At 40.2% G+C, this 52149-nt stretch overlaps 1 protein-coding gene across 1 annotated transcript; it reads left to right on the top strand.

The window, feature by feature from the left end:
* Nucleotides 1–22716: 22716 nt before the first annotated feature.
* On the top strand, nt 22717–50647 carry SASH3 (SAM and SH3 domain containing 3). Its single transcript, XM_063433337.1, has 8 exons — nt 22717–22910; nt 36927–37022; nt 38525–38677; nt 39682–39805; nt 43563–43720; nt 46924–47130; nt 47673–47823; nt 49313–50647. The coding sequence occupies exons 1-8, from the start codon at nt 22854–22856 to the stop codon at nt 49549–49551; spliced, it is 1185 nt and encodes a 394-aa protein (XP_063289407.1). The 5' UTR covers nt 22717–22853; the 3' UTR covers nt 49552–50647.
* The last annotated feature ends 1502 nt before the right edge of the window (nt 50648–52149 follow it).

The raw sequence follows: 52149 nt of genomic DNA, 5'->3' as shown, positions 1-52149 counted from the left end.
TTGCACAAGGAAAGGTTAACCTTTCAAATAATTGACTCCCCTACTGCTTCAATCGTTCTGGGTTTTCCCTGGTTAGTTAAGCACAACCCGGTACTTGACTGGGGTTGTTTAGATATACATACAAAAAGAGAAGTCCTGCGCTTAAGCAGCTAGGACTGCAACACACATCAGCCCCAATATATAGTAAAAACCAAAGAAAAGAAAATGTTACTTGCGCTTTCTCCTTTAATCCCTATGTATATTTAGACAAATGGAGGTCATTTAGTTGCTCCAATGGCCATTGGAGGGATGCCCGCCTGCCAACGTCAAGGCAGACCCCCCTAAGCGGGTCCTAACACTGACCCTTCAGCCTGCTTCCTTGAGCTTCTGGCAAAGATATCTCTAATGAGACAGAAAGGGGTATTTTTTATATACACCCCTTTACTTATTAACCCTTAATAGGGAACACATGGGATGGGTAGCAGCATTGTAACCAGGCTGTGTGATACAAAGTAAATACAAATACAAAAAGAGAAGTCCTGCGCTTAAGCAGCTAGGACTGCAACACACATCAGCCCCAATATATAGTAAAAACCAAAGAAAAGAAAATGTTACTTGCGCTTTCTCCTTTAATCCCTATGTATATTTAGACAAATGGAGGTCATTTAGTTGCTCCAATGGCCATTGGAGGGATGCCCGCCTGCCAACGTCAAGGCAGACCCCCCTAAGCGGGTCCTAACACTGACCCTTCAGCCTGCTTCCTTGAGCTTCTGGCAAAGATATCTCTAATGAGACAGAAAGGGGTATTTTTTATATACACCCCTTTACTTATTAACCCTTAATAGGGAACACATGGGATGGGTAGCAGCATTGTAACCAGGCTGTGTGATACAAAGTAAATACAAATACAAAAAGAGAAGTCCTGCGCTTAAGCAGCTAGGACTGCAACACACATCAGCCCCAATATATAGTAAAAACCAAAGAAAAGAAAATGTTACTTGCGCTTTCTCCTTTAATCCCTATGTATATTTAGACAAATGGAGGTCATTTAGTTGCTCCAATGGCCATTGGAGGGATGCCCGCCTGCCAACGTCAAGGCAGACCCCCCTAAGCGGGTCCTAACACTGACCCTTCAGCCTGCTTCCTTGAGCTTCTGGCAAAGATATCTCTAATGAGACAGAAAGGGGTATTTTTTATATACACCCCTTTACTTATTAACCCTTAATAGGGAACACATGGGATGGGTAGCAGCATTGTAACCAGGCTGTGTGATACAAAGTAAATACAAATACAAAAAGAGAAGTCCTGCGCTTAAGCAGCTAGGACTGCAACACACATCAGCCCCAATATATATATATTGTATATATCTTTTTGTATTTGTATTTACTTTGTATCACACAGCCTGGTTACAATGCTGCTACCCATCCCATGTGTTCCCTATTAAGGGTTAATAAGTAAAGGGGTGTATATAAAAAATACCCCTTTCTGTCTCATTAGAGATATCTTTGCCAGAAGCTCAAGGAAGCAGGCTGAAGGGTCAGTGTTAGGACCCGCTTAGGGGGGTCTGCCTTGACGTTGGCAGGCGGGCATCCCTCCAATGGCCATTGGAGCAACTAAATGACCTCCATTTGTCTAAATATACATAGGGATTAAAGGAGAAAGCGCAAGTAACATTTTCTTTTCTTTGTTTAGATATACTCTCCTGGGGGGAATCTTGTCAACAAGACTGTATGGCTCATGTACGTCCTGTTTGTTCACTCAATGTGCCCACGACTAAACCACTTTCTGTTTCTGTCCCTTCTGTGTATGCAGACCTTGCATTGGTTTTTGAAAAAAGGGAAGCAGATAAACTACCCCCACATCGGGAATATGACTGTGCCATAAACCTGTTACCGGGTACTATGCCTCCTAGGGGTAAGGTCTACCCTCTTTCTGAGAAAGAAAACCAGATCATGGAGGAGTACATACGGGAATCCTTAAGTAAAGGTTTTATTAGAAGGTCCTCTTCTCCTGCTGGTGCTGGTTTCTTTTTTGTGGCAAAGAAGGAGGGCGACTTGAGGCCATGTATAGACTACAGGGGTCTGAACAACATAACGATTAAAAACGCCTACCATATCCCCTCATCACTGAGTTGTTTGATCGTGTGAAAGGTTCTAAGTACTTCACCAAATTAGACCTCAGGGGGGCTTATAACCTCGTCCGTATAAAGGAGAATGACGAGTGGAAAACAGCGTTTAATACGCGCAGCGGGCATTACGAATATCTGGTCATGCCTTTTGGACTGTGTAATGCCCCTGCTGTGTTTCAGGACCTCATAAACGATGTCCTTAGGGATCTTTTGCATGTCTGTGCCGTGGTGTACCGTGACGACATACTTGTGTATTCCCCTGATTTGAAGTCACACCATAATCATGTTAGGATGGTGCTCAAGAAATTATTACAGAACGGACTCTACTGTAAGTTAGAAAAATGTTTGTTCGATCAAACCTCGGTGCAATTCCTTGGTTATATAATTACTGAACAGGGTTTCAGTATGGATCCTGCTAAATTGGAAGCCATACTGTCCTGGCCACTTCCCCAAGGACTTAAGGCTATCCAGCGTTTTATAGGATTTGCCAACTATTATAGGAAATTTATAAATAACTTTTCACCCCTTATCTCTCCTATAACGAAGCTGACTAAAAAAGGTCTACACCCTAGGGTTTGGACTCCCGAAGCCCTTAAGGCCTTCGAAACTCTCAAGAAGGCATTTGCCTCTGCTCCAGTACTGCACCACCCTAATCCTTCTCTTCCCTTTGTTATGGAAGTAGACGCTTCTGAATCAGGTGTGGGAGCAGTACTGTCACAGAGGTTATCGCATGACGAACCCCTCCATCCCTGTTGTTTCTTTTCAAAAAGGTTGTCCGATTCAGAAAAGAATTACGATGTTGGGAACAGGGAACTATTAGCTATTGTGTTAGCTTTTAAGGAATGGAGGTACTTATTAGAGGGTTCTAGACACAAAATCATGGTTATTACTGATCATAAAAACCTCTCCTATATAGCTGACGCTAGAAGGTTATCTGCCCGGCAGGCTAGATGGTCTCTATTTCTTTCACGTTTTCAATACGTTATTACCTATAGACCTGGTTGCCGTAATGCCAAAGCTGACGCTATCTCCCGACAGCATGAACCTTTAGAATTTGTTAACCTGACTCCTGTACCTATTGTTCCTGTGTCTCAGATAATAGCTGCTACCCGTTTGGTTGTTTCATCTCCTTTTCTTGATAGTATTAAGACATACCAAACCCAAGCACCCCCTGAGACGCCGGCTGGTAAACTATATGTTAAAACAAAGGACAGAAAAAAGCTGTTAACTTTATTTCACACCGTCAAAACTGCTGGTCATCCGGGGGTAGCCAAAACCTATAAGGGCCTCCTTCAACAGTTCTGGTGGCCTTCGCTTAAGCAGGACGTAGTAGATTTTGTACAGGCTTGTCGGGTCTGTACTCAGTGTAAGTCCCCTAATGTGAGACCCCAGGGTCTACTCTTGCCTCTGTCTATACCAAAGAAACCATGGACCCACTTATCCATGGATTTCATTGTAGACCTTCCTCTTTCTGATGGTCAGACGGTGATTTTGACTGTGACGGATAGGTTCTCTAAAATGGCGCACTTCATTCCGCTTAGAAAGCTTCCTTCTGCGAGTCAGTTGGCTCAGGTGTTTGCCAAAGAAGTGTTCCGCTTGCATGGGGTTCCTCAGGATATCGTGTCTGACAGGGGTCCTCAATTTGTCTCTCGGTTTTGGAGGGGCTTTTGTGCTGAGATGGGGGTCTCCTTGTCGTTCACTTCCTCCTATCACCCGCAATCTAATGGTGCAGCCGAACGTACTAACCAGTCTGTGGAATTGTATTTGCGCTGCTTCACTAATGCGCACCAGGACGACTGGTCTCACCTCCTTCCGTGGGCTGAGTTTGCCAGGAATACGGTGTCTCACTCGTCTATTGGCTTAAGTCCTTTTGAGGTTGCTTATGGGTTTCGGCCTTCTGTCCTTCCCGGTGCGTTCTCCGACAAGGGAATGCCCGCCTTGTACCAGCACCTCGCCTCTTTGCGGAAGATGTGGGATCAGGTCGATGTTGCGCTATCTCGTTTAGCTACTGCTCAGAAGAGGTTTGCTGATCGCCGTAGGGTTGCGGCCCCTTCTTATATTCCGGGTGATAGGGTATGGTTGTCCTCCAGGAACCTCCGTCTCAAGGTTCCCTCGATGAAATTTGCTCCCAGATTTCTGGGTCCCTACAAGGTGTTGCGTAGGGTTAACCCCGTTTCCTACTCCCTTGACCTGCCTCCTTCCATGCGTATTCCGAACACGTTTCACGTCTCGCTTTTGAAGCCCTTGCTGTGTAACCGGTTCTCTCGTCCCCTCGGGCGGCCCGTTTCCCCTTGCGCGGTCTCCAGTGGCGTGTACGAGGTGGCTGCCCTTCTCGACTCTCGTGTTTCTAGGGGTCGGTTGCAGTATCTGGTGGATTGGAAGGGGTACGGCCCTGAGGAGCGGTCTTGGGTTTTGAGCTCTGATTTGCACGCTCCCTCTTTGGTCCGCTCCTTTCATGCCCGGTTTCCTTTGAAGCCTTCTGCTTCCCGCCCTCCGGGCGGTCTTCGAGGGGGGGGTAATGTCAGGATCCCGCGGGCGGCTGCGAGGGGAGGCTGCAATCCGCTCGCAGCACTCACCCTCCAGCCGTCCACGGTCCCCTTCCTGCCATGTGTTCGGCGGGCGGCATCCTCCCAGCCACGGGTGCCGCCCGCGTCTTCTTCCGGGTCCCCCGGCGGCAGCATGCATGACGCTGCACGCTGGGAGACCGGCCAATTTGTTACACGCCGGGGTCAGTCACCTGACCCGGCGTTAAAGGCACAGTGCCTCAATCACAGTGGGAGGTTTAGATATCTCCCACGTGTGATTGTTAATTCTGATTGGAAATTAGCCAATCAGAATTAACCTTCTGGTTTATATTCTTACCTTTCCTGTTCCTCCCTGCCCTGTTGTGGTCTTTGCTTTATAGTATTGATACTGAACGTGTGCTTTCTGGTTACGTACTCTCTGGCTTGTTATACTGACTTTGTGACTTTCTCCTACCCTTTGACCTCGGCTTGTTTCTCGTTATTCTGTTTTCTGGTTCCCCTTACTCGGCTTGTCTCCTGACTATTCTGTGTGTGCTTAGCCCGGCCACTCTAAGGACCGGTACGGCACACTTTCTGTGTGTGTGTCTGTATGTGTGTTAGCGTGTTGGGTTCCCCGAATCGTGACAGGGTCTACCAATAAATATATTTTACATTATGAATCTAGAGACAAGACCACATAGATTTTTTTTTTAATTATTATTTTAGGGATCTTTTATAGTGCTTTTGTTTAGAGTGTTTTACAAATTAAGTCAAAAAGACATAGTTGGTTTTCAAGGCCAGTGGTAGACCCCCGAAACAAAAATGTCCAACTTTGTGTGTCTATTTCTCCACCTAGCCATTTTGTGTGACTAATCTCCCCAATTATTTTGTGTGTCTTGTTTCCCCTTCCTCAACCTCTATGTGTGTGTCTTCCTCCACCCAAGCACATTTGTAGATCTCTTTCTCACCCTGCTCCTCTGTGTGTCTCTCCCCCAGACCCTTTGTGTGTATCTTTCTCCCCGGCCCATTTTTTTGTATGTGTGCTCAGTGTCAGTTTCAATCTAAATGAGCAGAGTTGTGTTTAGAGATGGGCCAATGGGATTTAAGATGAAGATGTCTCTAATCGGAAGCATGGAATAGAGGGGAATATTGTCAGATACCTTGAATTAAATATTTATTCATCCCAAGAGTGTTGGGTTGGATAAGGAATGTTTAATTAGATTAGTGAGGGTAGTTTGATAAGAGCAAATGTTGGCCAACATTGAGTAGAGGGAAGAATGAACAGCAATGTTCAAAAGCATTGGATGGATCAAGAAGGGGACAATGGACATAAAAAGTCTGAACACAGATGAACATGCATTAGTTTGTACAGATCATCTGGCATGGCAAAGCAATTGCCACACATACACCCCACATACACCCTATTTTTCTGTAACCCTTTGTCCCCAATGCTTCTCTATGAGAAGCATTGGATTTGATAAAAGCCTTCTTAATGGATGACTTCATCAGAGGTGGAATGGCTTCAGAGATGAGACTGCCCAGGTATTGCATTACAGGTACGCTTTATAGAGTTTTATACTTTTTTAAATGGAAGTTTGGATCCTGTAATATAGAACATTCTAACCTATATTTATTTTTAAATTTAGAATATGCATATATTGTCTTATCTCATCCCCTTACCACAGACACTAACAATTAAAAATAAACATACTAAAATGAAATAAATGATGGGAGCATTTTTATTATACTGAAAGTTCAGCTCCTAAAACCTTACCAGATCTTTGCAGTGGTTATAAAACCACATGCATTCTTTCTTTTGTTTTATATTTGGTAAGCTACATAAGATAGTAGTATCTCAATGAGTCATATTGTATCTGCATTGTCTTCTCTGAACATCTATTTCATTTTTTGGAAATTCTAACTAGAAACAAATTTGAATAATCGTCATAGCCGAAGTTCACTGAAAATAATAATTTTCATGCCAAAGATGTGATCGATATATTCACTCGAAGGGTTACCATCATACATACAGAACATCAAGCTATGGAAATAGTATCACTTTCCTTTCAAAGACACACTTTGATCCCAACCCCCACTCTCTCAAAAATAAAAATAAAAATTCCCTTGCTTTGAAACTGTATACATGTATGTGGATAACTTTACCACAATCTGCATGATTGCCCTGTGGTCACATGACACTGGAGGACGTGCATCTGATAACAAAATCCCCAATCATGAGGTGTGAAATCTGATTATAACGAAATTTAGATGAAACCATATTACAAAGAAGATGCTCCCCCTCCCCCCCAACCCCCATACATTCTGTTATTTCACTACATTATGTGCAATATAAACCACATAATTGTAGATTACATAGCGAAAGAAAAACTGTATCAGGGGGAAAAAATGCAGCTGCAGCTGGTTTCAGGAACATTTTTCTTTATTACAATATATCATACTTCATGATCCTGAAGGTTTCTGATGAAGTGACACTTTCCTTAAAAAAAGAAAAAAAAAAAGAAAACTTAAGAAACAGGAATGAACAAGAAGACAATTCTGTTGAAAGCGTCAGCAAATGTCTGAATGTTTTTTGCACACCCTCTTACCAATATCTAAGCTGCACTAAATATTAATACAGATAAACATTTTTAGTCCTAGGCTACTGGACAGTCATTAAAACTTACGTGTCACTGGCATCTTAGAGGATCCATAGCACGTTTACCAAGAGTGAATTTCTTTATATATAGTATAGTAATAATGCAGTGTAATAGATAGATAGATAGATAGACTGACAGAATGATAGATAGACAGACAGACAGAATGATATATATAGATAGATAGATAGATAGATAGACAGACAGACAGAAATATAGATAGATAGATAGATAGATATATAGATAAATAGATAGATAGATAAATAGACAGACAGACAGACAGAAATATAGATAGATAGATAGATAGATAGATAGATAAATAGATAAATAGACAGACAGACAGAAATATAGATAGATAGATAGATGGATGGATGTATAGATAGATAGATAGATAGATAGATAGATAGATAGATAGAAATATAGATAGACAGACAGACAGACAGACAGAAAGATAGATAGATAGATAGGTAGAAATATAGATAGATAGACAGACAGACAGACAGACAGAAAGATAGATAGATAGATAGATAGATAGGTAGATAGATAGGTAGATAGATAGATAGATAGATAGATAGATAGACAGATAGATAGACAGACAGAAAGATAGATAGATAGATAGATAGATAGATAGATAGACATAGATAGACATAGATAGATAGAAATATTGAATAGATAGAAGAAGCACATAGAAGCCCACTGAATTGGTATTTTGTATATCATACCTTATATCTACATCAACGGTTTTCTGATCTTATAGCAACCAAGACCATATAGTAACATAAATGGCCAATCAGGCCTTCATTTAATAGACTTTTCAAATAATTAAATATTGTTAGAAAAGTTTCCAAATTATTTGCTTACAAAAATGCCAATAGACGTTAAGTGTGACTTCAGTACATAAATCATTTGGACAGTTTTCTAACAATATTGAATAATTCAGGAAGTTTATTAAATCTAGGCCTTAACCACTAAAACAATAAAAATGTTCATCAGGGGATAATCAATACCACCTTTATTTCTGATGACATATTTTTTTGTGTCCTACTCAAGTTATTTGTATTTGAATATTGGTATCACTTTAGGTTGTCACTCTTTTTCATATTTTCGATATCAGAATGTTACTTTACTCCCTTTAATGTGTTTCTGGATTAATGGCAAACTGTGGTCAGTCCGCACTCAAGCAAGGACAAAAAGAGCAAAGGAGGTTAAAGGACCACTATAGTCACCCAGACCCCTTCAGCTCAATGAAGTGGTCTGCATGCCAGGTCCCCCAGGTTTTAACCCTGCAGCTGTACACATACATTGCAGGGTTAATCCAGTCTCTAGTGGCTGTCTTCCTGACAGCCGCTAAAGGCGCGTCCGCAACGCTCAATGTAAAAATCGCATTCAGCGTGCAGTACGTCCATAGGAAAGCATTGAGTAACGCTTTCCTATGGGCGGTTTGAATGCGAGCGCGGCTCTGGGCGTGCATGCACATTCTGCTCCACTCGGGAGCTGACATCGGAGGGGGAGGAGAGGTCACCAGCACTGGATTAAGGTAAGTGGCAGAAGGGGTTTTAACCCCTTCAGCCCAGCGGGAGGGGGACCCTGAGGGTGGGGGGACCCTAAGGACTATATAGTGCCAGGAAAACGAGTTTGTTCTCCTGGCACTTTAGTGGTTCTTTAAGGCAATGGAAGCTAACTAGCATTCTGATATTGGTATTATCTGCTGTCAGGACCAAGGAAAGAAGCCTGACAGATAAAGTAACCCAACATTTACATGTAATTAGTTTGAATACATGACATATTTGAAGAAGAACTAAAGGCTATAAAAAGAATGAGGGTGTTAGTTCTTAAACTACAGGTCAGGACCCAAAAACTAAAACATATATTTTAATATAATATATAATACTACAGCTGAAGAAAGTTTTTTTTAATGGAAAATGACATTTATAATTCAAAGATTCACAGTATTAGGAAAATAATTATATTATTAAACAATTTGGATATGCTTATAGTCCAAACAGGATAATCAAAAAGCAGATAGATATTGTAACAAAGAACAACATTTTGTTTTAATAAAGAATTTCTTAATAAGTTGATTGTGCAAAATAGTTTTTTTTGTTTTTTGTTCTTTTGCTGGCAATAACTTTAAAAAGCAGAAGACAAAAAAATATGGAACTAAAAGATTATCTTTAGCGCTGTATGTAGGTTATAATACATCTGGCCAGGAAGCTGGTATTCACACCCCTGCACAAAATTTAAAAAAAAAATGTTTTCCTGTTCATGGTAAAGAAATGAAACTTTCCGATGTATCAGTGTTTTTAATAATCTGTTTCAACCTATAGGATACATTTTCTATAAATTATATTTAATCAACACCTTGCAACTTTTATTGGCTGGTATAAAACTTGCATATTCTCATATACTTCCATTAGAGAAAAAACTATTTAATTTATTGTGTTAACCTTCCTTTCTTCTGACTATAACTTTCTGAATTTACTTGAGTAAATATTTAAAATTTGATGATAAAGCTGGCCTTTAATAGGTGTCAGTAATAGGTAACACATGAGAACTGAATATATGACTTGCCTAGTTTAAGCTTATCAGTTCCCAAGATGTACCACCAAAGGCATTTAGAGAGATCATCAGTGAGTCTGGGGTCAAGCCAGGAGCTATATCTCCCCCAGCTGGACTGACCTTAGTGTGCAGGTCCTTCTGCCAGCATCTTCTGCTTCCAAGCAGGTATTGACCCCTCAACCTACCCTCTTCCTTCCAGGCAGGTATTGACCCCTTGACCTGCCCTCCTCCTTCCTTCCAGGCAAGTATTGACCCCTCTGCCTCCCATTCTCCTTCCAAGCAGGTATTGACCCCTCAACCTACCCTCTTCCTTCCAGGCAGGTATTGACCCCTTGACTTGCCCTCCTCCTTCCTTCCAGGCAAGTATTGACCCCTCTGCCTCCCATTCTCCTTCCAGGCAGGTATTGACCCCTCTACATGTGCAGCCTCCACCTACTGCCTTTGCAGAGCACTTGCAGCTCACAGACCTAATTTTAACCACCATCTTTTAAACAACATTTTTGGCTCTTATGCCACCTCTTGTCTTAGAAGCCTCCAATACCAAAGAACAGTGCAGTCAGAAAGTAGGTCCTAAAACTCAGTTTTCTGGAAAGACCCACACAATAGTTCATTTTGAGCAAGGACTAGACTGCATAACACTAGAGGATAGGCAATCATAAGTAACACATCAAATATATAATGCAAGAACCACTTTCTAATATAGGAAAAAGCTAAAAACAAACAAACAAAAAAAAAAAACACATGTAACTCCTTACTTGGTTTTACTGATTTAAATACCAAATTTTATATAAAGTGCCACATTTACTGTCTGTTGACTTGATGATAAGGAATTTACACTTGCATTTTATCAATACCAACTCTGTCAATCCTAAATGGTTGTGATAGTGTAAAAGGCCTGGGCTAACCCTGCTTCAGTAGCCACAACATCCCAATGTCACCCAGGTTGAACAGAATTAATACTGATAATGTGAAAGCACAATTTATACATTAACTGTAGAGGGCATGGTCTCTAGATGTTAGCGAGAGCCCAATTTTTGTCAAATCGTTTCCAAGAAGCTTGACATAAAATGGGCAATGGAGATGCTAGATGTTTACCAGCATAATCACTTCACTAAGCTGTAGTAGTTATGTTTGTTAGACTGCCCTTTTAAATGTCCCTAATTGTCATTGTTAGATAACCTTGAATAGTAATATATATGCTGTTATGCAAATTATGTTTAAAGGAACACTATAGTGTTGGTTATACATAGCTGGAGGTCTCTCTGTGCTGGCTTCGTCGTGGTCTCCTCTAACGTAATCATGAGAGGGAAACTAATCCACATGCATGCTTTTCAATAGGGATTTAGAAAGCACTGGACTTTAACTTCATGAAATAGCAGGAAGAGCCTCTAGTGGCTGTCTTGCGGTACTGGTAAGTACCGCGACATACACATAATACTGTGAAGACTTTTTTTTCTTTTCTGTGGAACTCAGCAATAAGAGTTTTTAGACCAGGAAGGTCAAGGTAAATAAGGAAAAAGCAGAGCTTCTAAGCAAAATGACTCACAGTGTTATGTGACAGCAAAACATAATACTTAGTCTGCTCCATACTATATATTGCCAGGGAGAAAGTCTGGCCTCTGTCGGCTTTAGACTATAAGTAGCTGTCTCTTGAGCTTCAGGCACCTAGATTGTTGCCATGGATTACTACAACAAAGCTCTGACACTGTGAGTACCTAAGCTCACAAGACAGTTCTCATGGCCTGCACCCAGAAGAGGCGCAGACCAGAACCACAGCACACTGGACCACCGGAGATCAAAATGACCCCGTGCCTGCAAGGTAACAACAGAGAAGGGTGTTGTGAAGATTTTTCGCACATGGCGCCTGGCCTTGTCCACATCTCACTAAGCCACCTTCTCTTCTACAGCTGTGTCATCTAAAAAACTAAGCCTTCATTGTAAACTCTTCTGGCAATCTACTTTTCCATTACATGAAACATCTTAGCTGCACCTCATTTTAGATTGTAAGTTCATTTCAGCAGTGCCCTCCACGTCATCTGTTCCTATCTGTCCAACTCGACTTGTTGCAACTACTTGTTTGTTTGTCCACCTATTGTACACTGCTGCAGAATTTGTTTGCTATTTATGAATAATAATAATAATAATAATAATAATAATAATAACCTGGTTATATGTGATCATTGAGTCTCCTGTTGTGCATAGCTAAACATTAACCTCTCCATCAGATCTTCCTTCATTTCCCTGAAAACCATGTTGGATATGGCAATTCATAGGAAAGAAATGGCTGATTACGGGGAAAATGACCAAGAGAAGGGAGAGAACAGTCTCTTTAGAAATATTTAAATACTTAAAGGGATTAAAGTTGAAGAAGGAAGGATTTTCAAGAAAATGTGAAGTACTAGAACATAATGCAACACCAGGAGGTTTGTAGATCAATAGATAATGTGAAGTAACAGTAAAGAATTTAAATGCAATTATGAAATTCAAAAAAGCTTGAGAAACATGCAAGACTATCTTGAAGAACACAAGGTTGACCAAAATGTTTTTTAGTCTGCCATGAAAATCGATGCTTTCACACATTTTTATATGATTCACTTACTGGAAGAAGTGCGTGGGAAATGTAAACTTCACCAAGTACCATGTAAACCCATGATGCTTTGTTGGAAATGTCCCAAATAAAGTGATGGTGTTTATTTGTTTATTTTCAAATATCAACATATCGGCTGATGTCTATCTAATACGGAGAAAACATGCATTGGAGCTATAAGGGCTACGTTCAAACAAATTTCTCTAAAGTACAATTTAGATAGCAATCCTAAAATATATATTTGGAATAATCCTTATGTAGCATTCTAAAAGCTGTGTAAGATATACATATTTTCACTTCTGAGCTTTACAAGAAGCTTAATGTTGGTATTCTTACATGTTCTGTTAAGAAAACGGTCAATATTTTCTAAATCATTTTTGAAAGTAAAAAAAAAACCCATGTATTATCACACTTCATGTGTTCTAGACTCCTTGTTTATTATTTTGTAACACATGCATTTTACAGGGCGTCAATGACTCAGTTTGAGCTGTCATGTTGTGTTGTATAAGTTATTTTTGTTGGGAAGCTCCACTTACCCAATGCAAGATCATGCTGGTAACTGAGAGCGACTGCAAATTTATGCATTTTATGTTAAGTGCAAGTATTGAGCATAAAAAAAATTACACACTTTAAAAGTTTTTCAGAAACTCAAATTACACATGGCGTTGGGACATTTGACAATGCTTCCACTAATGAGAAAGATGGTAGACTGACAGTTACCACTTAACAAGTATAAGCCTGGAGATATACTGAAAAGAGATATTTATATAACACTATAACACTCACGTTCACCTTACTAAATGTATTATTTATTTTTTAACAGTAATTACAAATGTTGACAGTTTTCCTCTAAATGCAACGTCATGCTCATATGTGGTTGTTTTCAGTAGAATCTGGAGTTTTTTTAAATAAAATTTGTTTGTGGCTACTATGTCTCATTTCGGGTTTCTATTGATAGACAACCACTATGAACTAGTAACAGAAGTTTATAAGGAATGGTTCACCAAGTTCATTGCTTTGATATTTGATGCCCCCTCAGAGCACCCTTTGACCTGACGCAAGCTTTAGCTACCAGCTTGTTAGAGAAATTGGTTTGTTATGAAGACGTCAAGTTGCAGGCAGACTTCTGTAGACTGTAAAAAAAACGAAAAAAAAAAACAACTGCTACAAAATAAGCCCTGTGCCAACTTTTTTTTTTTTTAATTCTTTATTTATAAAAGACAAGACACCACATGTAATTAGAAAGCAACCGTAGTTAACAGTAAATTATGGCTTAGAACATCGCAGGTAAGGACGTCAAAAACAGTAACTTGTTTATAGAGAATGCAGTTAAATCACTGAGTTGTCCATCTTGACGGTATCTCCATGAATGGCAGTCTTTAAGCCATAGTCCAGCAGGCAGTAGATAATCATGGTGTCACGCCTTGGATTTTAAGTTTTTTTAATAATATAAAAACAATCATTTCCCATATAGCTTTCGAACTAACATAGCACACGAACTCTTTGAGACGTAGGGTGTATGTACATATTAATTAGCCCGCCTGTCCACAGCCCAACGTACTCAACTCCCTGCGAGGGTGGACAAGCCGACCCTGCAACATCAGAATGGTGTAACAAACCGATCTCATTGAAAGTGCTATGCTGGTTCCCAATGCGGAAGTCGTGCATGTATGACTATAGAAGAAGCTCAGTAAAAGACACGTGACATGAATGGAGATGATCGTAGAAAGGGAAAAAAGGGATAGATTAAGGAAGAAAGAAAGAAGAACGACCATAGAGAGGGGGAGTAAAGGGGAGGGTAAGGTAGAGGTAAAGGGAGGGGAGGGGAGTGTGCAACATACTGCTGGCCAACAATAACTATGGATCTTCTCTGTGGGCTAGGCACTATACAGCAATGGGAGACAACAAAGGCTTGGGAGCTCAAAGCATAAGTCGGAGGCCGGGATCACTCCAGGTGGCTTGAGGCCAGTGACATTAAACGTCCTTCGCAGGACATCATCTCGAGGCGAGAGATTGGGCTAATGGTTCTGGGTCCAAGGCGGGAGCTCAGGAAAGATTTCCGGGCCATCCGGTCGTTTAATCGCCTATCCCGCTACCTACCCACGGGGCCCAAACCCTGTCGAACTTTTTGAGGGTGCCTTTTACCCGCGCCGTTAGCTTGTCCATGAGGAAAGCATCTTTGATCTTCTGTATTACAGCGTCAAGTGAGGGAGCCTCACTATGTAGCCACACTTGGGCGAGTGCTCTCCTGGCTGCCAGGTTCACCTTATGTAATAACGATTGTTCCGTCCTGGGCCAGATTTATGCATCTTGTAAAGCTTCACCGGAGTGGTGTACCACCGGAAGATAGTTTTGTATGCCTGTTCCTGCATGGAGACACATATAGATGAGGTGGCCGCAGCTTCCCAAATCTCCTGCCAATCTATACCTTCCAGTTCTTCTCCCAAATCTGCTTCCCACTGAGATATATAAGTGAGGTCCCCCCATTCCTTCGTACTCGTACTTAAGTGAGTGTATAGCAAGGAGATAAGACCCTTAGGGAACCGTTCCTTGAGGCAAATTTTTTCAAAGAAGGTGAGCGGTGTCAGGGCACACATCTTAATCGAAGGGGTCTGGGCAAAATCCCGAACCCGGAGATAGCGAAAAAAGTCTGCAGGGCGCAGCGCAGCCCTGCTTTTCAATTCCTCAAACGATACAAGGGAGCCATCTTCATACAGCTGGCAAATACGCTGTAGCCCTGTACATTTAATGCCCCCAAAATCCTTAGCCTCTAGACCCAGAGTGAAGGCCGTGTTTCTCAAAAAAGGGGCTAAGGGTGAAAGCTTAGGTGACAAACCGTATTTAGTCGAGGTAGTATCCCAAATTCTCAGGGAATTTGCAATAGCGGGACATTCGATGTGGGTTAAGGGCCGGTGTTCCCTAGGGACCCACATCAAAAATTGAGGTAAGTCGGGTCCCATGAGAGACGACTCCAAGTCTACCCACCGCCTTTCCTCGGGAGGGGAATGCCACATAGCCACTTGTGACAGCTGTGCAGCCAGATAATAAAAATGTAGATTCGGGAGCCCCAGGCCCCCCTTCGTCTTAGCCCTATAAAGAATGTTTCGGGAGACTCTTGGCCTCTTATTTTGCCAGATAAATTTTCCTATTGCCTGCTGAAGCCCGCCTAGGTCTGATTTAGTCAGCTTGACCAGGAGGGCCTGGAACAAAAACAAAATTCTGGGTAGCACGTTCATTTTCACCGAATGGATTCTACCAATCCAAGAAATTGGCTTGTCTATCCATTTCTCCATATCGGCGATCAAGGCACGCATCAAAGGCGCAAAATTTTGCGCGCATAGACGTGCCGGGTCCGCCGTTAACCTTACCCCCAGGTACTTGATCTGGTCCCTCGCTATACTAATCCGGTAGGTATCACCGATAGAGATGACATCCACCTCGGTCATACAGAGAGGGAGTGCGCTCGACTTAGGCAAGTTCATCTTGTATCCGGCTATCCCGCCGTAAGTATCCAAGATTCCCGCCAGCGCCCCCATAGAGCCAATCGGATCAGTCAGGGTCAGCAATATGTCATTGGCAAAACCCGATACTACGTAACGCTGGCCCCTGATCGAAACCCTGTGAACCTCTGGGTTGCTACGTATCTCCTGCATAAGGGGCTCCAAGGAGAGGATAAACAGCAAGGGGGACAAAGGGCATCCCTGCCTAGTGCCGTTCCCCAGGTTCAAGGGTGTCAGCGTCGTCCCCGATATCCGAACCCGTGCCTTAACATCCGTATATATTGCTCTAATCATGGTGACGAAAGTGTCCGGCAAGCCGAAATGTCGAAGGACCTCGAAGAGATAGGGCCACTTAACCCTATCGAAGGCCTTCTCTGCGTCGAGGGACAATAACAGCGTCGGGATTTTCCTAGTCGTTTGCCTCCAGATGAGGTTGATGTTCCGCCTAGTATTCTCGAAGAGTTGCCGTCCGGGGACGAAACCCACTTGGTCCGGATGTATTAATCGAGAAAGTAGGGGGTTCAGCCTAGTAGCTAAAATTTTCGCCAAGATCTTTGAATCGTGGTTGATCAACGAGATCGGACGGAAGTTACCCGGGATAAGATCATCTTTCCCCGGTTTTGGCAGGAGTACTATATCCGCAATGCCTCCTTCCATTAGATCATTAAACCACGACTCCATGTGGGGAATAAGTTCCTCACGGAAAGTCTTGTAGTAACCACCCTCAAATCCATCCGGACCTGGAGCTTTATTGCCTTTTAACATGGAGATAGCATCCGCTATCTCCTCAGCAGAGATGCGTGTTCCAAGGGCGGCTGACTCAGCACCCTGCAGCACCGGGAGGGATAGGCGTGCCAGAAAGGCATGGATATCTTCCACTTCATGTTGTAGGTCAGAGGCGGTCCCATTAGAGTGGTTTTAGAGATTAGTAAAGTACTCCGTAAAAACCCGAGCGATCTCATTAGGGTCCGTGCAAACCTTGCCCGAAGCATCTTTAATCCTAGTGATATGCGAATGTCCCTGTCTAGGGCGGAGAGATCTGGCCAATAACGTGTCCATTTTATTGGACTTCTCGTAAAAGGTCCTCTTGGACCATGTCATGGCCCTAGCGGTATCGTCTATAAGTGCGTCGCGAATCGAGGATCGAAGGTTACGTACGCCCGACAGGTTGTCAGCAGATGGCGCCGTTTTATGTTTTTCTTCTGCCTTCCCCAAAGCCTCTAGTAAGGATGATAAAAGTTGTGTTTTACGCTTTTTCTTCAGGGAGGCTTCGCGAATCAATACGCCCCTGATCACTGCTTTATGTGCGGCCCACACTGTGGCTGGTCGAACTCCAGCCTCCGTGTTACGTGCAAAATATTCTAGCAATTCTCGACGAACCGTCTCGACTACGGCCGGATCATGCAGTAGGGAAGTGTTTAATTTCCAGGACCACGGAGAGGCCACACACAACCTATCCAGAGTCAGCGTGACCTCTGCGTGGTCCGACCATGTGATGGAGCCGATCGCATTGCCCGAGACTCTAGGTACGGAGCAAGAGTTAACTAAGAACAAGTCTATTCTAGAGCAGGTATCGTGGGGCGCGGAATAGAAAGTGTAATCCCGTCTATCAGGGTGGTGTGCTCTCCAGATATCTATGAGACCAGTACGGTGTAGAAAGGAACGAAGCAACTTATCTTGTCTGCCCCTCCCGTGTGACCGCGGGAGTCCTCTACAATGTCCTCTGTCCACTGCCGGGCACGGCGTGGCGTTAAGGTCTCCCCCCACCACCACCATGCCGGGAGGTAGGCCGTTCACCATCTGGGTCATACTGTCCCAGAAATCTACAGAGGGGTCGTTGGGGGCATAAATATTTAAGAGGTGATTTGTATGAGAGTATAGACAGCCTGAAACTAATATAAAGCGCCCACCCGGGTCGGCCGTAACAGTACCCACCCGTAACGGGCACCTGTGGTGTATCAGCACCGCTACCCCATTCCGCTTATTTAGAGCCCTTGCTTCGTGTACGGACCGAAAAGTATGATCCCTAAGCGCAAATTTTGCTGCGGCCGGTATATGTGTCTCCTGCAGGAATGCTATATCCGGGTTCTTACGTTTGAGATCCCTAAACATAAGGTGGCGTTTGCTCGGAGCGTTAAGGCCCTTAACATTTAAGGTCAATAAGTTCAAAGACATTGTAGTTTATTAAGGGGGTGGCCCAACCTCCCGACCGCAGTTGTCCGAGTCCGAAACTTAAGGGGTAATAAATAATATATCATTGACAAAAATCCACCCGGGTCCCACTGGCCGAAGCCGCGCATCGAGGTACCATAATGTATATCTGCATCCCCTCCCACGGGGAGTCTCAGGAAGGTAGAGGGGAGGGGGATAGGAGAGGAGGGGGAGGGAGAAAGAGAAAGAGAGGTAGAAAAAATAAGAAGAATAAAGAGTAAAATAAATAACAATGAGAACAAACTCCTGGTCTTACCTATAGCCAGGGATATTAGGGGAATATGTTGAAGCTCCACCAGAGCCCACAGAAGGCTCCAGAGTAGCCAAAACATAGACCAACAAAAATAGAGCACCCCTAGGGTGCCATTCTAAAATTCTACTAGAAAGACGACGTGCATTACTACGCCATCAAGAACAGTCCGGACCTTAAGGTCGGGTGAGGGGGAGATAGCCTTCCCACCCCGTCGGCCACGGCTGACAGAATCCCGAAGCCCCCCCCTGCCCCCCCCCCCCCCGCAAGGGCCCACCCCCCCAAGACCGGCAAGCGGGTGTAGGGGGGAAAACATATACCAGGGAGATATCCAAATTAGCCAAAGGCCCCCAAGGGCCGGGGGAAACCCCTCGGGAAAAGGGTACCTCTCCCCCCCAGACGGGACCACCCAGCCCAAGGCCACACATCCTACACATTCTACACGCCCCGAGAAGCGGCCACGAGGATAGTAACACCCGCCCGCCCCTCGGAGCGCGAGATAACAGAGATCGACATAAGCATATAGATAACGTAATTTCTAGGAGTTAAACTAAGAAGGAAGGGGTCCAGCAGGTAAATTCCGTCGTATAGGGAATAGGGGGGGAAGGGGGACCATCGTAACCTCCCACCGTCCCAGAGGGGGAAACAACCCCCCATGATTGAGCCAAAAGCAGTACGTGATCGAAATGATCCAGGCCTAGGTCAAGGGACAGTTCAGGGCATGCCCAGAGAAGACGATGCAACCGTGTATCAACATATCATATTACACGTCAAACGCCCCTACCACACCCAAAAACCCCTAACCCACCCCCCAGATCTGTTCCAAGGCCCCCAGGCCCGGACAGCAAAAGACATGTGCATTAACATTCCAACTCGGGTACATGTGAAAAACGAATGAAAAACATAGTGAAAAAACACAAAGTTCATTATCGCTTGCTGTCATAAGAGTCCCGCAAAGTTGGTGAGGCACAACCCCCCAACGACATGCCACAGGCCTCTCCCATCCCCGGGGCGCAGGAGCAGACAGGTTCTAGGCTAAAAACAGTGGGCCCATAGGGAGAGACTGGCGTGAACTAGCAGCCCAAACTTAGGGATAATGACAACAATAATAAAAATAGCAATAATAGCAAAAACCCTAGCCCGCCCCAAGGGTAGATTGCCCTCCCGAGGCCGTGAAAAAGGCCAATTCCGCCAATCTCGGGGGGCCCCATTTCAAATATAATAGACCCGGGCCAGACCCAAAAGCAAAAATGAAAAAATGAAGGGAGCGATAAATGACCCCCGCAGCCCGCCGACCCAAACAACAGGGACCCACCCAGAAAATCTCACCACCTGGAGCCTCCGGTAGCCGACCAACAACCGCGCAGAGAAGGCCGTCCTCACTCGCCAGCCGTATACCATTCTCTAGGGAGGGCCTGAAGGACCTCCGCCGCCGCTCCCGGTACCGCGAAGCCCTCCGGAGGTCGGATCCCCAGCTCTTTCAGGAAGCCCGCCGGGTCGCCATCTGCAAATAAAATTTTGGTGCGGCCATCTTTGAAGGCCAGCAACCGAAAAGGGTGACCCCAGGCGTACTTAACTGATGCCTGTTGGAGGAGTTCGGTAATAGGGCGCCAATCCCGTCTCTTCCGCAGGGTAGTCGGGGTTAAATCTTGGTACAGGGACAGGTCAGATCCCCTATACACAATGGGGCCTTCCCTGACCCGTTTCATCAGGGCCTCCTTTGTCTGGAAAGACAGGAACTTTATTATGACGTCCCTCGGCCTTCTATCAGCTGCCCTTCTGGCCCGCAGCGCCCGGTGTGCCAGTTCAATGTGCCACAGATGGTCTGGCACCCCAGGAAGAAGTGGCTTAAAAATTTCCAGAACAACTTCTATGAGGGATCCTTCTCCCTCCTGTTCCGGGAGGCCACGCAGGCGAATATTGTTCCGCCGAGACCTGTTACCGAGGTCTTCGATCGCTGCCTCAGCCGTTAGCAATTGGGTTGTCATCGCGTTAATCCGGGCAGCAGAGTCGTTCTGAGCCAAGACAGTGGTCTCCATCCGGCTTTCAGGGCCAGGGCCTGGATCTCGGCCTTCACCTCAGCAGAGTTCCGAGCGATTTCAGTGGCCAGGTAAGTGCGCACCTCTGACAATTTGGCTAGTACCTGACTTATGTCTGCGACGGAAGCCCCAGCGGTGGCACTGCTTCCCGGGCTCGAGGGAGTGCGCGGCGTCCCCAGGCCCTCCCGTCCGCCATCTTGGGTGCTCATTCGTGCTGCACGGGTGGCCGCGAACATTTCAGGGACCGATGTGACCGCCTCCGACGGTTTTTTCGTTTGCTTCCTCGGGGCCTTTTTATCCATCTCGGTTCCCCCACTCAAGCACTTCAAGTTTTCAGCAAGTTTCGTCGAATTTCGGCTTTTGTAAGCTGTTGGCACCGTGGCTGCAGCGGAGCTCTATCCGGACACGTCCAGCTCGCTCGGCTGCTAGCCACGTCCAGCTCGCTCGGCTGTGCCAACTTTTAAAACACATTGGTTATATTAAAATATACAATATACTGCAATGAAATATACACACTTGGTAGTATTTAAAGCTCCATGGATTGGAGGAAATTCAGCTAATTTGTGGCAATTTAGAGGCAAAGATTTTAAGGAGATGCATTATTGGAGTTAAGTTGGATGATCCTGGTAGACTGAACCAAGTACATGTATAGAATGGAGTCCCCAGTGCTTCCTACTAACCTGATGTATAGAACGAGATACTAGCCATTAGACATGTGCAATTCGTTTCGTTCCGAATGTAAATTCTAACAAATTTTGTGCAATTCAGACATTCGGATACTTACAAATGTCCGAAGTTCAAATTGCTGAATTTCTGAATTGCCTAATTTCTGAAGTGCTGAACCGAACCGAATTGCCGAAGTTCCGAATTGCCGAAGTTCCGAATTTCCAACGTTCCGAATTGCAGAAGTTCAGAAGTGGGTTAGGGTTAGAGGTAGGGTTAGGGTAAAGGGTTAGTCTTATGGGTTAGGATTTAGGGGTTAGCGGGTAGGGTTAGGGTCCGAATTACCGAAGTTCCGAATTTCCGAAGTTCTGAATTGCCGAATTGCCAAAATGCTAAACTGAACTGAATGCCATTGGTCCGAATTGCAGAAGTAGAAACATTTTTTCATTTTTTTACTTACCCGAACCAAATTTTTTGCCCATGCACATCCCTTCTAGCCATTTTATATTCTCAAACAGTAGGTGTCTGTTATCTGCCACATGGTTTCTTACACTTAATTAACCCTGACACTGTAAAAATCAAGTAAACAGAAGCTTCCTACCAATATTGAAACATTGCTGGCAATTTTAGGCAGTGCATCAGATCTTTAGTGCCTTACTTATATAGTTAATTTAAGGCTTATATGTTTAATTACAATGTTTCAGTTTTTGCTTGCATGAGATTTCTAAAATACATATGTGCTGGGTAATTTTTGTAAAAAGGACACTATAGGCACCAAAACAACTTTAGCTTAATGAAGCAGTTTTTGCGTATATGATCCTGCACTCTCATTGTACAATTTTGCTATTTTGGACTTAAATCACTTTGTTTATGCAGCCCTAGTCACACCTCCCTGTATGTGATTTGCACAGTCTTCCTAAACACTTCATGTAAAGTCATCTAATGTTTATACTTACTTTACATCCTATATTCTGTTTAAATTTGATATTTTTTTTTTATCTTCTGCTCTATTGCCTCCTGTGTGTGATTCCTCCTGTGTGTGATTATGAACAGGATTTAAAACTTCTGATGTAAGTTAGCAATGGTTAAAATGATTATATTTTTAAATGTTGGCTGTGTGACAGCACGGAGAGGTGTTGCTAGGGCTGCATAAACAGAACTAAAAGTGATTTTATTAATAAATGGAAGAGAATTGAGTGGTGAGACTGCAGGGTCCTCTAGTGTTTTTTTAAGATACTTGGACAGCTAGGGGATGTAGGTTCCAGAAAAACATTAGGCTTGAGCCTAAATCAAATTCTAAACAAAATGAAACTCTAACAGAAAGGTGTGCATATGTCAAAATACAGCTCAATATTATAACAATATCAAAAATTCTAAACTATATGCTCTAAACATGTATTGTGGACTGCTGCTTTCTCGGGGTGGAGAGAGGGACTAACATATGGCCCATATTAAGTTGGCACCTTGGGTTCCACACTAAACCCCAAATGCCACCCATGTCTGCAGCAAGTCTCGGGTCTGCTCAGCAATTGCAACAAGTTCTCTGGGGAGTCGAGTTTTGTCATTGGTGCTGTGGTTTCCTTCCTCATTCACAGGTCTCAGCTCATTGCGAACAGCTACATGCAATGCTCTGAGCAAGTATTGCACTTATGGGTGGTCACATGACTTGACTTCCTGTAAGATTTCAGATGTTTCTTTGAACATTAAGCAGAAACTTCATTCCAGTTAACGGCTTCTACATGTATCCTTTGTATTAAACATTTAAGAATATTTTACAAAATGTTGCGTCGGAAGCCCTCCAATGCATCAGACAAAGACCCTACACAGAAAAAGAAGGTAAGTCAGATGGTTTTATATTTAAGGGGACAATATTGTATCTTTATAATGGATAGCATTAATGCTATGAAAAAAATATATATTTGTATATGTGTTTATGTATACACATGTATGTCTGTGTGTTTTTGTGTTTATGGTTCCCAGCATGATGTATATATATTAGGATGAGTGCTACCCCCTCTGACTCCTGTGTCTGCACAAGGATTTTGCCCCGGAAGTGCCATGATAATGAAAAGAACCCCTGGTAATGCCATTTATTGCTGATTCGATAATCTCATCAGAAGCCAGACACTGTTGTGTTGTATCACATGGCATTGCAGTTTGGGGGATAATTCACGAAACAGTGAATTGTGATGATATAACAATCAAATTACAACATTTTAGCTACATGGGATGAAGGATAAAATGTCTCCATTTTTCTGTATTTTGTTTTTCATTTGCTTGCCAGATCATTATAATTCCTTTTTACCATTTGTAAAAGTGGATGTAGAATTAATATTAGAATACCTTTTTTCTATTTGAACTAATAAATAATTTTTTTTAATATATTGAGTGTTTTACATAGAATTCTTCTCTCACACTAGTGAACATTTCTTTAATTTTCTTTTTAACCCTTAAAGGAACATTCCTGGAATAAAAATAAAAGCCACTTCACGTGGTGCCCAGGATTCCACAGTGCCACACTCTAAGCCTGTCACCGCTGCTCAAGTGTTTCCGCATTTCGCTGGTCACTAGTGACCCATAGCAAGTAATTCTTTAGAAACGTATGTACATGTCACCCGTATTACTCGCTCTGGACGGCCAATGTTAGCTGACACTCTCAGCCTATCCCTGCTACTCGAGCAAATGCTTACGCACTTACGAGCAGTAGAGGTGAGGAGCGTGGACCCACATCTGGGGGAAATTGAATCCACTTAAATCCTAAACCATTTGAAAATGGGTTAACGCTTGAAAATGGGTTACCCTTCTTAAATAAGTTAAAAACGCATCTTACGTCCAGTACTGCATGGGTCTGCCGGCGCAGTAGTTGTCCTGGTGACTATTGTGTCAATTTAAACATTTGGTTTATTTCCAGCTTACTATCTTTCTTTAATCTTATTTATCAGGCATTGGATTGAAACATTGGGAGAGATTTGTAACACATTTTTGAGCTCTGAAAACGTATCCCAAAGCTGTAAAAGGGGGGGAGTCGCCAATAGAATTTTCCTGTTGGTTTGCAAAGGTTTCTATGGCAATTGCCTTCCATTTAGTGCTTTGCACCCTTTTTCAATAGCTACGTTTTTATAAATCTTTTGCGATGTTTCAGTACACTGAGCTAGCTTTTTGTACCCAATGTTATTTCCTGTCTCTATACAAAACCAGAGACAGTGTGGTATTTTAATGAACATTTACTGTAATGAGGCTGGTCCTTTACCTTGACTGTGGTCCCATCATAATCATTGGCATTCAACAGGATATAGTAATGTATCTAAACTGAAAGTCGGCCATTGTTTTCCTTTAGCATTATCTATTATCTATGATCTATCTTGAATATTTTTTATTTTTTTATGTAACAGTTGCCAATTTCACAGAGAAGCATTGGATTCAATGATTTTCTTTTTTTTTTTTTTTTTTTTTTTTTTTTAGATCCCAAATTTTAATTCTTTATTTTATTTGTGCACAAAGTTAACAAGTAGCCTTGGTGCGCCACAACAGCGACATCAGGGACAGTTAGTAAACATTGATAATACAAGTCATGGCATTTGCTAGTCAGGCACTTTTTTTTTTTATATAGCAATATTTCAGTAGCGTAGGTTCTCGATTGGGTTAAGTGAATTAAATATACAAGCAAAGCTATACACTTAAGCATAACCTAAGTTTGTCAGCGAGATGGTCATACAGAGCACTAGTCTAAGTTTGGACTAAATGGTTGTCATGCTAACCTTAGCGTATACGTCCAATATATGCATAGTATGAGTAATATGTTTGCATCGCTTAATAAAAATAGTTTTGTTCAGTGGAGTTAAATAACAGGCTTATAGCGTTAAAATTAGAGGGTTATAACATTATAGGAGGGGGACAACAATATAAACGCTAAAAATACATCGCTGGTTGCCACAGTGAGACAATTGCTTCAAGAGGTATGCCTTAAGCAGGGACTGGCTCACTATCTACGTGATAGGTAAAGTAACTGGTACAGGCTAGGCTAAACAACAGAGACTTATTCAGAGTTGTGGTATTTTCACTGTGGTTTGGGATCTTGGGTGGTATGTCGCCCTTCAAACTGAGTAGTCTCAGTTGCGTGTCTCGGTCGGTGCAAAGTCCCTTCATCCTATGCCTTCCTTCAGGCTGCGGCGGTCTCCCTGCTGTGGGTCTTGCAGAATTTTCACCGCAGTAGGCTGCGGAGGGGCTTTCCACCCGCATCGCACATTGGTAGCCCGTCTCTCCGTCTCCCGATCAGCGACTCTGCTGGTATTGTGGGCTGGCAAGGGTGAAGTAGCGCCTTGTTTGAGGGGGGTGGTTGGGGTTGCTGAGGTGCGGGCAGGTGGGGCATGTTGATGTGACCTCCCTTGTGGCAAAGGGGCGTAAGTGCTGGTGCCCAGGGTACCTGTTGTTGTTTCTCGCCGCGCCGGTCCCCGGCGGGGAGGCTCCTTGGAGGTACGGGAGGGACATCTGCCCAGACGGCGCCTGAGTGCCGGGCGAATCCAGGCCACCACCGCTTTAATTGCCACCTGGAAGAGTCTCCTCTGGGCATGAAGCCGAGTCCAGAGTGTAGAGCAAATACGCTCATAAAACTCCTGTGTTCGCCTAGGAGGTTTGATTGGTGCGTGGCTTGTGGCTTGCCGCGACCGTGTCGCCATTTTGTTTGGGCCCGAGCAGTTCCATGTTGCCTTGGGTGTTGGCGTTGCAGGCTTGCTGTGCGGGTTCGTCGCTTGTTTCCTGGGCGACCAGGCATGGATCGGGATAACCCCCACCGATCCAGGGGGGGGGGGAGCATCATTCCACCGGTGTTGTCGACGAGAGGACGGGGAGATCGGCCGCCTCTCCCCTGTTCCCACGCCTGTAGGCCTCGTTTCTGCATCCGTGGATTTTGTGCACCGATTTTCACAAGACGGGTATCCTTGTGTTCAGTGGGGCACACCGAGCTCAGGCAGGGTATTCTTATGATGGTGTGTGTAGTTTTTGCCTAGTTTTAGGGCAGTTTTCAGGATTTAGCTGCAGGAGCTCTGCAGCCATGCGTGTGATCAGGATGCTGGTCAGACTCCGCCCCCCGGATTCAATGATTTTCTATTGGTCATGCATGACAATTGCTACGCACACATCATAGATTCCCAATGCTTCTCTTTGAGAAGTATCGGATTGGATCAAGATCATCTGCCAGGATTGTCTTGGAAGACTCGGAGCAGCTACAAACTGAGTCCCTGCACTAGAGTACAGTGAATTTAAAGGCTTTTTTTTTTTTGCCTTTTTTTGTTTACAAAAGTAAACAAATAAATGCACAAAGATATAATAAACAATAAATGTATTTATAACAAATAAAATTAATAGCACTAAATACAACTAAATGAAATCTGTATTTGTATAAGTGTATAGTACATTGTAGAGCAAGCATGTCAAACTCAAAAGTTAACACGGGTCAAATAAACAAGGTTTAATTGTATGTGGACTGCAAAAAAACAAAAACTTAAATTTTCATAGAAACATAGGTGTATTTTGCAAAGTACAATATTAAAATCCCCCAGTACCCCCATCTACTAAACATCAACACCGCCTAGACCAGGGATAGGCAACCTTCGGCACTCCAGATGTTGAGGACTACATCCCCCATAATGCTTTTGTACCCATATTTCTGGCAAAGCATCATGGGAGGTGTAGTCCAAAATATCTGGAGTGCCAAAGGTTGCCTATGCCTGGCCTAGACTACAGCGCCAGCCCCACCCTCTACAAAACCCCAGCCCCGCTTCTACTAAACCCCAGTACCCCCAGCTACTAAAGCCAAGCCCCCTTCTACTAAACCCTAACCCTCCTTCTACTAAACCCTAGCCCCCCTTCTACTAAACCCTTGACCCTTCACACAAAACCCCAGCAGCCCCTCCACTAAACCCTTGCCCCATTTAAATATATATATATATTAGCCAACAAGCAGGCTCCACTCACATCGCAGCAGCCAGTATCCACATTGCGGCAGCCAGAGTCCGGCCTCTGGCATACCACCAATGCCGTCCGCACCCTGTGTAATGTGTTGTGTGCATCTATGTGCCTCCAGGTCCTCTACTGCCCAGTCATGACCATCACAACACTGAGTACCCCCCTAGTGCATGGAACCCAGGGTGGACTGCCCCTACACTGCCCTATTAGTAATAAATATCTTTGCAGGGCCACAAATATATTCAGTTGACATGCTTATTATAGAGTAAATAGTACAGTAATACTGTATCAAATGTGCTTTTTATGTTGCTGAGCAGATTGTTACTTTTTACACTTTCTGTGTATGTTTTGTTGTCATCTAGTATTGTGCTTTTGTTACTGTTTAAGCATCACTACCTTTATATACTTATATACATACAGATTTGATTTCCTTTTATTTAGTGCTGTTAATTTCATTTGTTATAAATAGATGTATTGTTTCTTTTATCTTTCTGTGCAGCCTCTTATCTGTATACTTCTTGTTGATCGTTATACCAGTCGCTAAGTGTGGATTGCTGCCTATTGTTTAAATTTTGTATTTCGTTATTTATTTCACATATAAACAGTTGTTTTGCTTACTTTTTTTTTTTTTTTTTAAACAAAGGAGGATGCCTGTTTAAGGGGAATCTATTCTGAAAAGGGCATTTTATTAGGTAATTAAATATGGTGTATAATAGAGTAGTTGTAAAATGTTGCATAATATATATATTATTTATACTGTCTGTTCATATGTAAAACTTTTATGTTTATGGTCTTTGTTTGCACATTTCTATATACAATATATCGCTCCTGAGTTTATTATTTTTACTAGCCCCAGGTTTTATAGGATTAAAGTGAGGCAGCATGGTATGATGAAACATTGTTCTAGCGTATGGTCAAAAAGAGCCAGAACTCTAACCACACTGAATCTGTGATAAGCACAGCTAAACTGAATAACATCATAGTTTTTTTTGTATACAAAATGTGTTTATAAGTCTTAAAGGAAATATTACAGAAGTTGGAAAACAACAATATTTCATTGATATGATAGTATTGCTTTAATAGTTTATAAAACTTGATATAAATTATCTGTCTATAATTACCACCCTTTGTTACAGATAAATTTACGATGGTAAAATCATTACACAACTTTTTGGATTCTCGGGAGATCCATTTGTATGTGTTTATGTTCATGTTTATATTTACGTTGCACTACAAAATGGCAATTACAAAACAGAAAAGACAAACTTCCCTCTAGTAGATGTACATAGTAATGGAGAAGTAATGCAGCTCTTCCCAGCAGCAAGACATGTTCACAGCAGTTTATCTGTCATCCCCTCTCATGTCCCTACAAAATGCTAACTGTCATTTACACCAAGAAGGTGGTGGTGGTGAAGGGGTCCTTTGATTAAGATAATGTGGTACTTACATGCACTATACAGATTCCACCAGATGTTCCAGGGACACCAGTAGAACATACTGAAATACAGGTGCCACCTGAACCATTTTAATTTCTTGTTTTTATCAATTGATATTTTAATCAAATAGCCCTAAAATGCCCAGTGTTCTAGAAAAAAAAATAATATATATATATATATATATATATATATATATATATATATATATATAACCTGTGCATTTTGTAGTACAATTATTTGACCATTCCCGTGCCTTTTTGGTTCATCCAAATTGTTTTCCTGCATATTTATACTCTGACAATGTTCAGATGAGCTGACCGCCACATAGATTACTTTCAGACTTGCCAAACTAAGTTTTCTTTTTTTGCACAAAGCAATTCAGTCAAACTGAAGTTCGGAAGACTTCTTGTAACTACAGCAGAACACAAGGTCAAGGAGTTCCCCAAAGATTCTTTATACAGAACAGAGAAGGTGAATATCACTAAAAGCATATCTTCACACTAAAAGTGAACTAAGAATTGGAAGTGAAAACAATATTTTGACATACTGAATAATATCATGAACGTTATAGAAAAAAAAATACAATTCTTTGGCCAATCTTTCAAGACATTTAGAACCAAATTCGTAATTCCAATCCCTATAAGCATATGACAGCATATGATATATCAATGGAATGTCATCATGAAGAATGAGCAGACCTACAGAGATACAATGTTCCATAAACTTTTGCCTCTTTGAAGAAAATAGATACAATCGATTAAACAAGTTCACATGTGCTGATAATTGATCCAAATTCCACTTCAAATCACCAGTTAGCCCATAATTTCCAGGTATTCCTTTTAGATTGTCTGGTCCTAGATGCTACAGCTCTTGCAAGTAAACTCTTGTCAGGATATAAATTTAGAAACTCCTTCAATAGACCAAAGTTCCTTGAAATCAGTCCCTCTGGTTGAAAAGCCCACCCTGTAGTATTTACCAAATTTCTGTAGACTCAATGAGCTCCACAACTGTGTCTGCTAGCAGTAGATGTGGGCAATATGTTTTGGTCTGAATTTAAATTCAGACAAATTTCGGCAATTTGGGCATTCGGATGCTAGATGGATTAGGGGTAGGGATAGGGTTAGGGGTAGGATTAGAGGTAGGGTTGGGGTTAGGAGTTAGGTTAGGGGTAGGGTTAGGATAAGAGGTAGGGTTAGCATTAGGGGTAGGGTTAGGGGTAAGGTTAGGCTTAGGGAATTGCCCAAGTCCCGAAGTACCAAAGTCCCGAAGTGCCGAATTTCTGAATTTCCAAAGTCCTGAACCGAACCAAAGTGCTGAATTGTAGTAATAGAAATGATCTATAAAGAGACGTATATAATGTCACTCACAAGTCAGGAGTCATAAACCACATATGACTCGGATGGTAAGCGCTTGTGGACACTTTAAGGATGTCCAATCCTTTCTTGTGGTGACTTTGCTGGAAACCTGGTTCCTTTTGCTTTTTGAAGTGGTGATGGTTATTCAATATTCCCAGTATTTGGTATGTGTATATAGGATGCCACAGCAAAGTTTTCAAAAACAATTTGCTTTTATTGGTGATCCACAATAAATATACACTAAAAATGCAATGTTAAAAAACTTAATGCAAGTAAAATAAATATAAATACCGGATACAAATGTCTCTGGATGACTAAATAGTCCAAATGAAGTCATCCAGAGACATTTGTATCCGGTATTTATATTTATTTTACTTGCATTAAGTTTTTTAACATTGCATTTTTAGTGTATATTTATTGTGGATCACCAATAAAAGCAAATTGTTTTTGAAAACTTTGCTGTGGCATCCTATATACACATACCAAATACTGGGAATATTGAATAACCATCACCACTTCAAAAAGCAAAAGGAACCAGGTTTCCAGCAAAGTCACCACAAGAAAGGATTGGACATCCTTAAAGTGTCCACAAGCGCTTACCATCCGAGTCATATGTGGTTTATGACTCCTGACTTGTGAGTGACATTATATACGTCTCTTTATAGATAATTTCTATTACTACAATATTGCACTATTTGTGTTTTGTATTTATATTATTACAGATACATATTGAACAACTTGTACAAGAAGCTCCACCTTATGTATGTATGTTTTTTTTGTATTTTGTAGAGGTGGTTTAGGGGATACCACTTAAGGTGTTTGAGCTTCACTTGAAATTTTGTAGACTCCATATTGTGCACCTATTTATTGATTCAAAGTGCTGAATTGTCCAAGTCCTGAATTGCCAAAGTCACGAATTTCGGAACCTAATTTTTTGCCCATGAACATCCTTAGCTAGCATTACGTTTTGTCATAACATCTGAAGACATATCGATAATTGCTATTCCAAGATTAATTATGCTGGAACTATCAGATCAGTTCTTCTTCTGCTTAATAGTGGTGTAGAAATATGTCAGAGTAAGATACACCATTTCTAAAATGTTTAATTTTTACAGTTTATAAACCACTATAATAAATCAAACCTGGCATTATAGTCTGAATGGATACTAACACTCTGTAGTTTAAAGCTTCACAGATTTCCTTTTAGATGGATTTTACATTTGGGCCAGAAATACTAAATATCTCTATATCTGAGTCCCAAAGTGATCCAGGAAGTTATCTAAAACTATGTTTACTAATTTATGAGGAAACTAATTATGATAGAAATGTAATCATCCAATGAACGAGATTCTGGGGAATGTCCACATTTTTGGACAACTTGAGAATTTCTGCTAAGTAAATCTTACAATGCCTCTGCTACTGAAGAATACTGTAACTACTGTTATAAGCTTTGTTAAACACAAGGGTAGAGAAGATAGACCTGTGGGAAGATAAGTAAAGTACTATTTTATATTTTGGAAGTAATATTGGTGGTCATACACTATCTGAATGGTTAAATATGCATCTTTCATGTCTATCTTTCCCATCCAACGCTTGTATTTTACCTGATAATTTAACTATTTTAGATTTATTACTATCTTACTATATTACTCTTTCTTTATTTTCCTACCTGGCTTGCAAAGACTTCTCATTGAGCTGCATTGGGAAGTCTGTGATTGGACAGCCACAGAAAGCCTGGGTAGAGTTAGAAGGGGAGGGCTTGCAGAGGCTTCAGACAAGAGAACTGCAGCTCTTACCGGCTGTTGTTAGATAAATCCAAATGACAATGCACATTTAAATGTATTTTTGTTTTCACTGGGGTATATCAACGAAACAGTGATTTATATTTATTTAATTAATTTGGGAAGTGGAATGTCTCTTTAATAATTGTATATAATTTTAAATTAACTAATTTCAAACAGCTGCAGTCTGTCTAGTATTATATATTGTGCATCAATTACATTTTTTTTTACTTATCAACCCAACATCTGTAGATCTGATACATGTCCATCTAGAAGAATAATTAAGGACTCATTATCCTTACAATATAAGATTTCTAGTTCCATATCTAGTCTTGCTCACCCCTCATAGCAAAGGAAACCAGATCCTCTTTCGTTCCCACATATGTCAGTAATGGCATGAGTTGCTAGGTAGAGTATTTAACCCCTTAAGGGCCAAACTTCTGGAATAAAAGGGAATCCTGACATGTCACACATGTCATGTGTCCTTAAGGGGTTAAATACTAACCCTAGCTGCATTTGTGGCATCCTTGCCCCAATTTTGCCTTACCCGGGATCTGAAAAACAGGAAGAGGTAGACATGAGGCTTCAGTCACCAGCTTTTCCCTACCACTAGAAGGAAGGCAGATATAGATGAGACCATGACCTACCTCAACCCATTTATAATGAGCGGGTCACAGAACTTCAAAGTCATATCAGATTTTACAAATGAGCCATGCTCTTTAGAGTGTGGCTGTCATATAAGATTCCATGGGGCATTTGCCCAATGTGCCCTTTAGCCATTCCAGCCTAGGTGAGTCTGCCACCTGCTTTGAGACAATAACTCCTCAATTTGGGGGCAATTCAAGTCGGTTTTAAATTGCTCATATAGTAATTCAGCAGATCTAGACTAAGAAATAACCTGTCATGTTCGGAGGACAAGAGTAAAAAAATAGGACATCTGTGACTGTAGAAATGATTTTAAAATAGAACACAATTAGGGAACTAAGAGTAGAGGTTTTATTTTGTTTTGCGGGCATTTTTCAGATTTACCAGGAACCTTTAACCATCTGAACCAGATGTGTATGTCAATGTGTCCTTTATCAATGAGTCACAGGAGAAGTTACAGTGCACCTACCAACACAAACACCACTAAAACGCACATTTGTACTATCCACACCATTAACAATATATAGATCAAATGTTATTGAATATCAAAGAGTCTAGCGTATATCTCTACACTATTGACATTTAAACTACAGTTATGTCAATCATCATGCTGCACGTGGATGCAAGCTAACCACTGAACAGGCCGGAAGCCACCTCAAGTATCAGTATGAGAATCAAACTCTACACATTTACGGTATTCTCACAAACACATTGTATAAATACAGTAGATTCCATTTGTATACCCTACCTCAGGAGAACTTCACTATCCACACATTTGAGAATGCTAGATGATGGTCCACGTCATAATTACAAAACTGGGTCATTTTACAAATGCACATTTGTCGATCTGAATAATTTAAAAAGACTTGTTAATCTGTATTTTCACATAGTTTATGATCTAGGTTTCCACAACGTAGTGATTTAAATCCTTCCTACCATCCATGTCAACACATGAGCTTAATTGCAATTATGCATCAAAAATGAAACATAGAAAAATTCACCTATTGAATATTATTGAATGTTTCCATGACGTTCTGAAATTTGCATTCCCAAACATAGCTGCAGAATGGTTGTATAAACCTATAGAGAAGCTGATTGCGATAACAGCAAGTTATAGCGAGATGACAAATTAACTGCAAAAAAATAGATTACATATTGAAAAAATAACTCTACAAAAATTCATCTTATTGTTAGAGTTAGCACAATGCACATGAAAAAACAATATGTATTTTATTATTATTTTTTTGCACACAAATCATTTGCATTTCTAAAGTAAAATAAGGCATAAATAGTTAGGTTTCTCCCGTCTTCATTTGCCTGTCTTGACCCAGTGAAGCAGAATTACCATATCCCGCTAGCCAGTCAGGTGTGAATTTGCTTCCTGTCACAAATCTTTTTGCAAATCATACACTGTTTTTACAATAGACGAGGAGTTAAAACAATTCATGTATATGTATATCTTCAAACCATTTCTTTAAATGAGGGTTTTACATCCTGTCAAGGTGAAATGTTTCTTATTTCTAGCACAAAACCACATTAAAACACAAAGCATTTACTGAGAAGTGAAATATTGTTTCCATTAGCAAGCTTGGTTTAACTCTTTATAGTCAGCATAGACACACTGCTTTTTTCTTTAACCCCTTAAGGACCAAACTTCTGGAATAAAAGGGAATCATGACATGTCACACATGTCATGTGTCCTTAAGGGGTTAAACAGAGAATAGTCAAGTGAACAAACATTAAGTGGGGATTTTTGCTGCTTTATTCTAATCTACTTCGAGATCTATATATTAATTATCCAATGTGATGAAATGCAGTGTTTGTAGAAAAGAATCGAAAAAAAAAAAAAATAGACCAATCTGCATTTTATTAGCAATAGCAAAATGTTTTATGATTTATAAAACTAATGAAAAAAAATTAAATAAAATTACTCCAGGGAGGGTTGGTTATATTTTTGGCCTAAAGTACAAACAAGTGGTCACGTTTTTTACGTACTAAACTTATTGAGGTGATGGCAGAGGTTTCGGGAGGGAGGTCTGATGCAGACTAGAGTCCTGAGTGGGCCCTCAAAAGTCTTGGATCTCCAAAATGCACTTTACAATTTACAATCCCTGGGTACTACCGGGGACTCGGGCGATGCAAAGTTATCATCCTCTGCCACTGTAGATCTTGAGTAATGGTTCAAGGGAGTTCTGGGCAGTTTGAAGATTGCTACGAGTTACCACTGCAACACTTATACTATGAGTCCAGAGCCATTGTGTAAGGTATGCGGTGGCACATTGAATCACCAGGGAATGCTGTGATGCAAGATAATGCATCTTGGATGTAAAAACCCAAGGGCAGAGTACAGAATATTTGATAGAGTCCTAACCTCAACATCTTAAGGAAAGGGATATAGGGGTAATTATTTCTGTTGACTTAAAGGTAGGTAGACAATGTAATAGAACAGCAGGAAATGCTAGCAGAATGCTTGGTTGTATAGGGAGAGGTATTAGCAGTCGAAAGAGGGATGTGCTCATGTCATTGTATAGAACACTGGTGAGACCTCACTTGGAGTATTGTACGCAGTACTGGAGACCATGTCTCCAGAAGGATATTGATACTTTAGAGAGAGTTCAGAAAAGGGTTAATAAACTGGTTCATGGATTGCAGGATAAAACTTACCAGGAAAGGTTAAAGGATCTTAACATGTATAACAAGTATATGAGGGCCTCACACTCAGTATCTCACAGTTGTCCATTTCTGGGTAGCAAGCATCGGACAACAAATATAACAGTATAGAAGGAGAGAATTCACTGGACTGTATTTAAAGTGTAACCAGCTGATTTAATTTCAACAGCATAGCACAGGTTTGCACATAAAGTTAGATCACCATTTCAGTCCCTTACTAGGTCTTGATGAAGGCATCCCTAGGAATGAAATGTTGACCCTATACTGATGTGAAAAAGGAATTTTTAAGTGTAATGAATTTAAGTCCATCAAATGCACTTCAGTTTAAGCCCTATCTCAGCCCGCTCTACACACACTGCATCCATGATCCCACAATAGACTCATACACACGCACAGACACACATACACACAATGCATCCCCAGCACACAGTGCATCACCATCAAAAACACACTACCTCCCCTTCACACCTACACAAGATCACACACACATGCACACACACACACACACACACTAATTACTATACAGTTGCAACTAGTTGGACATATACATTTTGTTACTTTTAAAGTGCTCCCAATCACGTACAGATGGGTATTATTATCATCAGGCAGGCTTAATTCGATTCAACAAGGAATCTAATAGCTGTACATATCACTGTAGATGTATCAATACCATATATGTTATTGCCACAAATGTAATTTTCTTACAAATAAACAATATAGGATAAAATTTGGATGTAAAATTGGGGATTTTGTTTGTGACTTGTGTTCTGCGTCTCCAATTGTTGATGTTATTATTATTATTATTATTATTGCAATTTATATAGCGCCAACAGATTCCGTAGCGCTTTACAATATTAAGAAGGGGATTTAACTATAAATAGGACAATTACAAATAAACTTACAGGAACAATAGGTTGAAGAGGACCCTGCTCGATCGAGCTTACATTCTATAGTAATTCTGAATGTTGCAATTTTAGCTAATAAGATGTTTATTGACATTCAAAATGAGGAACTGACTAATAAATAGAGTTTAGGACGGGTGCACAGAAAACCAAAAACGAACTGTTTTAGAAACAGTTTATATTACATTATCAGAATTTTAGCAATGGGAATTTTAATTTTGCTTGAACGTACGGAAATCAGTTTGTATATATAAATATTCTGAACCCAGCTGAAAAATAAATTGTTCCCAAACACATATCTCAGGATAAAAGAATATGACATGCCATGTTACCAAAATGTACTGCAATAACACTGAAATAATGGGGCACATGATTCATTGCCCAGAGCAGGATTAAAGGGACACTGTAGGAACCCATACCACTTAAGCTAATTGAAGTGGTCTAGGTGCACTGTCCCTTTTGCACTTAATGCTGCAGTTCCTAAGTCTGCCCTCAGTGGCTGTCTAACAGATAGTCACTAGAGGGCTTCCTGAATTGAAACGGGCCTTTGGTCCGGATTAAAGCTTTTTAGCCCTTTATTTGCCGAGGAAGGGGGGGCACGAAGGAGGGGGGCAGGCAGGGGGAGCAATAGCTTTGTATTCCTGGCAATATAGTATCCCTTTTACCACAAGGCAATGCCTGGGGCTTTGGGGTTAGACAGGGGCCACATAACCATGAACTTGCATGGCCCTATTAGCCATTCCTGTGTGAAGAATGAAGGGGTGGCCCCAAGCCGATGACCTCCCTAGGGCCCTGTGAGATCTTAATCTTTATTTGGCTAAAACATGCAGATAATCCTGCTTGTTATTGACATTATTTGTATCTCAAACCAGCATATTGTTGTGCCGTATGCAAAATCGCACAATATTAAGGAAGGGACTGAAGCAAGGCATTCCCCCTTTGCATCCACCAACGTATTGCAGCTAGTACTTAAGATAGATCAGAAATAGTGGAACACTGTATGAAAATGTGTAGGAAGATGTTCTAGGGACCATGGACTAATGAGAAGTTAGAAGGAACACAATTTGTAAACATTAATTATGTTGTTTTTTCCCCATAGTTGTCTCTACAACGTTCTAGTAGCTTTAAGGATTTCGGAAAATCAAAGCCAAGTTCACCCATTGTGACGGACAAGGAGTTCAACTTGGAGAATGACGTGAGTCCACTTTATTCCATTTTACTGTAATCTTTCTCTAAGTCTGATGTGTGATATATTACAGTGAAGAGAATTTGGTCTCCAAATAGCAAATATTCCTCTTATATATTATCTTAATTTCCTCTTTTTTTGTTTGTTGACACGACGTGATAAAATTAAATAAATCCCCCTCCTGGAACTACGCTTTGAATTTAACCTTTCTCAATACCTTCTCTGCTTTTGTCAGCTGCTAGACTATGTGTCACTACTTTGTGCTCCCTGTAATCCCGTTCCTACCAATCATCTCCCCTCGTTATACTACTAATTTATTGCTATTTTTAATTACTGCGTGTTTCATTTCGTATTATACTATGTATAATGCATTCTACATACATGCACTGTACATTTTTTAAAAGTATTTAAAATATTAAGTAATACGTATAAGTAATAATAAGGTCTTCAAGAAGTGATAATTAACATATGGCAATCCAGCTAATTTAAGGCATATCTTCTAGTGAGTAATCTGCAGGGGAAACTATGTCACAAATATTGAAACATGAATTTTGTTTCTTGCCTGTGAAAGTTATATTCCAAAGCTGGGCTTTAAGGAGTTCTCTAAGATCCCTTAGCCAAAGGCAGCTAGGAAGGGGTGACATTTTACTATCATACCCAGGGTGAATTGCCATCGTGGTGCAATTCACCCAAGTTAGGGCAGCAAGATGACACCCCCTGTAGGTACCACCATCCATGTTCCAGCAGGGACCTGCCCAGGCATACCACTCTATGTTATATATATATATATATATATATATATATATATATATATATTTTATTGTAGCTCTAAAGACTCTTCACTCAGGCACTGGGTGATATCTGTGCTATCACATTATGTTCTATCCTTGCCCTCTCCTCACAGGACCTGGTAAATAGCATGTAGAGTCTGCATAGAGCAGAATTATCACTCCTACACTGTTCGGTCAAACTACAAAAGAGAAAGTAGTGGTGGGAGCCACAACTGGAGACAGACACAAAAGAGGACATGAGAACATAGATAACAATGGGGATCAAGAGGGTATAGATACAATAATGAGGAAAGGAAACTTGGACAAAGGGGAACATAAGGACATAGACAAAACTAGACAAGGGAGCACAGGCACAAGGGCAAACAGAAATATATAGACACAAGGGGGGCAAAGGAACTTGGATACAGGAGAGGACAAAAGAAATGTAGGGAGTAAGGGGTCGTATCTTCTTGGACAATGTCTTTAGTAGGCCTTGCTAGATTCCCAAAGCCATCTGTATTTTTACATGAATTTGGTACTCATTTTTAGAGTAAACTCTGGTATTATGGTCCATATATCAGAAGGAATTGGTTCATTAACTGTTCTTCTAGATCCTTTTTACATTTTTATTATGAGAAAGGTATGGGAGTTAGATCCTTTTAAAACATAAGTCAAAGGGTGTGTAATATTTTTGCTGTATAAAGTCAACATGCTATATAAGTAGACGTATTTTATCCTTAGATTCCAGAGGATGATGCTGGGGTTGGAACTCAGGGATCAGAAGACACTAAACACAGTGGAGGCAAGCTAAGTAAGAAATGGAGAGCTGTCATTTCCCGAACCATGAATAGGAAAATGGGAAAAAACGTTATGAAAGCAATGGCTGATGAAATAGTAAGTTTTTAAAAAAATGTTTTTAATCAGTTTCTTAAAGGGACAAAAACAGTGACCACACTCTATGATTGTATTTTTCCCATCATTAGGATTAATTAGGGTCAATTTGGAATGTTAAAGTCATCTTGAAAACCTTTAATTTTTTTTTCAACTAATAAATATAACTTTAAAAAATGAAGGCTAACTGTACCTAAATTTATTTTTTCATTATTTTAATTTGGGACGGGCTGAATTACATGTTTATTAAACAACATTCCAAAATTTTAAATAGGGTTACAGTTCAAACACACATCTATTATGATTATACCATTAACAGCATTTTACTGAGCTCTGGAAATGCAATGCCTCTCGTTTTACATGTGATCTATATAGTTTTTGCAAGTACCACTATTGGTGCTGCATCCCCCACTCTTATGCAGACACATACTATATTCATTTAAGTGAAGATATCTTTAATTATTCTACCCCACACAGTTCTTGATGCTATCGATAGAGTATTTCCATTGTAATTTACTCATTAGATTGGCAGAATCTGCTAAGAATGTCTAAATCTGTGGTCACTTATCTCTCTTGCATCTAACACAACCAGTGATCCACATTCCCAGATATAAAAAATATATATATATATAGAAACACCATATAGACAAAATGTCAAATGGGGAAGATTATTTCAGCTCAGCTTCCCTACGTCATAAGTATAGATTTTGTCACCTATTCAGCGTGGAAGTACAAACAATTGTTCTATGTGCATTATTATTATTATTATTATTATTATTATTATTGCCAGCGGATCTGGGCTCGTTACACACCTTCGTATATGCTAACCCATTTTTATATTCTTTTGAATACCTGATTATTTTGGAAAATGATTTGTAAATTTAGTTTTCAATTCACAACAATTCATTTCTTTAATTATTATTAAAGAATTCAATATACGCTCTGTTCCTGTTCCCTCGTTTTAATTTAATTCTTTGTATTTTTTATTTTTTTTATAAATAACACAGATGGATCAACATGATCCTTCATCTCCAATATCTCTGGATGGAAGTGTGGATGGGAATCTGGGCAGAAAACTGTCAGATACTGAAGAGGATCTACATACGCCTCTTAGCAGGCAAGCCTCTAGTGGTGAGTTTAGGAACAAAAAGCCCTATATTTAGTGTTTATTAATGTCTATAACTACATAAGAAATGTATGTGTATATATATATATTATTATTGTTTTCACTCAGTTAGTGTTTGCCGATTATTTATATGTTTCTTTTCTTTCTTTTTTTGTTGGGCATCAGAGGAACAAACAGTCTTGCACTGCCCGACAGCCGTGGCAATAGAATTAATATACATAGTTAAACAGTGAAGGGCAGTCGATATTACAGCACATATTTGGAGAATAATAAGTTTTGCATGCATAGAAAGACATTTTAACAGATAATTACATTATTATATGTGAGCAGTTTATCTAAATAATGCCATCAGAGAGACCCTGCACGTATTATAATAAAGTGGAAGAACCACGAGGAGGCTCATTAGCTGGGCACAAAATGCTGGCTATGATAGACACAATGCATTTAAAATAAATTAAAACAAAACAAAAAAAGCTGCTGCTAAAGAGTAGCTTGCTGGCAGGCACTCTGCCATATTAAGCATCCCTATGAGGGTCACCAACTCAACCTATGCCCGCAGCGTCCAGGCAGAGTCCAGACTGGTGAAGAGGGAATTGTAAGTCTTTCAGGGATCTGTATTGAGCTGTTTCCTTCCAGCCCTAGGCGTTAGCAAGAAACCTCTCCCATTGCCCATAGGCTTCTCTTCTCACATCTAGGGTAAAGCTTTGAGACTCTCCTTGGTTAGTGAGAGTCCCAGTGACCCAGAACTGTCCACTCGGTCTACCCCAGGTTTGAGTGGGAGCACGTTGTCGGTTTCTGTTGGTCCTACTGTTACCGATGTCTGTTTAGTGTAAGCTTGGTGTTTCTCCCTCCAAAAATGTGAGATATGCACCGGGGAGCTCCCCTGCACATCTCTCCACCCAGGATTGTGGTGGTGAGCTTTGGTCGCCTTGTGGCTCCAGTAATGGCCAGGGGGTCGAGCGGGTTGCCTCTGCAGGTGTGAGAAGCGTGGTGTGGTGAGGTTAGGCATGGATCGGTGAGTATCAGGAGGTCAGCATTGCAGTTAGCTATCACCCTGCTTCCCCTCTGCACATTGCTTGTGCCTTTCAGCTAGTTTGAGTGAAAAGCTGGTGAAGATTTTGTCCAGGCACCTCATAGATGTCTCCACTTTGCCAGCACATGGTGCATCCCAATTTTAGCCATGGCTATTAGAAAGGCCTCAGAGTACTGGGGCTTTTGCAAGGTCACAGTGTTTGAGGTTTGCCACGTAGTTTGAAGTGCCAAAAAAGCAAGTGCCGAGATATCCCTCACCGGCAGGGAGTTAAACGAGGATCTCTTCCACGGCTCCATGTCCTGGCAGGATGATCAGTAGGGAGATTGTTTCTCCCCAGCTGCCCCCACATGTAGACCTCAGAGATGCTTTGGGGAAAGACCACCAGACAAGTGGCTAAATGCCTCAAAATGTTTTGTAGAGTGTCTCCAACAGGAGTTTGTCGGGTTTACTTGAGTGATGGGTCAATTTATTTGCTTATTTCTATAATTTAGCCAAGAACTCACACTAAGTGCGACTGTTCAGTATGGTGGTCAGGCCCCGTCCCCTTATTTATATGTTGCATCCAGAAAAAATGACATCTAATTCGAAGCATAGATACATTTTCTAAAAAAATAATACTATGTTTATATGATGTAAAAAAGTAGATCACAACACTGCTAAAAAAAAACTATGTAAAGGAACACTATTATCAAAATGTTTTAATTGCTTAATATAACACTTACTTTAAAACATGCCATCTCATTCTTTTTTAGAATTCATTTTGAATTATTTGAAAAAAAAGTCACTTACCTCCCTTTCCGACTTCCCCTTTCTGATAGCCATGCACCTTTGGTCAGTTAAGTGACCCAAAATTCCCTAATTTGCAAGAGTTCTTCTCTGAAAACTGACTGACATTCCGACGTGGGAGCAGTGGCACAGTGCATGACAATCTCGACAGGATTCCCATATGGGTATCCCAGGCTCAACCCAATCTTAGTGGACTGACAGCATCTTATAACACCTTCCCGTTAAGCATTTTTATATAACCGTAGTCGGGCATGCACCTAACCTCAAATGAGACAGCATGGCTCCTCTTGCAGTAAATGCCTAACTTAATTTTCAAGTAGGGGTTCGATCACACGCTGGGTGGTCACGGACTCCAGACCCTCGGATGGCCCCACACACTGGTGTAGCTAATGACATCAGTACACGTATACTTTGTTTATGTCAATGTTCAACTAAAACTGAATGCTATGTCTTCGTTCGAGACCTGCGTGTCTCCAAATGCTGGTCTTTTGATTATTATTTTTCATGTGGTGAAAAAATTAATAAACAGATTTACAAAAAATAATAATAAATGACAACTTAACTGAAGGTGTATAAATATGCTGTAAAAAAAAAAAGAAAAGGGCAAATGATATCTTCAAAGAAATTCTAATTTGCATAAATTAAAAAAATATGAGTTGATATGTTATAACATAAAGATCTTATTAAGATATTAAAACATTTTAATGGTAACATTAATTTAATACTTAAATGTTCTGAAGAACTGCTGAGATCCTGAGAATTGGCATTGTTTCAAAAATATCAGTCACAACTTACACCTGAAGACAAGCTGGTATCTCTGTAGTATATCTTTATCCTCTCAAAGTGCTAAATCGAGATAGGGAATTTACGGAGATAATCATATTAAACTTTAAAAATAAAGCCACATTTCTAAACTGTTCCTCCGATCTGTTAGTTCTTCTTTCTCCGCCCATATGACACAACACTGATCAGGCCTCAGCACATCCTGTCAAATTTCCACATCATTTGTCTCTGTCTGTGTCACTTCCCCATAAAATAATGCTGCACAATCTGTTGTTACCTTAAGAATAGAAATAATAATAAAATCAGAACAAAAATAATAACATTAGTAATATAACTCACTCCCTTTCAACAGACTTAATTACACTTACCACTGATCAGCATAGTAAAAAATAAAATAAAAAAAAGTTTTCGTTATTGTTGGCTAAATTCTTGTGCATTGCCAGTCTGTGCAAATGCTTAGCAGTTTAGAAAACAAATTGTTTAATATAGAAGGTTAAGTTTGGTCCTCCAACCATTGGCTGGGAGAGGAAGTTGTGGTCAAACAACAAATTAAGGACCAACACATGCTACCCTTATTTATTTATTTATTTATTGATGTTGCATTCTTTGTTGTATTGTTATGAAATACTAAGTTGACATTTTTTGGATCTATTTTACTGATCATTTGTTTTTTTTGCATGCATTTGTGTGTGTACTCTTTCCAGTAAGTGATTTGTTTCTCCAGCTGAGAAGTTAGGAAAAATCAGCCAAAGTTATAAACGATAAAACGATCCCAACAGACCAAAGAAGTGAATGACAGTGATCATATACATATATCTTCCAAATGCTCCACAAACAGTGTTGTTAAATATATTATTTAAAAGGGAAGTTACCAGGAATTCAAAGCAAATTAAAAATTAAATATATATATATATATATATATTTTAGCATCATAACCAATTTAGAAAAAAAATCAGCTTTGCTTTTAGCTATTGTGATCTAAAATGTATATTTAGCTTTGAATTACTGACAATGTACACTTTGCGGAATAAAATTATATAGAATACTTTTCATACGGATTATTTTTATCTGTAACTGTTAGCATTACAAACTGTGGTTCATGCATTTTTATCCTTCACATGGGGTAGATCTTACCTAACTTTTGTTATGTTTTGACACAGGCAGTGAGGTATGGAGCCCATCTTATATGTCAAACAACAGAGACAGTATGAATGTAGAAAACATGTCACCTCCGTATACTGGACCATTCTGCGGGAAAGCGAAGGTCCACACAGACTTTATTCCAAGTCCTTATGAAAGAGACTCACTCAAACTTTGTGTAAGAGCCTTTTTATATATTGTCTTTTACAGGGAATATGTTGACCATTTTTTTGGAAATGTATTACCAATCTGAATGCAATTTGAATATTTTCAAACTCTATCTTACCCAGTGCCTTTTCAAGAACAAGCTAGTTTGCCAAATAGGTATCCCAAGCTGATGGAAAAGACAGTGGTGTCTTACTCCACACTCCAATGAAACATCTAGGGGTACATTACGCTATATAATTCAATATTTATTGACATGCTAAATGTCACCAATGAGCTGTTAACCATTGTTGGCACAATCACATCTCTTCTGTTCTTATACCTTTCCATAGCACCACAACGGTTTTGTAATGGGCTGCAATCCTTAGAGTACGATACCCATTGCTGCCATGGTCATATTGCCACTAATGCCACTGTGGTTTTTTGAATTTAGTATTGTTAGAATGCAGCAACATGTTAATATATTATATATAATAAAATAATATTATATAAAAAAAAGTATACACATTTAAAAATGTGTCAGGATATGCTAACACCCAACATGCAGAACCTAAGTAACAAATATATATAAACAAAGAAACCTTAAAACGTATAATGGGAAGTTAGATTGGCTGGATTTAATGTTAATATAGAGAATAGACAGGCCTAGGTCAGGGAAATAAAATGTACATACAGTAGACAAGCCAAAAGTCAATGGATACAGATGCCAGAATAGTCAAAGAACAAGCCAAGGTCAAAATACACAAGAATAAATAGAAATAACGTGCTTATTGATAACCAAATTGGAAACCACGACAGGGCACTGAAAGCTAACTATTTTAGGTTTAAATAGCTAAAGGAGGGCTCTGATTGGCCCACAGATGTTATCTGACTTCAACGTGACAACGCAAGCATGTTTGCTAGTGTCAGAAACGTGGAGGACCTAAGAAGCCTTAAAAGACTCTGGCACTCTAATAGGTAAGAGGGATATCCGGTGGCGTTCCCACTATCTTCCCAATGTGTTCCTACGGCCTAGTGGGGATGCACCACAACAAGGTGCACCCACCTGTTCCGAGACCGTGCATGGACAGTAGACGTGGTGCTTTTGGATTGACACTATCTTCATAAAAAAAGCCACATCAGTAACTGTCAATTAAATGTTCACCATTCTAAAAAGAATTGTAAGCTTAGAGGTTTAGTATTAAGGTTGCATGTTAGGGTTAAACCTAGTAGGGGGATAACCATCTACTGGGTACAATGGACTCTAATGTCCATTATTTTCAGCCAGAAGAACGTTGTTTAAATTAATATTTTGTAACCCTTATACCCCAGGTCTAATAAATTCAACAAGTTAATAATCAATAAATTAATGTACCCAAAAGCTACAAATAAAACACCTAAATAAATTAAATGAATAAAAATATAGCTAGTATGAAAATTCATATTTTCATTTTTCCAAATACAGTTTCTGACCTGCTTGTGAATTGTAGTTCTATGAGGTTCTTGTCACAGCAAGATATATCAAGTAAAGTCAAGAAAAAAAATACATAAATGTAACAACTATTCACAAAGGTAACATCAAAATGAAAAGCAGCACCAGCATGATGAAAAAGGGCTTAGCCTGTTTGAAGGTTTGCAACATATCGGGCTTCCTTTTACATTATTTTGAATCCAGCACCTTCTGAATGCATCCTCCTCGTGTGTTGAGTAGCAGAACACAATGTGACTTTTGTGAAGAGATATTTATATACCGATGCCAGACAATTATTTTCTCAACAAAAGAGAAGAACCAGGAAAGGCTCTTCACCCTTTTCTCCCATGATACAAGCTACATGTTTAAGCCATTGATCTATCTCAGCTGACATGCAGGGCCGTTTGAAGGAATTTGGGGACCCCAAGCAAAATAGACATCCACCCCCATAATTAATATACACCACCCCATTATTAATACACCCCCATAATTAATATACACCCCCCCATAATTAATACACTCCCCCATAATTAATATACACCCCCCCATAATTAATACACTCCCCCATAATTAATACACTCCCCCATAATTAATCCACCCCCCCATAATTAATATACACCCCCATAATTAATCCACTACCCCATACTTAATATACACCCCCCATAATTAATATACACCCCCCATAATTAATATACACCCCCCCATAATTAATATACACCCCCCCATAAGTAATATACACCCCCCCATAATTAATATACACCCCCATAATTAATCCACCCCCATAATTAATATACACCCCCCCATAATTAATATACACCCCCCATAATTAATATACACCCCCATAATTAATCCACCCCCCATAATTAATATACACCCCCCATAATTAATATACACCCCCCCATAATCAATATACACCCTTTAATTAATTAAATAACATTACATAAATTACAAAAACACATAAATTACTACTCACGTTTTGATGATGCCTTCCCTCCGAGACCGACCACTGGATCCTTGCGCTGAAGATCCGTGAAGGCGGATTGACGGCGGTGCTGCGTACGGCGTCATCACGCTGCGTCCCAAAGACTCCTCCCCCTTCTCAAAGGTGCGGCTGAGGCTGAGCGCAGCGTGATGATTGGGGCCGGGGGGGGCGACACATGACACGTGAAGTCATGGCACCCCCCTGGACAGTGGCACCCGGGGCGGGCTGCCCCCCCGCCGCCCCCCCTTAGTACGCCACTTTCTCGTCGAGAAAGGAGTGCTGCAGCCGCCTGAGGCTCTCTATAGAGCGCTCAGGCGGCTGCAGCCTTATAGGAAGCACCGGCTCTGCTTGGGGCCCCAGGCCAGCTCGGGGCCCCAAGCAGTTGCTTGGTTTGCCTGTCGGGTAGCGACGGGCCTGCTGACATGTTTGACACATTGAAGGTTTTTTGCTTTTTTTTTTTAATGTATATAAGCTGTAGAGTCGTCGTGTTGATGTATGATAAGCAATCTCTAAATCCCATGATTTTAAAGTCAAGTTTAATGTATTCAATCATGGCATTCTAGAGATGATAGAACTCGGGTATTAATTTTTGGTGTTCTAAGGAAAAAAACAATATATCTATTTCAGCTTCTCACACCCAGTAACAGCATGCATCTGCTTTAGAACTGAAAAAACAGAGACACAATCAAATAAAATATGGCTTCACTGTGATTAACTACGCATTACAAACACACCACCTGATAAGTTTAAACTCTTGGTCAACTTATTGCTCTCTTTTTTCCAGAAAGGAGACCTTATCCACATCATTGAAAAGCCCCCTGTGGGTACTTGGACAGGAATGCTAAACAATAAGGTTGGATCTTTTAAGTTTATCTACGTAGACATTCTACCTGAAGAGACAGAGCCACCCAAAAAACATAGGACACACGGAAGAAGCAAACGATTGAAGCCAAAATCTTTGCAGGAGCTTCTGGAACGTATCAACATGCAGGTTAGACCAAGACTTTCTTCATTTTATTTATTTATTACTATTATGACTTGCTTTTATATAGCAACAACATATTCCACTGGTCTTTACAATTTTAAAACTTGTATTCCTAACACTATAGCTCCCTCTGCCTCCCGCCTCCCTAGCACCGATGTCCCTTTGTGAGCTTCAATATGGTATATGGGATTGAATATGTCAAATTAAGGTGCAAATGTGACAATTAGTATTGACATATTGCAAAAAGAGTGCATGATGGCATAAAGGGTTTTATCCCGATGAATTATGGCAAATAGGATGGAAAGGTATGAGTGCAACGAAAGTGGAGTTACACCTCTAGCATCTAAGGCTTAATCTCCAAGCACCATGACCACTTCAAATTACTAAGTAGTCATGGCGCTTGGAGTAAATTGGAGTAACCCTTTAAGGTCTTTTGATGAGACCCATTGATGACAGTCTTGGGTGTTAGAAAAGCCACAATTAGTTTCAGTATATTTATTTTATAATAACCCTTGCTAGTGTTTGACTCTGCATTTATTTGTCCGCAGGAACACATCCCAACTCTCATGTTAAATGGTTACCAGACAACAGAAGACTTTAAGGACCTAAAGGAAAATCACCTGATTGAGTTGAACATCACAGATCCACAAGACAGGGTGAAACTTCTTACTGCTGCGGAATTCCTGTTGGACTATGATAGTAAGAAACTAATCTCTAATCCTAATGCGCATGATTTTAGTTTCCTATTTTATCTAGATTAAATCTCAGCACAGATTCCTGTGAACCTAAATTCAGGTTAGAGTAAGGTCCTAGGATAATTAATGCATCACTATTCTGTCACATCTGGGCGTAACATCCAAGAACACATCACCTATAATAGGAAGGCTCTTCTGATGTTCTGCACAAGTGTTCTAGTGTTCAGTGATCCAAATACTAATAGCTATCTATTTTTGAATAATATATTTACTTTGAAGATTGTGTTAGTTATCCAGTGTTGCTAAATACTATGCTGATAAACATGCATTCTCAATAAAAAGTTCTAGTTTGTCCTTCATTAATTAGGGCAATTGATCACGCAACCCTCGTCTCCCATCCGCTTCCCAAATTTTTTACCCTTCTATTGCTCATTTCTTTTTCTCTATCCTTCCCCTTTTTATTGTTATGCTGATCTGGTGTTTTCTTTTTGTTATTTTTGTAATATTCTTTTTACATTGTTACTATCAATACAAAATCAGGTTATTCCAATAAAAAAAGGACACAATGCTTCAATTACCCATTACGTTCTCCACTAGATAAATAGGCTCCTGAGAACTTTTTACATTGTTACTATCAATACAAAATCAAGTTATTCCAATAAAAAAGGACACAATGCTTCAATTACCCATTACGTTCTCCACTAGATAAATAGGCTCCTGAGAACTTCCTGTAGACACTAGGCCAGGGGTAGGCAACCTTTGGCATGCCATAATGCTCTTACAGCCATAATACTGGCAAAGCATTATGGCAGATGTAGTCCAAAACATCTTGAGTGCTGAAGGTTGACTATCCATGTGCATGTCCAAAAAGTAGACTTGTGCAAGTCCCAAAAAAAATTGGTCTGCTAGAATTAATTCTTCTGGAAAAAGAATGACATTGTGTTGGTAGATTCAGGATTCATTTTGGTGGAGATTGGGCAAATTTCGTCCATACAATAATCTCTGGAAAAGCAATTTGAACCAAAAGGCGCAAAAAATGACAGGCACATTTTCCTGCCATTTGGTTCACAGATCAAGTGAGAAGAAGAAACCAACAGAGGGAAAAAAGTGGAGGAGCAATAATTATTTTTTAAAAATAATATATTTACATTTTTTTTTTTACTGCAATATTTTCCCCTCTTTTGATCAGTTCTTTTTCCCATCAATCTCTCTTTTAGGCTTCACAGATCAGAACTCAGAATCACTAATGAAATTAAACTGCTTGTCCATTCTGTATTTTGTGTGTGTCATGATTCGTCCATATAGCATTTCGAAGTTATGAAATTCATAACGTTCAGAGTACTGGCTAATCTAATGCTTTTCCAACAACAGCTTAGTATTCAACTTCAGTATATGTTTTATATTCTCACAGGCAAGCTAGACATAATGTAAAATGTAAACATGATGTATTCCCTGTTTGTAAAGTCACTTATGATTTGATTTCTACGTTGCAGCTGGCAGTGAATCGGAAGATTTGACAGAGCAGTGTTCTTTGAACCAAATCTTTCATATTCCTCGAGATTCTGGCTGCTACGAAGGCCCAGATAATCTTGACAACAGTCGAGATGAGACGGATTTAGGAAACATAGAGGAGAACTTGCAGAAATTATCAATGGATGAATCTAATGTCAAAAAACATACAGAGATTGAGAAACCTTTAACAGTTGATGAAATGTCATCTAGCATTAGCTAATGGTCAAGATCTTGTTCCACTGTCACCAATAACATTCATGGACATGGTCATCTAAAGATCAAAGATCCACCAAGCCTATTATGGATACAGAAACGTGAGCAGTCATTCAAGGTGCCTCCTTCATTGGCACACTTTGGAATTTAAGTTTTTGATATTCATATTTACACCGGAAACATTTCTTCTTTATTAGTGAAAATGTTAGAGAAAAAAAATAACAAACAGTATTTTCTAAAAACGACAGATAAAAAAATTCCGGACTTGTTCAGTCATTTTCCCTATATGTTTTGTAATGTATCTATTTTGCATTTGTGTATTTTGTTTTATATTTGTTATTGGTTATGGTATTCAAACAAGCATGGACTGCCACTCAAAATCATTGACCCTAAAACAGGGGTTTACCCGCAATCTCTTTATTTTTTTGTAAAAGAAATCAAGTTTCATTCTGGTTATGTTTGACTAAGGCAATACCATTGCCTATTTATTGAAAATTTATTTTTAAAGACTGTATGCTGCCGCAATGAAATAAGTCCTTAAATAACATATCAAGTGAGCTACAGTCTTCATAAAAGCATCCCTGACTAAATAAGTTTAAAGCAGCAGGATTGAGAATTAGTTGGTTAAAAGTACATGCAGAGTAATTTAGACAGCTGCCTGATAGAATTTTGAGAAGGTTAATATTTTCTGATCTTTCTGAAAGTCACCAAGTTAAAATTAAAGTCTTCTTAACAATGGGGAATGTGGGAATTTGTGGGACCTGGCACACTGAAAAAAACATTATTTGGATATTTGGATCTGCGCAGCTCATTTCCTATGGTTAACAGTAACCATTATTAAGACCTTATTTAAAATTACAATAAACAGAGTGAATGAGTATCAGAACCCAATATTCCCTTTATTTTCTAAAATAAAGCACGTCCCATATGCAACAGGTGTATTCTATTGATACTGTATGCAGGGAATAACCATACAAACACCCCAAATGAATAGGGGTTGTTGTAAACCTTTGAAACGTTTCAGGATCAAATCATCTAAGCATCATTTAACATTGGCTTTGATTAAAATCTTTTGGATAAACCTTTCAAAAGATCAGATTGTGTTAGAATTTTTAAAAATGATTTAACTACAGACGTCGCCATGAAATTCTATGGTAATTTCCAACAGATTGTGATCATTTGAATGCTGACTGAAACAGATTAAACTGAGGTCTTTGTTTGGGACAAAACACATATATATATATATATATATATATATATATATATATATATATATATATATATATATATATATATATATATATATTTGTTTTACTTAAAGTGACATAGGCTTGTTTTGAACTTACTGAGAATATTCCCTTTGCGATTTCATTGCGCCTAGGAATGTCGGAATTATTACATATGTGCTACATGCTGTACAGGCTTTAGTTGGCAAGTGTGTGTGTCTGTGTGTTACAAGACAAATACACAAAAAACTAGTACTATACAGTGTTTACAGAGTTTGTTAAAAAACAAAGAAAGAATCAAAAACAAAAAACTGAAGTAGGTTCTTTCGTATTTGTTTTCCTCCGATATTTTAATCTTTATGATAATAGTACATATAAAGGGTTATTTAATAAAGTAAGAATGTAACATTAAAGGGAAACTATAGTCACCTGAACAACTTTAGCTTAATGAAGCAGTTTTGGTGTATAGAACGTGCCCCTGCAGTCTCACTGCTCAATCCTCTGCCATTTAGGAGTTAAATCCCTTTGTTTATGAACCCTAGTCACACCTCCCTGCATGTGACTTGCACAGTCTTCCATAAACACTTCCTGTAAAGAGAGCACTATTTTGGCTTTCTTTATTGCAAGTTCTGTTTAATAAGATTTTCTTATCCCCTGCTATGTTAATAGCTTGCTAGATCCTGCAAGAGCCTCCTGTATGTGATTAAAGTTCAATTTAGAGATTGAGATACAATTATTTAACCCCGTAAGGACCAAACTACTGGAATAAAAGGGAATCATGACATGTCACACACGTCATGTGTCCTTAAGGGGTTAAGGTAAATTACATCTGTTTGAAAGTGAAACCGTTTTTTTTTTTTCGTGCAGGCTCTGTCAATCATAGCCAGGGGAGGTGTGGCTAGGGCTGCATAAACAGAAACAAAGTGATTTAACTCCTAAATGACAGTGAATTGAGCAGTGAAATTGTAGGGGAATGATCTATACACTAAAACTGCTTTATTTAGCTAAAGTAATTTAGGTGACTATAGTGTTCCTTTAATTCAAAGACAATTTTACATTTAAAGGAACACTATAGTGTTAGTAATACAAGGATATATTCCTAACACTATAGTGCTGGAATTAATATTTAGGTCTCCGGCCCCCTATCAGAGTGGAGTTAAAAGGTAGTTTACTTTACCTATTCTCCGTTGATGCATTGGTCTCTTGAGATCTCAGCCATTTCGATGCTTTTCCATATGCGTCAAAACACAGCGTTGTACCAATCAACAACATCTCATAGAGATGCAATGAATCAATGCATCTCTGTGGGAAACGTTCAGCGCCCACATGCATAGCAGCACTGAAATAGGAAGTTCCTCTAGTGGCCGTCTGAGGGACTG

The sequence above is a fragment of the Pelobates fuscus genome, chromosome 9 (genome assembly GCF_036172605.1).
Source record: "Pelobates fuscus isolate aPelFus1 chromosome 9, aPelFus1.pri, whole genome shotgun sequence".
NCBI classification, from domain to species: Eukaryota; Metazoa; Chordata; class Amphibia; order Anura; family Pelobatidae; genus Pelobates; species Pelobates fuscus.
The sequence above is the reverse complement of the archived record's forward strand: the minus strand, read 5'-3'. Positions and strand labels throughout refer to the sequence as shown.

Coding starts and splice junctions, on each gene's coding strand:
- SASH3 (XM_063433337.1), top strand. CDS start 22,854: ATGTTGCGTCGGAAGCCCTCCAATGCATCAGACAAAGACCCTACACAG. Junction 22,911..36,926: donor ACCCTACACAGAAAAAGAAG/GTAAGTCAGATG, acceptor TTTTCCCCATAG/TTGTCTCTACAACGTTCTAG. Junction 43,721..46,923: donor GAGACTCACTCAAACTTTGT/GTAAGAGCCTTT, acceptor TCTTTTTTCCAG/AAAGGAGACCTTATCCACAT.